Source organism: Rhipicephalus microplus, chromosome 10, assembly GCF_043290135.1.
Source record: "Rhipicephalus microplus isolate Deutch F79 chromosome 10, USDA_Rmic, whole genome shotgun sequence".
Taxonomy (NCBI): domain Eukaryota; kingdom Metazoa; phylum Arthropoda; class Arachnida; order Ixodida; family Ixodidae; genus Rhipicephalus; species Rhipicephalus microplus.
This window is the reverse complement of record NC_134709.1, coordinates 66,729,392-66,801,480: the sequence shown is the minus strand read 5'-3', so window position 1 is coordinate 66,801,480 and position 72,089 is coordinate 66,729,392. Positions and strand designations below refer to the sequence as shown.

The following is a 72,089-nucleotide window of genomic DNA, read 5'->3' as shown; positions in this document are numbered from 1 at the left end:
GTGGACCGTGTGTCGCGAGGTCATGACAGGATGGTGGGTGACAATGTTGGCGCTGGGTGCAGAGGACACTATACTACCGCCCGTCGAGATTAGAGGTCCCGACAGGGCCCCATGATGGTGGTGGTGGTGGTGGTGATGGTGGTCATGCGCCAGTATCTGCGGCTGGGTGAACGTCGGTATCTGCACCAGGAATTAGTGCTGGTCTGTCTGGAACGCACCCAGTGTGGGCTGGGCCAGCATGGTCTGCGTGGGCAGCATGGCCTGCAGCTGTTGCAGCGTCAGTGGCTGTCCCGGGACTATGGCAAACGAGGGGGGTGACATCATGCGTGGCGGTGCCAGAAAAATGTTGGGCCTTGGCCCCAGGTTCTGTGGGATGACAAGCGTCGGGGTGCCAGGCGGTCCTGGATGTCCCCCATGGGGCCTGGGCCCCGTCTGAGGTCCCAGGGTCAGGCCCGTAGCATGGGGTGGCTGCAGGGCCAGCTGGACCCCATCTGTCCCAGAGAGCTCTGGGTCTGCCCCGATGCGCCTTGTATCAGAATCGGGCTGTGGCCCAGGCCCGGAATGTACTGGTTCAGCAGGAAAGTGCCCTGCGCAGGTCCAGCCGGAAACATGCCCGGCTGCGCTGCCGCGGGGTTCCCGGTGAGCAGCGGACTCCCCGTGTTGAGCCCCATCGCGGCTCCGCGCTGCGCCGTGGTCGCAGGCTGCGGCGCCAATACAGGCGTGGGCCGCGGTGTGGCCTTGTGCTGGGCCGCCCGGGGAGACTGGGACCGGGTGGTCGCCGCTGCCGAAGGCGTGGTCATGTTCGCGCTGCCGCTCGACAGCTTGGGCAGGATCTGTGGCTGTTTCGGCTGGATGACCCGGGGGGCACCAGAGGTGCGAGGACTGGGGCTGGCCGAAACCACCTGTGCGACGCCGGGTCTCGACGCAGGTGCCTGCTGCGGCGCCACGGGCAGAGGGGCGACGGTGGCAGTTGCTGTGGTGGTTGCCGGTGTCAACGCCGACGATGAGGGCAGGCTCTGGCTCCGCGCAGGCACGGCGCTGGGGCCCGTCGTAGACCACGAAACAGAGACAGGGACAGGGGCGGGGAGCGGGGACGCCGAGTGTGGTCTGCTGCTGGCCGGGTAGGTGCGAGTGGAATGTGTCGAGGCACCCGGCAGGCCATTGCTGGCACCAGTGGCAGGTGGCGGAGCGGCAGGGGGCACCGTCGAGGAGCTGACCAGCAGCTGCGGCGAGGAGGAGGCCGAGACGTCTGAGCTGGTGGTCGCGGAAACGGCGAGGGCCACGGTGTCGCGTGCCGTCGCTTTCCTCTCGGAGGGAAGGTCAGTCGCAGTGGGGAAGTCTTCTACCTCGCGGTCGTGATCAGGTGCAGGAGTGGATGTTTCTGCGACCGGATCAGGTGTAGAAGTAGTCGAAGCTGGGGTACCGAGGTAGCGGTCAATGGAGGGCTGCGGACCGGTTCGTACCTTGCTCTGCGACGCCGGGGAAACCTGCCTGGTGCGGGTAAACGGAAGCGGACGGTATGTGTTGCCGCTGCGGGCGAGCACCGCAGTGCAGAGGGCATCGTAAGGCTGCGGGCTGGTGCTTGAAGTGGCAGCGAGATGGCGCAACTCTACCGGTAGGGCGTCGAGAAGAATGGCGTGCATCAGCAGCTGGTCCGTGACGCCATTCACCGCAATAACGGCGTCGAGTTGCATAAACCATACCTTTGGGTAGGTCGATTGGAACGGCGGCACTGGCGGGCAGAGTTGCGGGAACATGGCAGCGGGCCGTTCGGCGAAGGGCGTGTTCTCCGGGTCACCAATGTAGCGGCGAGAGAAGAGGAGACGTGAGATGACGTCGAAGGCGGCCGATGGGGCCGTGCCGATCTCGCCACTTTATTGCAGGCCTGAAGAGGAGCCGCGTCGGCTACCAGCGTCCGCCACGCCAGGCGTGTCAGCTCGTTCTCATCCTCGCGCAGCTCGAGCTCGCATCAGCTGCGCGAGAGGCGCAGCGCGGTGATTGAAAAAATGATGATGCTGATCATGCACTACAGTATCCTTTGCACCAAGTTAGCCAGCAGGCCATGCGCGAGCAAGGCGAGTGGCAAACGAGCACGTGTCCTTCCAGCACATTGCATTGAGATATTTCCTTATTAATGTTATCATCGTCCCGAAACCGCAGTGTGATTAGAAAGACGCTGTAGCGGAGGGCGTCAGAAATTTCGACCACCTGGGGTTCTGTAACGTGCACCTAAGTCTACAGGCACACAGGCCTCAAACATTTTTAGGTCAGGCAAAAATGTTTGAGTGCAGGCGATAAAGTACAGGCAATAAAGTACACCAAAAAGTGCAGGCAATAAAAGTACAATAAACTTTTTCATAAGGGCGGGATTCCATCCCGCGACCTTCAGGTTAGCAGGCGAGCGGCGAAATCAATGGAGCACTGCGGCGGGGCGAGATAATTCACTTGGCGCAATACTTTAACAACCTTGCAACCGAAAGATGGCGGCCAAAGAAAGAGGAATATCATTCAGAGAATTGAGTGTCGCTCGCGTTCCATGTTTTACCGTCTGTCATGGCAAAAAGTTAGTCTATTATGTGTTCGCGTGAAACAAATAGTGCATGAAGGCAGTCCTCTTGTTCTTTTTTTTCTCATTCAATTTTATCAATCCCGTAGTGCTCCCAAAAGCTTTGTGCAACCGAAATGGTTCTGAATGGCCTCCGGGATCGGGGTAGTTGCAAGCTTCCTGAATGCCGCGAGTTTTTTCAACGCCTTTAGGCAGAGTAGCTAGTATGAGGAGGTGTTAAAGTTGAGCAGTGTTTCCCTTGCCTGCATGGAGGCGCCACCTTGCGCGATCTCTCCGTTAAGCAAAAACATAGCATGACAGTCGGAGGCGCTGTCAGCTAACATGGAGGAGACAGTTGCAGGCCACTGCGGCGGAAGCTTGTGAGCTTCTTCGGCATTCCACGTAGATTTGCGAGTACTTTGTGTTAGTGTGCGTTGAAACAAAAGGCGTCTGCGACATTAAGAAAGCTCGGGGAGCGTATTTCGGGTTGGGCTCAGCGATTTTGGATACGCAAGAAGCACGGCAAAGTTGTGACTTTTCGCGTGCCAGCATGTTGATAGATTTGCAGTTCGGAAGCTTTCCATCACCAAGGCCGATAAAGCCATAACTGTTTTTTTTCCTTTTTCGTGGCCAAAAACAAATTTATATGGAAGTATTCCTGCTCGCAGTACCACTAGTATAACGGGAATAAAGCTACACAAGAAAAGTCGGCCATCTAATAAAAACAAATATAATATCTCAAGTGTAAATGTAGTTAAGCCAAACAAGTGCTGCAAAAGCTTTTACACGCATGTATGACAAACATGAGCTGCTAAATTGCTAAATGCTTTGCAGAGCTCTTAAGGAACTGAACGATTATGCTTTGATAAGTACATTCATGTGAACGTGCTGCTTTATTTTTCGGTTTTACTTTTGTTACATTTTCGTTGAGTATATAGACTAATGCAGTGATGCTCACATTTTGTATTGTATGCACAAACAGCACAATCATACATCGCGTTCATATGAAGCATTTCAAAACAGCTACAAAGTTTGGTAACTGAAAAGGGAATATTTAAGGCCTCCTGTACCCACCAAAGTGACGATACAGCTTCACACGCAGCTAATCTAAAGCAAGCTGACACCTGTTTTCGGTACATTGCACCTACGTTTGAAGATAGTAAGCAGTTCATTGTAGCTCTGTTAAGCAGCGTGTTGCAGAAACTGACTGCGTCGAGCATGAAATAAGTTTGCAATAATTGCGACAAAATTTTTCACATGATGGAGGACTCATATCCTTTGGTGGGAATTGATTTTTTAAATCCAGGCATAAGTGAAAAGAACATACACCAGTGTACTTTATCACGACGCTTATTAAATTTGAAGCTATGAAACTAGTTGCCATCTGAATTTCTATAAAAATTTGAGAACATACTGGCTCTTTGACGGCGCGATCCCAAGTGTAATGCCAGTTCAGCATGCATTAAAAGGGAAGAAGCAAATGAACAAGGCTACTCACACTGCCAAGGTACAATTATAATACAAGACAATATCAAAGGTTATATTGTGATAAATCTAGAAAACTTTAGAAAATCATAATGTCTTGCTCATAGAAGCTTTCTTTTATACTGCGTAGTTGTCTACATAAATATTATTAGGAAGATCATTTTGCCTTCCCCAAACACGCAAACAGTGGCTCATTCGAAGTAACAGTTCATTGAGGAATGGTTGCATTATGATGGTTCAGTTATATATTGCCACGTTCCTTTTTTCAAGGCTTGTTGTGGCCTCGTTACATTACATAATTCTCAGCGCAAACCGCGCCTGCAGTCTTCTAGAAGCTTCAGGACTGTAGTAAATCATTTTGATAAGATCACGCCCACTCCGCGATCTATACAGATTATTCTGAAACGAGTTGCTGGTCACAATAATACCGAGAAATTATCTCGAGACCTGTACGGTACTTCTTTTTTGCAAATAATTGTTTGTACTTCCACCCTGTAACGGCCCACTTCTGGGCTAACAGTATAAATAAATGAAATGAAATGAAACATCACAGCTAGCGATAACGCTACAACATTCGATGGCAATTGTATAAATGCCGACGCGTTTCGCCGCTTTGCCAGTTGATCGACGGCTGACGCTCTGCACGCCTCTATCAGTGCCATTGCCTCGCCGTAATCTTACTTTCCATTTGTTGGCCACAAGTACGGCCCGAATAAACTGTTTCATCTTGAATCTGTAGTCGACTCTCTTCGGCCACGTCACGACTCCATGGCATTATATATGTCAAATATGTATGAAAAATAGCGCCAGCATTATACATAAAAGCAACAAGACCAGCACTATTCTTCCGACAGTTCAACACGCACCAAAAAGCCCGCACTATTTGACGCTTTATTTATGCCTGGCTGTCTGACTTGTTAACTGCCGAAAGGCTTGCACAAATGCCGGTAAATATTTTTGGCTTGGCATAAGTGCATTGTGAATTCATGAAGCTGTTTATCACAATATTAACGTTCTTTCAGCAGTGAAAATCTAGCAATGACCGACACGAGCGCACGAGCTTCGGCCGAGGGGTGATGTAAAGAAGCACTTATACCCCCTCTTCCCCAGGCCACACTTGCCGACCGGGTGTTGCACGAGCGCTTCCATGCATCCGCACCAACAATGCAGCAGGCATGGTTACCGCGTCGGGTAGAGTTAAGGCTGGTCCTTTCATCAAAGAAGGGGACCATTGAAAAGTATGCCAATGCGAAGACAGTGTTTCGGCAAAGACGTATTGCCCTACGCAGCCGAATCAGGCATTTCACAACACTCAAGGCGTCCATGTGTGTGTGAACTTAATGTGCGGTATTAACAGGACGGCTCAGCGTAGCGCGATGTAATTTTTAGAATACTTGTAGTGTATGGTGTGTAGACACCATGTCGTATGCTGTGTTTTGTTTAGATAAGTTCTTAGCGTGCTTTATTGCCGTGTTCAGATAAGTTCTTAGCGCTAGGATGTAAACGTTCTAATGACGTTTTTCCAGGTGGCCACGTTGGCAGACGAGCGGGCACTTATGGAGCGCATGAACCTCGCCTACGCGGACAAAATGGCCATGGCACCGGTGGCTGTATACGACATCGACCTGGATGACTTCAGCGGAAAGTGCGGTAACGGGATGTCTCCCCTAATACGAGCCATTGCCACAGGTCCCGGTTGACTCATTCGGTGACGACGATCGTCGTGCGGACATTAGTCCGCTGGGATGTGTCCTCGCACGACTGGCCCACGGCCCTGCTCGGCAATGTACTTGCCGATCTCGGATGTTACTATGGAGAAACTAAATAGTAGTGCGGAATAAATATTACTGGTTTTCTAGGAAACTTACACGATAAAAGTTGCGCATTGAAGTCCGTTTCCTTTTCCATGTTTCACTTGATAAACGATCTTGTCAATAATAACCCACATCAATAACACACACACACACATTAAGCGAACAAGTGCTGTATATATATATATATATATATATATATATATATATATATATATATATATATATATATATATATATATATATATATAGCAATGAAAGAGATAGCGAAAATTAGAATCTAGCATAGAGAACCGCAAGCACATTAAAACTTGCAGCGCGCTGCTCACGCACAAATGACACAAAAACACTCACAGGACGAAAGCGAACGAACGTTTACAGCTATACGCTTAACGCACTGTTTTAAAAAAAACTGCACACGAAATGTAATCACAGGTACAGATATGAGCGCAAACTAACAAAGGTCCCAGTTGTTACTTCCATGTGTATGAAAAATACGCTCTTTTCAAAAACAAGGTCTGTGCAGCGAGCGAAGTGACCGAAGGCTCACGACTCTCCCCCACCGAAGGATAAGGGCGCGCACAATCGTCTACCCTCCGCCCCCTCCGCGGGGCAATGTGCGCGTGAGTGATAAACTATATATAACTATATATATATATATATAACCGTTGGAAATAAAAGTAAGACAACCGCTAAGTTGTGTCTCATCTCTTTTCCAAGCACATTTTACCCATTAAACAAAGAAAAAAACTTCGGTATCTTGGCAGCGCACGCCAGGTGACGCAAGAAAACCTCACACGGAGTCCCGGATGACTGTTGGCGACGATGGAGGACGCTGCGTGAAGATCAATCGACTAGTATGTGTCCATGCACGACTCGCCCATGGTGTGCCACTGGTCAGCAATGTGTCCATTTGTGTGCGTGTTCGTTGTGTCACCTGTTGGGTGCTGTCATATGCCATAAATAGAGAGAAAGCAATGCACCAAAAAAGTTGCAAAAAATCTGGAAAAAAAAACGCTTGCTCGAAAGGCGCGGCACAGTCACAGTGAAAGCTAGAAGAGTGGCCTTTCAGAGACTTTTCTAAACCCTTATTGGGTGGCTGATGCAAGCACACTTGCTTAATACCCACTACAGCGTCAATAATGAAAACTTTTGTGCAGTAGGATGGCATTCCCTATGCTATTTTTCGTCATTCTTCCGAGAAGCGCGGTATTCGCTACACACTTGCAAAGAATTTTTTGCTATTTGTTTATGCAGTGGTTGATGACAATGAGGAATAATGCCCGAAGTGGTTATGTGCCATAGTAAATGGGTGAACAAGAACCGGCTTTTGTAAGGGGTTGGAGCATTGGACGACCCACTCATTACGCTATTCGCATTCAGCGACGACTAGTTCTTTCGCAGTTTTAAAACGCTTTATAAGTATAGTATTAACGCGATTCCTTCCCCGACCTGACGCCTGCCTAAGGCTAGTTTGATAAGTCCCAGGCACCGGCACAGCTCAGTGGTAGAATACAGGGCTGGCACCCAGCGTAGCCGGGTTAGAGCCTCAATGTGTCAATTATTTCTTCTAAATTTGTGTGATGGGGTTATGGGCACCGCCGGCGGCAACTACAGAGCTCCGCGTGACTCGAGTTTTGATCTCATAACAGCTTAATTTCACTGTAAAAAGTCAGTTTCGCCACAAATGCGAAGAAGCAATGAAGAAGATAGCGACAAGTTGGAATGTAGCATTGAAAACGGCAAGTAGATCAAAACGCGCAGCTTCCTGCCCACGCACAAATGACGCACGAAAACAACACCCACAGGACGAAAGCAAACTAACGTTTACAGCTAGGCGCTTAACGAACTGATTAAACAAAAGCGACGCACGAAATGCAATCACGAGTACATATATGAGTGCAAACTAACAAGTGTCCCAGTTGTTACTTCGACGTGTATGAAAAACACGCTCTTTTCAAAAACAAGGCCTGTGCAGCGAGCGAAGTGACCGAAGGCTCACGACTCTCCCCCACCGAAGGATAAGCACGCGCACAATCGTCTACACTCCACCCCCTCTGCGGGGCAAAGTGCGCGTGGGTGATATTTATATGATAGAAATGTTAAGAAAGTAATGTAGACGAAAACATAACTTGCCGCTGGTCGGGACAGAGTCTGCAACCTTCGATTTTCGATGCTGTGCCAGTTGAGCTGTCGTGGCGGTCATCCCCTCAGTCCACTTCTTCGGATACGTAGGTACAGTCTAGTGCATAATATTAGAGACAACGGGCGCGCGTGCCGAGGCGCGTCGCTGCGCATTCTGACGGCTGCACGGCTCTGTCCGGGAGCGCGTACACTCTAAGCCAAAACGGAGCAACAGGGGTATAGGGGTTGCTCCTTTCAGGGAGCAATTGCATTGCCACTCCCATTACTCTCCTAAAAGGAGTAACTGCAGAGGGAGGAACCGTTGCTCTCCTTTCAGTTCCTCCTTCGGGGGATGAACAGTTACTCCCTCCAGTTCCTCCCTGCAGACCAACAGTTACTCCTACCAGTTACTCCCTGCCGACCAACCATTACTCCCACCAGTTGCTCTTCTAAGAGCAACAGTCACTCTTTACCGTTCCTTTCACGTGTTCGCAGTTACTCTCTGAAAACCAACTGCACATGCTTCCAGTTACTCCTTGGGGAAATGAGTATTTATCTAGAGTATGCTTGTCATACGCTTAACACATGGCGAGAGCTCCTTGGAAGAGCACTGCTTGGGTGCTTCTAACACAAAAAGTGGACAATATTGAAAGGAAAATAAATGCTTTATTGTTCTTTTTATGAGGCGACGTGTGACCACACGTAAAAGTAGACTTCGCCACACCACAGCCAGCACTAAACAAACACCATAATACATCAAAGGTTTTCTGCGTCATCCGTGGAAAAACAATCTTGAATTTCTAGCATAGGGCAGTCTGTGTCATCATTGGTGAGAGAAGGGCAACTTCTCCAATTCTGAAGAACTCAAGTTTCGCAGCTGGTGTTTCCATCAGGCTAGCGCAGCAGAACGTCACCACAGGCATATGTGAAGCATCTCATTGCTGCAAGAAGAAAAATAGAAGTGTGAGGTTAAACATGCCAGAATCAATTCATAACAATGAGTCACACACACTGCAGCAGCGCTTACATTCAAGGATGTCTACTGCAAAACGAAATGTGAAAAAAAGGGAGGTTCGGCCAAACGTTACTTGGCAAGCCATATAAATGCTGATGTGGTAGACGCTCTTCACATGATGTCTCAGACAGCAATATTCTGGAAGAAAATGTGCAGCACCTCAACAAGGCATATTTGTAGCAGTTGAAGATACCCTTAGGTTCAGTTAACTTGTTTCCTATACACAGCTGAGTGACATTTCTATGAGCCCATTCACCAATGGGCATTCTAAATGAGGTCATGTGTGTGGCAAATAACACGTACTGTCCGCTCATGTTAAAATACTTATTTAGCTCGTACACATAGTTGCTCTCGATTCTACTGTTCTATCATACGCTGCTGCGTCTTGAATTGTGGAATACCTGTAGGCACAAGCCAAGCATGCAAAGCCTGCTTGAAAGCAACCATTTGCAGAGGCTACATGATAATCTTCAGTATATTTCTTTGTACCTGACGCAAACGGCTGGACAAAACTATAGACAAATAAATGTAGACCGTGCTAAACTAGGGTGCATTTGTTCACTCGGTTGACGAGTCACAGCCACGAGATATGTAAACGAAGCAATATATCTTAAGGCATGCACAGATATTCGGATTCTTTGTTTGACAGTGTCACAGATAGCTTGCCAATACATATATATTTGAGAGCAACAAGATGTGAAGCTTTTATTAGCTCAACGTCTTGTTGGTTCACAGCCAAACAGGTTACTGCTTGTTAGACAAATTGGAATAAGCACACCATGGTTTCCAAAAAAAAAAGCATTATTAGAAGTTAGCTCCCGGTGTGAATGTCTGCCTATTTATTTTGTACTGCCTTCTACATGTGCCACAAAGACATTTGTTGAGGATGTGCTACCAGTCAAGCCAAGATGGCATACTTGGTCAAGGTGATGAAAATACAAACATTAGAAACACTGCCACCTCTAGTGAGAGCATAACACTTCAGTATCTTGTACTAGCAAAGAGGTGCACAAGAAAGTTAAGCCCACTCTTGCGGAACTTTGAACGCGAATATTTCAGAGTGGGGGAGGCCAACATGCTGTGGCACTTTTAAACCCACGAAACATCTGCAGAAAACAGGGTAAAGGCAAGTCAAGAAACGCTGTTATGAAGGCCTGCGCATGGACAGCTTTGTGAATCTAGGCCCAAGTGTTATGCTTTGTGCAAGCCAAAATTCATGTAAATAGGGAAAGCATACTTTTAGGAGTACCAGCGTAAACAAATCTTGGCAGTTGGCTTTTTAGTACAAACAGCAATCCCTGCAATGAAAACATAAACATTTTATCTTAACGGTAACAGTGTGAGCACACACACGGGCCAGTGGAGCCATGTCGAATTGTCAGTGCCAGTGTAACCATGTGGCATAATGAACTATTCTCTGGCCAACACATGCACAGTTTGCCCCTAAAAAGCGATGCTTTCATATACGTAGTACAAAAAGTCTGCACTTACCAAAATTCACTTGCTTTCTGTACTTTAGCATTGTTGGGAGCATCTTTATCTGCAGTATAACCAAATTTGTGTCATATCCCTGAAAAAAAAGTAAAAGACATGCATCAAATATTGTTTCATTTTGTAGCAGTGAAGTCAGGTTAAGAACAGCCAAGTGGGAATCAGCCTAATTATGTGCATGCGGCAAATCCCAAACGACGTTATTGAGGTTGTCGAAATTTTCGTCGATTGGTATTAACGTCGATATGTGACTTCAACGGCATGCCAAGTTTTCACAGCGCATAAAGATTTCATGATGCAGAATAATGACAGCGCTAACGAGGACATACAGCATTTATGATTGTCTTTTACAATATTCAGTTTTGCTAAGGTTTTGCATCACTAAAGAAATCTGAAAGATTTGGGTCATTCCTCCTCCAATTGTTCTGTCAATATGTAAACTGCTCGCTTGATGGTGCGCTTATAAAATAGTACGTTCAGCGCAGAGGTGAAGCAAGTGACGCAGTGATGAGGGCAGATTTTTTTTTTAGGCGTGCGGGGAGGGGGGGGGGGGGGTCCGCTTATCTGAATAGGCCGGGCAAGCGAATATGGTCGTCAATTTGGGCTCCCTACGCCCGGCCTAAAAAATTCTGTGCGCAACCGCCTGGCTATGCCAGTGAAGTGATGCGACAATGATTTGTTCACTTACTGATTTACATACACTTTACATCTCTAAAAAATGCGGCCCAAGGCCCCAACACTCAGCCGTTAACATTACATAAAGCCAATGGTAGAAAAGTGCCAGTATGAATGCAGCTACAACCCCGCCCCAATGTTTTTTCAAGCGAGGTAGTGTTGCGGAAATGAACTTTTAACTGCAAAAGTACACTGGCACTGCAGTGGTGACAGGGGAAGCAAGAGGGTATGCAGGCGGTAATAGAGGTAATTTAGTCCGATACGGCTAGCAATGGATACGGTGAATAAGAGCAAATCATTTCTCTTTCAATAGCGCAACCACTCAACAATGTATTGTAAGAGCATTAAATGTTGCTGGAAATGCCACTCACCTACACGCTGATGCATGCACAGTCCTTTGTCCGACGAGCGAACAGGCTTGCAGATAGCTGAAGACGTGTTTACGATGTGTTTGTTCCACCCAGCAGCAAAATCCACAACTACTTCGCGCTCCATAAAGATAAATATACACTAACCTTCATCACGATTAAGTAGAAACGCAAATCTGCGACACACACACACGATCAAAACATAGCTCACAAGCCCGCACGTCCATGTGGTCGCCAACCACAGACCATATGAAAATGAGTAAGTAGTGCGAACGCGAACCTAGTTGCGCCGAAAAAAAAAAACGTCGAGCAGTGGCAGCACAGGCGTCAGCGCAATAATTTCAGTGTGTTCTCCTAATACAATTATAAAAAAAACTGAGGTACACTAAATCTCATAAATAAATATAAAAAGTTGAGTGTAATTTTTATTTAGTGCTAGTCAACATAAACACTGAATAAAAATTACTTTGTAACTTACATCGTTTGCTACACTAGCGCCACAATTGTCGTGCGGGCGCAGATGGCGCAGATTTGTCATTCTGCCCTCAAAGTACACGGTGAAGCGTGCTACTAAGTGTATGGCTGATGAGAAGCGCGTCTGGGTCCGCTTTTTTTTTTCTTCTCCGATATATCTGGGCGCGGCGCGGGGGGGGGGGGGGGGGGGCTCCTTTTGCACGTGTTTCGGTGCTTGATCGACTTTGACGCCCTTACTTCGCGGACGAACGGCGTGTCTAGGCTTTTTTTATCGTTGTTTTGCACGTGTTTCGGCGTTCGGTCCGCTTTGACGTGCCTCCATCCTGCTGCTGCGTGTGTTAGGTATTTGCCGTACTGTATTCTCAGGCCTTCTGTGTTCAGCCAGCGCTGCTATCTTATTATCTACGGATGCTAAAATAAATCACTGTTTTGGTTTGGTGAAGTTTGGCACACAGAACAAACAATAATCTGGCCCATGAATATCAATGTGGGCGGCATGCATATTTTTGTGCGGTGTCCTGCCGGGGAGTAACCATTGCGTGACGAGAGCATTTACAGCGGTTCCTCCTTCCGTTGCTCCCTTACAAACTTAAGATGAATACAGTTGCTCCCCCATTCTCGAACAAGTCGGCCATCTTGTTCTGCTTGGTCTTTTCGGAGAGTAACAGTCGGTCTGAAGGAGTAAAAACAGCCGTTGCTCCCATTTTGGCCATTTTTGGCTTAGAGTGTACTGCGCACGCTCGTCCCATATCACCCGGCAGCCTGCCCTTTCGCTCGTTTCAATGGCGTGCATCTCGAAACTATGCGGACGGAGCAAGGTGTCACTTCTGTAGTCACTCTGAAGACAATGAAAAAAAGCAGAGCGCTAATGTGACGACAGCACATCATTTGCGGGTTTCGGCGTGCTGCACATAGTGCCCGTTACTCCTAGGCGATCCGCGGCGTGATCAGATTTTGAATGTCCAGTTAGGCAATCAATAAGCTCAGCCAGCAGTGTTGCCTTTTGAGCTCTCATTCGCCGAACTAACGCACGTAGTAATACTCGGTCCCAATATCATGTGTCTATGAACATGCATGAAGCCACCAAACGTCCAACAGCTGCAGAAAAGAGCCCAGAAAGAAAGGTGAAAACAAACTCGGTTTATTAAGGATAAATCCTTTATTAAGGCCACTGCGGTGGTGCAGTGGTTTCGATACTCGGCTGTTGACCCGAAAGACGCATCTTCAAGTCTAGTCGCACATGCCGTATTTCGATAGAGGAGAGATACTTGAAACTAGTATACTGAGTGGACGTTAAAGAACCCCCAATGAGCAAACATTCCCAAAACGTTACTTTCGTGAAGCTCTATGTCATATCTATATATAAAATTCATTTCTTTCTCTATATCGTGGTTCTGTCAAGTCGAGAGCCTGCAGTTATTATTGGTAGGAGTTGAGCCTCGACCCAAAAGTTTCCATGATTCGAATTTCAAATATTCATGTGTCGTCTTCTACTACTCGACCCATAAACCCCGATTGAAGTCAACCCATTAATTGGATACATAATAGTAGATTAAGACAATTAAGCGTAAATAATGCGGATTGAGACGTGCAAGAGATGTCATAGGCTTTCACTTTCGAGTCTTTTCATATTTGAGGGTATCTGGGAATGTTTTTTTCCGGAAACCAGAGAAAATCACGAAGGCTGAAAGGGGCGGCACCGCTTTCAGTATTTCAATAGAACTCTACCCATGACATATGCACGGAACATTCTCGAACGTGAAGTAGTCGGGAATTGAGACTGCCTCCATTAACATCCGTGACTCGAGCATCAGCGTGTATTCTGGTCACGTTGTTTTGTAAAATACTGCAGTGAATTACAGGCGAGCACATTTCAGCTCGAAGTGCTCAAATGTTGGAGGCCCCACAAGGAAACAAAAGTTAATTCCTTAAGCTATTCGACCAAATACCTCGCACGGCGGCACACCGCTCCTTTTGTACACATTACTCACTGCGTAGAAATGCGATTCTTTATTATAACTCTCTCAGAAAAATTGGGCACTCCGAAGCTTCACGCGTGCTTGCGACGCAGGCGCAGTACCATTTTGTCATTTTTGTCAATTCTTCGCCTTGTTTCGTGGTCTTTCGGGCTTGGTGACGATAAGAATTTATCTCGTACAGAAAATGTTGAATGACAGCACATCGCGGCACAGCCCAGCTATTAGACAGCTATTGGACAGTGCCATTCTTGAAAGAGTATAAGATCGGAGGTTTCAAGGCCCCCACATTCGTCTTCAGAAATGTCGCCACGAGTACCAGCTGATTAAAAAAGACGCATCGTTGAGTTAAGCATCCAAGGCTTTTCTCAACGGGTCATCTGCCGGCTCCTTCAAAGGTCAAGAAATGCGGTGAGCCGTGCCATCCAAGCGTACCGACAAACAGGGGGGATCAGTGACAGAGACTGTGCTGGAAGGTCAAGATGCGCAGAAGACGAAGTGGACAGGGTAATTATCGCCGCCGTAGTAGCTGACCCCCATATAAAAGAGAAAGACATAAAAGATGCATTGCATCTCAACGCGTCCGTCTGGACTATCAGTAGGAGGTTGGCAGAAACAGGGCTTGCCAACTGCGTCGCGGCCCAGAAGCCCCACATCACGGACAGGCAAAGATCCATGCGACTACAGTTTGCGCGTTCTGTGGAGACATGGGGATCAGAAGAGTGGGGAGACGTCGTGTTCAGCGATGAATCAACGTTTTCAAGTCGCTGGGATCAGGAACGGCGAGTATGGTGTCCAATAAACTCGAGGTAACATTTGCGATTTGCTTCTACCTCAATGTCATCCTTGTAATATTTACCATTGAATTTGTAGAAAGAGTAGTGCGCAGAGTAAACAACCGCAGCTGGTAAAAATTAATGGCAGCTCACCCACTACAGTGCGCCTTATTTACGTTGTGGTTAAGGCAAGGAAAACCCAGCACTTTATTGTCTTCGAACTTGCTGTAGAACGTTGCTTAGCTTTGATTCTCTTTAAGCTGTAATACTTCTTATTTTGAGCAGCTCACCAAACTTAAGCACCTTAGCCAATGTTTGTATATTGTACCTATTACCTTACAAAAATACAGTTGAGTTTGCGAGGCCTTCTGGAACGCACTGAGGGTGCCTTACCAACATGTCGAATGTTTCGCACCATATTGGCGATCTCGCATATATAAATTTCAATATATGGATCGTCAAGTAAGACGAAATTGTTCGGGGATAAGGTGACTATATGTGCCATTGTCGTTCTTGCAAATCGGTGTAACCACTCCAGCATTTCCTTCCTCTCCAGGTATTCACCACAATACATACAGTCGGTATTTGCCAGTGGCCGATGCTCTGTGGGTGTCTGGGCCACCATGACCAGGGAAGGACTTCGACCTCTGGTTCTTATCGATGGGAACTTTTCAGCCTCCACGTACTCTCTTATAATAGAGAGCGAATTGCTTCCTTATGTCTTGAATGGGACGTTCAAGGATGGTTGTTTCGTGTACCAGCATGACAGGAGCCTGATTCACACTGCTCGCCGTGTGAAATCTATGCTTGAGGGCCTTGCTGTTCACACATTGGAATGGCCACCTGTAGGAGCGGACCTGAACCCTATTGAAAATGTCTGGGGTCACGTGAAATGCCGACTTGCGGCGCGGAATCTCGGAAGTTCAACGAAGGAGACGCTATTCGCGGTCTTACAGGAGGAGTGGGAAGCACTTCGTTCACGCCCCGATATCGTGGCCGCGCTTTTCAATTCGATGCCATCTCTTGTGGCGCAAGTGATTGCCGCCGATGGGTGTTTGATTAAATACTGAAAGTAGTGATCTTTCCTGAATAGCAGTTATAGCTATTGTTTTCATTTTTTTCTGGCTTGTAAACAGTTTATTTATCGCGTTTTCTGGCTATTCATTCTGGACGCGCCATATTCAGTGGTTTACTGCATACCACTGCACGCGCGATATTCACACCAAGAAATGGAGCTGCCATAACGTCTCCGAGACAGAGCACAAAATTCATCACTGCGCGATGAGCATATCACGCAACTCCGTCTAAGAAAAGCTGAGAAACTGCATGTTTTCCGCGCTGAATCAAGGAAGAAAGCGTATTGCATGGGGCGCTCGAGCCATGCTATTACATTAGAGGCATTTTCGCCGCTGTATTATCGCGCGGTAGTACCGGTGCTTGCACAGCGACTGCAGAAGTGACACCTTGCGCCGTCCGCATCGTTTCGAGATGCGCGCCGTTGAAACGAGCGAAAGGGCAGGCTGCCGGCTGATATGGGACGAGCGTGCGCAGTATGCGCTCCCGGACAGAGCCGTGCAGCCGCCAGAAGGCGCAGCGACGCGCCTCGGCACGCGCCCATTGTCTCTAATATTATGCACTAGACTGCACGTTGAGACGTTGGTCAGGGCTGATCGCTGATTAACGTCTTGCTAGTGTCACGTACCATGTGACTCGGAGTCAAGTGCTACGTCACCTTACAACGCATGCCCAGAAGATATACCGAGCACACGCTCGCAAAGGTGCATCGTCCATGTGCAAGTTGGCTCGTTTTGCCGTTCGTTAGTCACACACGCCGGGACCAGCCACATTGCCGTCTTCACCTACTCAGTATACATACGTGAAATTTCGGAGCCTTGCTGCAAGGCCCAAACGGCTCCTGGAACGCTTCGGAAACAGATATCTTGGAACACAGCAACGGTAAGCGATGCCTTCGGCAATACTTTCGGCTGCCTTTGTGGTCCTTTGGACCGTTCGGTGAATGAATCGTGTAGTGGGCGTAAGCTTACCAGGATCAGTGACATCCAGAAATAAATGTTTCCTCTCGGCTAAAGAGAAAGATTTTTGTCAGACTTCAAATGAGCCGACAAGTTCAGGTTGTGTTCATACTTGACTAGATGCGGCCACTCAGTCTCTTCAGACTCCGTTTTTTCTCTATATTTTTTATTCCAAAAGAGTGCAGCGACTGACACTACGACAATATTAGACGTAGTCATACCTCATCGTACAGTACGGTCCGCTGTTAGAGGGAACACGCAAGTGCGTGGCCGACGGTCTGCTGAGCACTGACTGCCGACGACTTTTTGAAATACGGCGCAGGTGCATTGGTTTATCAAGGTGGTGGATGCGACGCGTCGTCTGCTACTTTTTTGTGCATGAACACTGCGTGCGCTAGCGAGCCATAACCCTGAGCGCTTTTCCTTTTCGCACTGTATATCGTCTGATACTAACTCGGCCTTCCGCTGACTTAATTTCATGGTAGCGAATGCGAGCTTAGAATGTTCGCTACATCAGACTTCAGTGGTCTTTTTCTGTAGTCGGAAACGGCTAGTTGCAGCAGGCAGTACGTGAAAAATATGACGGACTGGACGGTGAGAGCTTGGGAAAAAGTGCCACAATAAATACAACCATACTTTTTTCGGGCTCGCTGGCAGACCGACGAGCAGCAGGCAAAGTGCATGCTAGATAAATTGCGCCGCAAAAATAAGAAGGCGCTTTTCAACGCTTTCATGCACCTTAGCGGAGAAGTGGCAGCAGATGAGACTGCGCCAAGGAGGATTTGACTGGGCGCACGCCGCCATTACAGTTCCATGCGCATGCATGCGCCGCATTTACAAATCTCGCCGCTAGTTGGCGCGGCGTCGCCCGTCGGCCACGGGCTTGCTCGTTCTATCTAACAGTGGTCCGTACTGTACGTCCTTGTGCTGCACATAAACCGTGAACGGTAGATTGAATCTAATACGAGGCAGCTACTGCAAACAACCCAAGCTTAGACAGTCGCATGCACGCTCGCCTGCTCTATAGACAAGTATGAGCAGTCTCGGCTTGTTTTTTACGGTCACGATGGGTAACCATGTTCATGCCCGTAGCCGTATTCGTATATTCCGGGCGTCGGCCGGGCACGCTGTGGTTTTCGCCTCTATGGCAGTTCATTGCACAGTCACGCCACCGTGAGCTCAACCTTCAGTCTAAGCCCTTGCTCCATGGGCAGTCCACAAGTGCTTCGCTTTTGCAGATCTCGCAAGCATTCGGCAGTTCCGCTCCTTAAGACCTTACGCGAGAATCGTTTAAGAAGTATGGGAGGGTAAGATGGCTTGAAAAATATGACGCGCTGGTCAAGGCATGAATAATGTCACAATCCCGCCGCGTACGTCGTCAAACACTTCCCGCCAGACAGTGCCACATACCCACGGGCGGGTATGTGCGTATGTGTCACAGCTGATTGACACTTTAGTATCTACCCAGGAACGACAAGAAAACATATGGGCAATTTTAACGCGTGAGCGTTAAGAAATACCCGACATCGGTAGCGTCGACCCAAAGAAGGCGTAAAGTGCAGGGTTCCAGCTCGAATCCAACCAAACATTTCTGCGTGGCAATGAACCATTCTACCACCGAGCTACGCCAGGTCTCGGAACTACTTTTCAAATAGGCGCTAATCTTCGTGGAACGTCAATAGTGATTGCCGTGCTGCCTGCCCACTTTTATAAACAATACATATTTACTCCTTTGATATAGCCGTCACGCCAGGTTAACGTGAACTGAGATTAGGTGCCATGCACCAAAATTTATGTAGCAGTTTTCAGCACTAGGATCTTCGCGAGTATCAGAGCTTCATATCAGGTTCTGGTGTTGGTAATACGCATGTTCCAGTTGGCATCGTTGCGCAAGTGAGAAGCGCTGGTTACATCGACATTCGCAACTTTTCAACATATGTCTGTTCGTGCAACATTTGTACGTGTATTTAGCGTCATTTCATGATGCCCCGCCACGGTGGTCTAGTGGCTAAGGTACTCGGCTGCTGACCCGCAGGTCGCGGGTTCGAACCACGGCTGCGGCGGCTGCATTTCCGATGGAGGCGGAAATGTTGTAGGCCCGTGTGCTCAGATTTGGGTGCACGTTAAAGAACCCCAGGTGGTCGAAATTTCCGGAGCCAACCACTACGGCGTCTCTCATAATCATATGGTGGTTTTGGGACGTTAAACCCCACATACCAATCATATCAATCAAACCGTCATTTCATGACGTGTCGCATTTCATGACGTGTGGTTACATGGTCACCATTTCTCCGCATGCTTCGCGTAACGTGGACTCCCAGATACGTGGGATCTGCCTTTTTTTTTTCACAGCTCTGTAGCAGTTGTGATACGAGTTTGGACGTCTGTACATTGCTGGACGCCGGACAAGGCTAGCTCCTCAAGAGCTTCGCCGCTAAAACGCGAGTTCAAGCATTTGCTCGATGAAATAATGTGCAATATTCAGATTTGTGACTTTGGCATGAACATATGCTACAGTGTATGATCTAATACGCTTGGTTGCCGGTTACTTGGGCACCACGTGCTCGTCAGGTGTGCAGTTCTTGCAACGAATTACTGTTTTCTTTTATCTGCTGAGTGCATTGAGGGCACTTTATCGGTCAATCGACCTATTCAATGATGACGTGTACTCCATGTGATTCAGCGATACAAGTAATTCCACTTCAAGGACCGTTGATAGGCAAGTAAATTTTCAGTATTGCGGCTTGCTCGATGAATCGGTTGATGCTTTTCGAAAGATAAATTTACGAAATTTGCACGACCAGGATGAAGTGCCAAACAAGACAAGAATTGTCTTCCCACTCTGTTCATTTTATTAGAGTAAAAGTTCGATCACCCGGTATTAAGTGGCTCGCCAGAAAAGAAGAGCGAACACGTAAGCCTCGTGCCATCCCACGTCACATAGTTTGGCCCAGTTTTAGTTTTTTTTCTTCTCTTGTCGCTTTTAAAAATTAGGTTCAGATCACACCGGTTAATAATATTCTTGCGCCGTGTTTGAGAGTGGGCGCTTGTTCTCCGTGATCCTATAGGTTTGTGTACGACGCGCATACTTCATCAAGAACGTCAAACAACAATAGCTCTGGCTACATTCTTAATCGAGGCAAAATCTGGTCATGTCTGCAGATGGAGCTATCGTGTGGCATGCTTCTCCCATTCCTTTTCGGCTTTGGAGCTGCGACCGCTTGCCTGCTTTTCGCAATGGCCTACCAGATTTACTGCTGCATCAGCAGAGCCGGTGGTGTGACTGTAAGCTGTGCTTTTTTCAACTTAATTTCATTTATTTATTCATCTATTTATTTGGATTATTTAGACATACACTTTGCGAGTTGAAAGGATTTGAGAGGTTAACTCTAGCAGGTACGTACGAATGGACGTCTTATCCGAGCCGTTCATTCATCCGTACATATTACCCCGAGCAAGAGAAAATCGTGAAAATTGCAAAAGTGATAGTACCTAATAATAAGATTGCGGAACTAGTTCAAAAATAGAAACCCTGTCACCTACTGGCTTCATAGAATATGTGAAACTTGGTCTCAAAACTTGCCCAATCAAACATATTGAGAAATGCAACAGCAATAACTGATAACGCCAACGACCAAAATAGCTGTATAAATATTCAGTCCGTAGACAAACATGAAAGTTTTAGATAATCCAGATTGCAGATAATGCTGTGTTATAAGTAGAATATTCAAAGTGAAACCTCTCCCACATATTATTTTTTGTTGTGGTTCGCATAGTGCCGAAGTTCTGAAACCCGGCTCTCTGCGATGTCTTTAATGGTGTAGTATATGTGTGGTTTTTCCTATAGCAACCCTCAGATTCTTCACGTTCTAAAAGAAGTTAATCACCGCTAATGATGGCAGGGAGGTGACTTTGTAAAATGAGAAAAACACATTTCAGTTGAGCAAGCTCTATGGAAGCATTTTGAACAGAATACTATGTTAAGGTTTATCCTTGGTCAGGGCAAAAATAATTATCTTTCTTTCTGTAAGTTTCGGGGGGGGGGAATACAATACTTCGACAATTTTCATACCTAGTATTTATGAAGGCGCTACCATAAAGGGATATAAGCATGTGCCTCGAAGTTTCTGCTTTACCTATTAATTTATTGAAAGAGATTGAGGGGAGGCATAGCATCGAAGCATTGTAATCCAACAAACCAGTCTTCGGGCGAAAGACAAGTCTCACGTTCAGTGACCGTGTCTTCCCGGAAAAGTGAAACGTGTCTTCTCAGAAGAACTTATTATATAGTGGTATCTTAAAGCTTGTACAATGCCTATTCGAGTCTGCCAGCTATAGCACCGAGTGGCGTGCATGTACTCACATTGACGCGTAGTGGCCCATTTCCACAGCGACGACTGACGCCACCTATAGCTCGAACAGGGTTAACTGATTCCTTCACTTTTCGCATTCAACTAAGTCATTTCAATATTGAAAAAGCCCCGACTCTGGTATGATTCAAGCCGGAGGACTGCCCGCTTGGTTAGGTCAGCGTAAATGCATTTAGAACTGTGATTGCCAATCTGTCTTAATTTGTAGCATTAGCATCTTTGTGGAGCATGTCTGAAGAGTGGTTGCACGATTTCGTACTTGACCTCACCCCCACCAGCAATCAACGCCGGCTAAGTTCACCTCGCCAACACAGGGGGCTCTATCTGTCGACCTTGACAGTGTATACGTTTCCAGGGGACAAGAAGTTATGCTCAGGTGAGGATGGCCAGCTTTCATCTAATATTTTCGCGTAACTTTGTGAGTTATTCACGCAAAGTTGCTCCGCACCATATACAAATGGACAAGGTAAAACAGAAACAAAAATGCACTACTGAAGCCCCTTAAAGGGCTGTCCACGCGTTACCTGCACAGCCGCCATGCATATGCCGGGACATCTGCCGCATCCAAGCGGAGGGGAATCGGCGACGCTCTTTCACCCTCCGCTTGGGGCGACAGGTGTCTCGACACGTGCGTCACGGCTATGCGGGTAGCGCATGGGCGGAGCCTAACGGCTTTGGACGACCCCAGCTCGTCCTTGCCTAAATGCGTCCAATTAGATTTAGACAAGTATGGCTCGTTGACGAGAGAAATTATCTCTCATGAGTGTTTTGAATTAGACTTGCTCTTTTTTTTCTTTTAAAGTTATTTCGTGTATCGCTTCAAATATGACGGCACTTGCTTGGGGGTTGCTTTTAACTATCACCGCATTTTTACGTGACTTGTGTTTGGAAAATGGCATCCGGTCACGACGACGTGCGCGTTGGCCTTCGTCGTCGCATATGCGAAGTCTTTCGTCATTGCACAGCTTTCTGCATAATCGGAACTAAGTGCGATAAGCTAGCATTGACTCGGAGACCGTGTTTGCAATGGCGGCTGAATTCGTTAATGATTAACGTCAGCACAGACACGCACAATCTTGGTGGTACTTGCATTTTCGCACTCCAACTCAAGCCCGTGCCTCACAGCGACAACCCAACGACTTATTGATGAACAGCGAATCATCGACCCCTCTGCCTCACTTGCACAAGCATGACTTCTTCTTTCAAACGCTTGTCTAAATGTCAAACTTTTGGCCTAGAAAACACATTATTTGTCACCTGCTTCATATAACATCAATTACATTGATCTCGAGAAACTCCGAGCAATTCGTCGTCGTGCAGAATGACGTTTAGACGCACGAGGTCACTTGATGATCTGAGAGCGGCCAGACGCACACAAAATAAAATACAGCGTCACATGGACAAGTTGGCCAAGCAACGATGGGTACCTTTTTGCGAGTCTTTGGATCCCAGAAAGCCTCTGTCACTAATCTGGAGAACTGTCCGGGGTCTTCGTACAACCATTACTCAGCGCTACTTATTAAAATCTCTGGCACTTCACTTACGCTGCGAAGAGATTTATGTCGCAGATTCCTTCTGTCGAAGGATTGCCTGCGGCTCAAATTCAACTGGGACGAAGACGCCCGACTTTTCTATATTCTCACGTGATCCCCGAATGGAGATTTCGTTTTCAATGGACGAACTAAAGGCTGTGCTTGCTTTGTGTTGACGTTCTTCTGCGCCAGGACCTGACGGCATCACTTACCGCGCTCTGTGTCACCTAGGAGATCAAGCTCGGCAGGCACTCTTGCAGCTGTACAACGACTCCTGGCAAACTGGCATGGTTCCACAGGAATGGAAGTCAAGTCGCCTGATTCCACTTCTCAAAGCCAGCAAGTCACCCTTGGACATTTCCTCTTACCGCCCGATTGCCCTCGCGAGCTGTGTGGGAAAAGTTATGGAAAGAATGATTTTGACGCGTCTGGAATGGTACTTAGAATTCTACGAAATATATCTAGATGTCATGTCCGGGTTCAGACGAGGCCGCTCGTCAATTGACAATGTAGTTGACTTGGTGACATATGTAGAACACCAGAAGGCCTGCAAGCGGTTATCTGCTGCTCTATTTTTTGACGTTAAAGGGGCCTACGACAATGTCACCCACGAAGCCATTCTCAGCGCACTAGAAGGAGCGGGACTCGGTGGCAGGATATATACGTGGGTTCAGAGCTACCTACAGAATAGATCATTTCACGTGCAGACAGAGAATGGCCCGACACCGGAGTATTACTGCAGCCGAGGAGTCCCGCAAGGCGGAGTGCTAAGCCCGACACTGTTCAACCAAACACTCATTGAACTAATTGGCAAGCAACCAAGCAGTGTACGACTTTCCATTTATGCTGATGACATCTGTGTGTACACATCACGTGTGACTCGACTTCAACTTCGCGCTCGACTTCCGAAGGCAGCATCAGTGACATCGTACCACTTACGCAAACAAGGGCTTGAAATCGCAAGTGAGAAATGTGCAGTCGTGGCCTTCACCAGAAAACCAATGTCCGCTTACGGCATATCAATTAACGGGCAGTTGGTGTCATGCAGCCGGAGTCACAGGTTCTTGGGAGTCGTAATCGACCGAAACCTGTCTTGGACACCCCACGTAAACTACGTGAAAAAGCGGCTGACTTCCATTTGTCACTTATTCAGGTTTCTTGTTGGGAAAAGTTGGGGAATGTCTGTCGAGTCTATGTTACAGCTGTACAAGGTATTATTTCCTGGATTCCTGCGGTATAGCCTACCTGTTATATCTAACACAGGCAAAACGAACCTGCGAACAATCCAAAATATTCAAGCCCAAGCGCTTCGGATATGCCTTGGTTTACCCCGCTGCGCATCGACAGCTGAAACAATTGCCATTGCACAGGACTACTCGATCATGACGCACATCATAATTGAAACGATGCGTACGTACCTCAGGCAACATGCTAGGAATCCTTCCCACCACTTGGCAACCCTCGCTACTGAGAGGCCCCGCGCGAAATTTAGTGCAATTGTCTGCGCTCATCGTGTGTCGTTTACGTCAGGTTTTACGCCTGCTGAGAGACTGGTGTATCCTCCGTGGTGCCTGACACTTCCACAAGTACGTGTTTCAATTCCAGGAATACAGAAAAAATCAAATTTGCATTCATCAGCCCTAAAACAATTGAGCTTCAGCCATCTGCACGAAATTTACAACCACGTGCACATATACACCGATGGTTCAACCACAGCGTCTGGTTCTGGTGGTGCGGTGGTGATTCCAGCTGGAGGAATCACTCTGTGAATCAAACTTTCACATGCCACTACGTCCACAGCGGCAGAACTTGCGGCTTTGCGTGGCGCCATAGAGTACATCAAATCCCAAAGACCTAGTAAATGGGCTGTGTTTTCCGACTCAAAACCAGCCCTACAGAGCATGCAGTCAGTCCTTCGACGAGGTTGCCATGAACAATTAACTTACGAAGTTGTCAAGCTCGTTCACCACGTCACAGAAACAGGCCACGAGGTCAAGTTTCAGTGGCTTCCTGGCCATTGTGGGATCAGTGGCAATGATTCCGCAGACAACGCGGCTCGTACATCGCACCAAGAACACACCCTTCCGATTCCTTTGTCAAGGACTGACGCTGCAAATCAACTTCATCCCCTGGCACGTAGTCTGAGTCTGCAGGAGTGGAACACCCCAAGCATAAGACATACGAGACTATACTAAATAAACCCTCGACTGGAACTTCGACCTCCATCCGGACTTCGTCGACATGAAGCTTCACTTTTTTGCCACCTATGTTTGGGGGTTGCCTTCACAAAAGCATATAGAACCCTCATCGGATTGACCGACAATGCGAAATGCGACGTCTGCTGCACCAAAGAAGACATCGACCATCTGATATGTCATTGCCCTCGATTTTCCTCACAAAGACAGAAGCTTTCGGACGCATTGGGACAATTGGACGATCGGCCACTCTCTGTGCAGATGCTACTGGAACACCGTCATCGCCTTTCGTCGGCTCAAAAAGCAGTCAAAGCTGTCTTGTGCTTTTTGAGGACTACAGGCCTATGTGACCACCTTTAACTTTTGTGTAGTGCCACCGCTGCATGCGCGCCAGCCGATTGACTGACAATCCTCCTTTTTTTCTCTCTCTCTCTTTCTCTTTCCTCTCTCTCTCTCATATTTATGTCCCCTTCCTATTCCCCCAGCGTAGGGTAGCAAACCGGACATGTGCCTGGTTAACCTCCCTGCCTTCCCTCTTGTTGTTTACCCCCCCCCCCCCCGCCGTACACGAGATCAGCCTTTTTTTTGCTAGATGCATTCATTTGAGAGTGACCGACAAAAGAGCCAAGGAAAGCATATCGAACATTAATTGTAGTTTTTAATTGCTGTATACTTATATGACAAATGAAAAAGCAAGGAGAAAACGTGGCTGATCCCTCTTTCTTAAAATCGGTATGCGAAAGTGAAACGTGTCTTTGCAGAGGTAGTTGAGCGTTTATTGTGCATTGCTTTGCCACAAGGGCGAAGACATGAATGCTACAGCAACAAATTTCATATTCACTCGAAGAACGGCAAGCAACTCGAAACCTGCGGCACGCACCTCGGGCAGAAAGAACACACAAAATGAGCACACATAGGACGTGTGCGGATTAACAACTGTCGCAGCTCAACACTCAAAGTGCACTGTTAAATAAAACATAAATAGGGACGCAAGAAACGAACACAGAAGTATATACACAAGACGAGCGCGAACAACTGTCACAATTCTTACTACTTCGAGTGCGAGCAGCGTATTTCTTCCGCAAACGCGGCCGCGGCAGCAAGAGAAGTGACTTTCGTGATTTCCCAAATCATAAGTTTGATTAGCGTGCGTGCGACAGAGACCATGCCACGTAGATGCCCCGCACTCATGTAAATGCAAAAAGAGACGACTTTTAGAGCACGCCCAACAGCCCAACGCGTGCCCGTCGTGTCATATCGCTACTGATGACGAAAACGCGATGAAGTTTTGGAGCTCCGAGGACCACAGAAAGCATATGGTGTATATAAATGGCTTGCTGTTAGCAATTTTCATAACGCACGCTTCATTACCTAGTGGTTAGTGCCACGCGCTGCTTAGCTAAAGGTCGCTGTTTCGACACCTCGAGACAAAATTTTATCGTTTTTCTCTCGGCAATCTGTTCAAATGTTTTACGACGTCATATCCGTGGCGGTAATACGTCAGCAGACCCATGGTGGACCCTGGCATAAAACAGTTTCGTGCTAAAAAGGCGTAGTTTCACCACAAAGACAAAGCAATGAATTTGATAGCTACGAATTCAAATATCATGCAAAGAACAGCAACCGAACCTAAACGCGGAGAATACTGCTGAAAACGAGAGAACGCACAGGATGAACACGAGTTAACAATGTTCCCAGCTCAACACTCAACGCGCTGCTCAAACTCAAAGGACGCACGAAACGTGTACGCACAGCTATACATACACCGGATGAGCGTGAACTGACTTGCCACAGTTGTTACTTCAGTGCGTTTGAAAAGCGTGCTGTTTTAGCAGACTGAGAAACTGCAGCGAGTGAAGTGACTTTCGTGCATCCTGTAACTACACTGCAATCATTTCGGTGAACGCCAAAGACATACAATTCTCTATTACCGCGCGGACGGGGTACCATGCACCGTAAGACAATTGTAAAATTTGAACGTTGTACAATTAATACACAACATACACAGAGCAACACACAAGTATAGTAAACTGACTCCGACATGCAAGTAAAGAAAAAAAATTTAGGACAGTCCTTAAGCCTGGACATCTTTTTACACGAACGTGTAGAGCGCCGAAGCAACTTGCGCTCCGAAGTTCTCCCTTGCGGAAAAGCAAGTTTTGTTTGCGTAGATCAGCTCACCGGCTCGCTTACGCTCTGCTCAGGGACAGCTGAGAGTGCAGAGAAATAACGGACGTTTAGCTGCTTTAGATCGGGAGGCACCCACCAGTAAGCTAAATAGGTGACCCAAAACATGTTTGATTCAGCTTGTACTTATTGCACAGGTCTAAACTGTGGATGAATTGTGAAACTATGTGTAAATGTGAAATAAAATCTGTATATATCCAAAATGTAATGAAATTTTCTTTTAAAGTTTTGTCTCTGTAAACCATGTACCTCTTGAAAACCAAGCTCGACTGTACAGGTGCTATGGGAGCGACTGTAGTGGCAAGGAGAGCTGCCTGTGGACCCTGGGGCTGTGTGAAACGCAACATCTCGAGTGTGTGCAGGGCGACATCTCGCTCATCAAGGAGTAAGTAATGGTTCTCAGGAAGCAAGTCCAGGAGCTAGTCATCTCGCAGAAAGGCAAGTGGTGTTTCTTTTCCTTTGTGTCACGTGGACTCGTAAAAGTATTTCTATAGATGCCATGTCATATCAGTCCTTTTGGAACACGTTGTAGTCCTTCGTTACCAACGGAAAATGATCTCTGGCGGAGCATTCTAGCCTTCTACGTGAACGGGGGGCCGTTAGTTACTTTTCAAGGTTCATTGTCTCTCTCTCTCTATCTCTCTGTGTTACAAAGGCATGATCCTTCATCATCGTCAGACACAGCATAAAAGAATTGCACTCGTACATAACTTGCAAGTATGTAGCGGGTATGACGCTTCACCGAAGAATGACGAATATACATGTCCCAGACCCGGAGTATAATGACAGGACTGCGGACTCCGCCGCCACTAAACGCGTTGCGCGTGACAAACTGTGCAATGCGGAATCGGGCGTTTTAGCTCATTCCTTTGCTCTCTCTTCGCTCTTTTCCACACTTTCGCGCATGTTTTTTCCTTACTTTGACTGGATGGATGGATGGATGGATATGGCTGTACCCTTTAGATCGGGCGGTGGCTAGCGCCACCAAGCCGTAATACTTAATGAACCAAAAACTAGAGTTTTTTCTTTTAATAAGTGAGGTTGAGGATTCATACTTTGCAGTGAAGCGTTTATTTTCACTCGTGCCTTGACTTTAGCCACCAATCATATAACCCCCTTCTAGTTAATTCTACCCGCTTAATCTATTTTGCCCTCCCTGTCCCTAAACCCAACTGCTTTGAAAAACTCTGCGCCATCATCCTGAACAATAGGGCGAAGCCCTTTACAGAACATTATCAAGTGTTCGGCAGTTTCTTCTTCCTCTCCACACGCACTGCATACCGTGTCTACCCCTTCGTATTTGGCCCGATATGTCTTCGTTCGCAATACTCCCGTCCTGGCCTCAAAAAGTAGAGAACTACCCCGAGTATTATCATAGATCCTTTCCTTGGCAATTTCCTGCTTAAAAATTCGATAGAACTCTAGTGCGGACTCCTTAATCATGCCAATTCTCCACATATCGGTATCAGCTTCCTTCACCTTCTTCTTAACCAATAATTATTTTTGGTTTGGCCCCCTGCTGTTTTTTAAGTATTTACCAGTCAATTTTCTGGTTCGCTTCCTCCATTTTGTATCGACATTCTTCATGCACAAGTAGCTGAATATCTTCCTAGCCCAACGCTCCTCCCCCATTTCTCTCAATCGCTTCTCAAATTTTATCTTGCTGCTAGCTTCCCTGCCCTTAAATGATGTCAATCCCATATCACCTTGTACTCCCTGATTCTCGTCTCATTTCTTAGGGAATTTAGATGGTTCCAAAATTTCGCAGCTGCCTTTCTATCTTTCGTATGTACTTCTGCCAGCCACTGAGCTCCCTTTCTTCTGATCTTTTCATTGATCAGAAGGGATGCATCCCTTCTACAGCCTAGAAAGGTTTCCAATTTTCTTTCAACTTCATCTGTCGGTTCACCCCGCTGCTTAGCATGTCTGTGATCCCTAGAAGCTTCGTGACGTTTTGCTATGGCTCTCTTAACTTCCCCATCCCACCAACGTTTGGGTTAGTGTCTTCTTTCGGGGTGACTTGTCACGCGTCTTAGCAAGCTCTAGCTCAAACAGTCTAATTAGATTCGTCTATGTCCACACTGTTTTATTATCCTCCATGATTTCTTTCTCAATTTGTTTAGTGGCTATTTCTTTTTGCCTTTCTGGATAAAAATTTTCCTCTATTTACTCATCTTGTCTCCTTCCCACTTTCACTGCTCTTCCAAAACTTAGCTTGATACGTTTGTGATCACAACCCAGACTTCTGGAGCCACCTTCATCTATGTGCATTCCCCTGAGCTTATCATACATCCTATGTGGCATCAGTGCGTAATCTATCGTCGACTGCAGCCTTCCTACCTCCCTTGTTATTTGCCCTTCACACTTCTCGGTACTGTTGCAAATGATAAAATCAAGCCTTTCACACATATCCATGATCATTTTGCCTGTCGGGTCGGTGTACCCATCTATATCTTCTATGTGCCCATTCATATCTCCTAGTATAATTATCTCGCACTCTCCTCCTAACTCCCGAATGTCATTTGATATACACTCTACCATTGTCTGGTTTTCCTCTCTGGCCTTTGCTCCCATCCACAAGTACACGAAACCAAGGAGTGTCATTTGCCCTGCCACTTTCCCTTTCAGCCATAAATGTTCCTTGCGCTCCTGCTTGACCCTTTGCCAGTCTGTACTTTTATGAATGAATGCCCCAATACCACCCCCCTTTCTGCTGCATTCTGTTCTATTACAATATTCCCACGCGTAGTCTGAATTGTTAGGAGGTTGTTCTATGTCCCTGAGATGTGTTTCTACAAAACCGTATACCATAGGCCTCTCCTCTCTTCACCGTTCTTCTATCTCTTCCCACTTTAGCCTGTTCCTACCACCCTGCATATTAATATACCTTATGTCTGAATTGGCTCGGCGCTCGTGGCTACGTCTATTTCTGCCCCGGACTCTACCTATCTTAGATACTGGCGCCACTTTGGAATCGCATCTGTTCATACCACCTGTCAAAGAGTCTCCCTGGTTGTTTTCCTCGTTACTAGCTATTCTGCACCCCGAAGTGCCCCCTTGCCTCCCAAAAAAGCTACTGCGCGTCCTACAAGTCGCCCACCCACCTCATGACCTAGCTGCCAATCGAAGTGAATTCTGTCTCGTTGAAAACCACCCATCCAGGCACGTCTCTGTTTATTTCCAACACCTCAAAGCCTTTCTCTCGACTCATCCGCCATATCTCTTGCTTTGCGTTGACAACCGCTCTTTGCAGGTTGCTATCACGCACTGGTACCACCGGTATCGTGCATATCACTACCTGTACCTGAGGAGAAGTGGCGCGCATGTCATCGACGCCTTTCGCCAGTGTGGTTGCTGGTCCTGCTGTATCTTCATTTAAGACATCGTTTAAACCACCTGAAATTATCACGAGGTTTCGTCTATCAGCTGTAGTTTTGAGTTTTGCGCTCGCTTGCCTCATGACTGCTTCCAGCTTGCGTCCTGGGAATGCCCCTACTGCAACCCTCTTGTCCCCTCCCAGCCCCACCACTACTTCGCTGAAACGGGGCTTTGCGACAATTGAACCGGCTGAACCTGTTTTTTTCCAAACTTGCTTTCTCTTTCTTCTCCGCCCTTCTGGTTGCCGGTTCCCTACTGTTCTCTCCGTAGGCCGCTCCTCTGTTCACCTTGGCTAGTGCTTCCTCGGCGGACTTCAGCCTTTCTCGCATTGCCCTCGTTTTCGCTTGCTCTGTCGCCAACGCAGTCTCGAGCTCGGCGATTCTCATTAGCAGTTCACTCTGGGCAACCATCATTTTCTCCATTTTTTCTTCGACCTCACTTTGCCTGCACTTCGCGTCAGCCTCTTCTCCATCCGCTTCTACACTTGGGCCCACTTTCAAACCCACTCCACATCCTGAACACTTTACCGCCTTTTTAACCTTGTCTTTCTGACACCAATTGTCCCTATACTCGATAATTACTAAATTCAAGCCCTGCCCAACGAAAAAAAAGAAAGTCTAAGCTATACTACAAAAATTTGCGTGTTCAATGTACGCGCACTTCCCCCACGGGGTAGCAAAAGAAAAAACAACAACAAAAAATTCAAACACACACACACGCACTAACTGATAAATACTTGGTGGCTGGCCCCCGAAAAAGCCGTACCATAAAGTAAGTGCTACGAAGATTTCAACTGCTGCCTTATAATTATAAAGACAAGCTCTCAAAAAACACGTCCATCCACCGTGACAGTCCGAACCGAACTAGTCTCACAACTACTAGTCTCACAACTAGTGTCACAACTAGTCTCACAGCACTGCTCACTACGCCTAGCGCCATCTGTCAAGGGGCATGAAAGCCGCTCACAACCAGCTCCCATGAGCGCACGCTATTAATGTAGGAGGCTGGCGGCAGCAGCGATGGTGAGCGTTGAACATGCAACATGTTATAAAATGGACTGGCAAGCAGACAGTAGAATGCACGACTGCACGCTGTTGCTAAGGCAACGACAGAGAGACCTCCCACCCATGGCTGTGCCTTCCTTCAGTCATAGCGCAATCCGATAAACACGGTGTGAAGCAAGATACTGTCCCTTACAGACGAGCAGAGTCGGCGCACCTGTCTGATCTTACTACAGCGAATCTAATAGCGTTCAAGGCGATTGACATTGCAACTTGGTGCGAGATCTTCCACATGCTGTTTTAGTTTTGTGTATTCTTTAATATAGGGCGCATTTTCGAATGGCAAGAGTACTGCATCGGGCACTGTGGAGTATGTAGCGCCTGATGCGCTCCAACTTACCCGTACGTGATTTGGGCGTGTTTGCGAATAGGTAATTTGCGTGATTGGGTAATAGGCGCGATGGTATGACATGTTAAACTTTATTCAGATCCTGAAGGTCAATGCTTAGGTTGATGAAGGTGGCTCCTAAGTGGGGACAGTAAGGTGTAATTTTTTTTCTGAAAAAGTTTCCTTTAAACTTCATCTATCATGTCAACCGTCACTGCTTTAATTACGTTGCAGAAGCCGAAGTGCACCGGAGCCGCTCATTAGCGTCTGTTGCGAGCGAAGCTGATCTGCCTCCTCCACCGCCATCCCCATCGTCTCCAAACGTCTTTGCGACCGGCCATATAGTTATGCGCAAGGTATGTGCGCTGTGTCTCATGTGTTGTGCATGCTATCATTTTAAGTCATGCACTAAATACAAGGGCCTTGTGTACCAACTTGCCCGTTGCAATGTTCATGCCCCTCAACTAGTCGAAGCCGCAATGTACCGATAAGGGTAATGGCAGGGAACGGTCGATCAATGCATCCGACTTAAGCGCCATTTCGGTGGTGCCATAAATCTTTTCATTCCATGACACATCACCATTATACAAAGCGATGGTGAGGTGACAGCCGGCCATTAACGTCCCACTGTGATTTATCGCCGACAACCTTATCGGTCATCTGCAGATATCCGTTTGGCTGTTCGTGTGGCTCAAACTGTGGATTGACGGATTGAGCAGCCATGCAGCCGTTCACAACTTCGCCACCGCAGCGTGCGAAACCGCTTAAAAGTGCGAGTCTCTTTTTAAAAAGGCCGGAGAGAGGGAGAGAGAGAAAGAGAGAGAGAAAGAGAGAGAGAGAAACGTAAACCTTCATTGAAAACGAAAAGAGAGAGTTTGGAGACCAAAGCATGACCTTGCTACAGGTATAGTTCACTGGCGTTTCGCGGCGCGGTCACCGAAAAACGTCCATGTATTGACAGGAAGCGCATAATGCTTGCTTTATAAAGCAACGACCCAAGCACGCTAGGCCTCGTCGGGCAGTACGGGCAGAGCGTCACAGTCACATCGAGCGCGAGACCCATCATGGTGGTCTAGCGCCTGATGCACTCGGATGCTGACCCGCAGGCCGCGGGTTTAAATCCCGGCGGCGGGAGCCGCATTTTCAATAAAGGTGAAAATGCTTGAGGCCCGTGTGCTTAGATTTATAGTGCAGGTTAAAGAACTAACCCCAGGAGGTCGTAATTGCTGAACCCCCTCACTACGGCGTCTCTGATAAGCATAGGGTTGTTTTGGGACGTTAAGCCCCAAATGTTATTACGTAGAGTGCACGCTGGTAGCAAAATTACTGATTTAACCACGATGAACGAACAGGTTGCTCGACGCACCCGTGCAAGGTCCAGAGAGAAGCAGGCGCGAAGAACGCACAAATGCACGCATGCAGCTAACGGCCCGACACCAACGCTTATTGAGCAAAGCAGGCGACATGCTGCACGCAACTAGCCAGACATGATCGCCACCTCGTGACCATACCGCGCTTCAGTGGAAGCGTCACTTTTATCTAGAGCCGGTTTAATGAGCTCATGAGCACCCGTTGAACGTCACTTCACGACGCGAGGAGGCTTAACTTGTCACTGGAGTGATTGTTCGCACTCTCAAATAGAAATTGTCATCCGATCCACGAAGTGCATGCTGATGCGCTTCGTGCGACTGCAAATTGGTGATGTCTGTAATGCGTTACTTTAAAACGTCTGTGTCTACATCTGTTTCACTTTTTGCATTTGATTTTTGTGCCCCTCATTCAAAATAAGAATAAAATTTGTATCATTAGTTCAGTTCACCTGAGCAAATGTATGGGAGGAGGGATGATAATCAGGCATAGATAATCCGCCTTTAGTCCCTTCAATCTAGGCCCTCTTTGTATTTGCCTGAATAAAAAGTGAATGAATGAATGAAGTAGCGAAGCTAGGTCCTAAAGTCCACAATGGCAACGTTGAATTCACCGACTAGTATAAAGTATGCCCGAGCGGGATGCATGCGCGGATGCATGGACAGACGTAGTATGGTCTATTTTTAAAACCATCGGCGCACTGTGAACGCTCAATTCGTGGTAAAGGTTACGTTTGTTTCGGTCCGATGAGAACGTACATGACAACGGCGACAACGGACATCGTGCTGAGGAGTTTAGCTCCTAAATTGCGCACAAAACCTAGTAAATAAGTGCCTATGTCTTAGGGCGAGCCCGTATACAAGCAACTACTGCTATAACGACCGCTTTTCAAGGTGCTTTTAAGTTGTTTATAAAGGGATTCGACAATGTTTTCAATTTTCAGCAATGCCTCAGGGACCCAGCGAGAGCGGAGGCAGAGAAATGCCACGAGGCGATGTTCGCAAACGTCCTGAAGGGCCTCGGCACGGTAAAACTAAACAAGGTCGAAAAGTGAGAACCAATCCTATCCTTCTGACAGCGTTCTCTTTCTGTTTGTGTGTGTGTGTGTGGGTGTGTGTAGATGCATGGGCGTGCGTTTGGGTGCTTGCGTGTGCGAGTGCCTAAAAAATGTGTGAGTGCCGGTGCGACTAACCAGGTGAGCTCAACTCTTCAACTTCAGAATGCCGAAATCCCAATTTCCTAAAATTAATTAGGACTCTGAAGCTGCGATCGCTCAGCGGCCTTGGGAATGATGGGTAGTACACCACTTCGCCTAGTCTTTGTGCTCGCGGATTTCGAACGAACTTGTAACATTGCGTATTGTTGTGTTTAGGTTTTGTTTTAATTAAAACAGTGGACCACTGTCCACTTCGTGGCCCGATTTAACTTGGTGAGCCTGAAAGGGTAAGATGGCAAAGTGCAACTGTTGAACATTCGCGTATTTCTGTTTCGTGGCAGAGCAACTCTATGCCACGCGAAGCCAAGCGGACTTGAACGTACGAAGATTAGACAGTCGTATACTACGCATCATTCTCGTGCTCACTGAAGCGCAGTGCGTTGTAGCTCTCACGAAAACTGTTTGGCCGTTTTCGATGCATTTCGCAGGTCCGCAAGTGGTACCCCTTTGCGCAAGAGTCGGGAATCGGACTTGTCCACCACTGTCACGGAACCGGCTGGAACGCTTGCTGAGGTGCTCAAGAAGCGCTTTGTGTTCATTCACCCTACAGACAGCTCGGACGACTCGGCCACAGAGTCATGGAGTCCCTCCACGCCTCAAGTACGAGTTAAGCGCAGGGCTGGAGTGGGAACGATTTCCGCCACTCTTAGTTATTGAACTGAGCGAATCTGTCATAGTGTCCAGTATACCGCATGTTTAAATAGCGCACTCTCTTACGGAGCTAAGAAAGACGCAACACTCGCCTCACTTTCTACACTAAATTTATTTCAGAAAACATGCTTTATATATGTGCATCCCCCCTCACAGCTACACAGAAATTAAGTCAGTAAAAACTTATCGGATATCAAATTTCGCACACTTAACGATGAAAAAAAAAATTGTGGCGCTTAACCGATCAAAACGGGGCATGTGCCGCGTATACACTTCAAACAACGTAAACCTAAACAGATGACATTTCAGGGTAAGTGGAAGACGTTTGCGTGGAACTTTTACGCGCTAAAAATGGAAGTCGGCAACAAGAACCAGCGTAACAAAAGCTATACTACACACTTCAATTGAAGCCGTTCCCGGAAGATAGCTTCAGAATGAGCTAATGAAACTGATGATGGACTAACTCCACAGTCTTTTTTTTTCTGTTAATGTTATATGATTCAACTATTTCTTTGGTTAGTTCGTTTCCGTGATGAAAAAACACTGTGGTGGCATTGAATAGTGGCAAGCGGCCGCACTGACAACAGCGTCACTGTGCGAATAACCATTTGTTTCAAAAGATATCTTATGTTTCGGCAGCCTGGTGTTCATAAATCAACCAGTGTGGTCACTGTATGATTTCCCACATTCTAGAGGTAAACATTATACAATGAATAATTTGCATGTAACAATTTTTTATTGTTTTTGATTGCATTTGTTCAGAGACAGAGACATCGAATGCCAACGGATGTGAAGCTCTTAAGATGGTTGTGACATTGAGTCGCCAACTTTCAAAATGGTGTATGACGGCGCCTTAGGTAGTGGAGCAGTGTGCTGCAGTAGACACACAGCCGATTTTCCAAACAGGTGGATGCCTGTGCCACTTCATTGCGCATTTATTTCTGCCCAGCCAACATATCCATATAGGCGGAGTGCACAGATAAGTTGTTATAGATGTCAATATCATAGGTCGGCAAAAATCGTATATCTCACGGGGCTCGCTCAAAAGAAATATTTTGCTGTGAGGACTCACTAAAACTCCCAGAAAATTTTCTCATTCGAACTCACTCCCTTACCAAACAGTTTTTTTTTCAACTGGACTTCACCAGCATATTTATTACACACCCGCATTTAATCACTCTCGGCTTCATCTGAGTATGAGTGAGTCGACTAACGAATCCATTGGCGTAAAATTCACTTCTTCGATTATGGTGTGAATGTTCTTTGACGCCAGCATCTCGAACATTGGTGCTCTACGAAACGCCTTTCGATTTTGTACCTTCAAACACGTGTTATCGGCGGTTGCAATTCAATAAAGACATCTTACAGTGAAAGCCGTCACGAGATCACAACAAAGGTCACGTTTCTCCGTCACCACGGTATTCCGTAACCACTATCGCGCCAAATTAAAAAATACGTAAATAAAGATACCAAAGACACAATGCAATTCGAACCTGCCCCCCCCCCCCCCCTGCGTGCTAGCGCAGTATTCCAGTAGACATGATAGTTATAGCGCGAGAACAGAACGATGACAAAGAGACAAGGACTCTTTGTCGTCGTTCTGTTCTCGCGCTATAACAATCGTCATGTCATACCAACTAGCCCAAACTGCCACACATCAACCAGAGAGCCATGCCGGCTCTTGAAACTTTGTTGCAAACTGGCCTTAGGAAGGTTTGATAACGGGGAAAAAGTACGTTACCTTTAGTAATAAAGCTTCTTCGAACCGCAAAGTAACAACCAGTCATTACACATGGAGAATCGCGTAACAAGTGGGCCACAGAATACCCCAACCCATTACAAAAGCTTCATGCACAATTTTTCACCGCTGCCAGCTACAGCATAAAAAAAATGCACAAAATTCTTGTGAGTGTGTAGCGGTATACCACATTTATTCGAAGAATGATGGATGGCATAGTGAATGCCCCCCCCCTCCCTTCAATACAAAAATTATGATTATTAATGGCGTAGTGAGTACCCTCCAAGTGTGCTTGTAGCAGTTACCCAAATGGTTTTTAAGGAAGGTTCTGAAAGGCGATTCTTCCAGCTTTCGATGCGACTATGCTGTGCGTTCTACGCAGGCCTGGTGTATTTACCAAATACTTCCCATAAGAGTGTTCGCGAGAGGGAGGCTGTGACACCCCTTCCCTAAGAGCAGGTGAACGCCTGCATCACTCCGTTGCGTTTCTGAGATGTCTATGCATATCAACATGGACAAATAACATAGGTACGTCGTCAGCGATGTTAGTGGTACTACTAACGCCCGACACTTTACAACATAGTCTGCGAATACACCACAGTATGTTCAGTGTAAGGAACGAGGTAGGTAGTAAAGTGTCCTTAGCAAGTGTCGGTTTACATCTGTAAAATATATGCGTACAGCTGGGGTATCTTGGTGGGATGAACTACTGCCGAAGGTAGCCTTAGAGTTGGGTTCTCATCATGGTGGCTCCTATAGCTATATGCAAATTTCGTTGTCTGCGGCATTTACTCCTGAGAGACAGATGTAAACAAGCATTCACCAATGGACACGTAGCGCAGACGGACCTCATGAGCCAGACTGCGAGTGAGCCCACCTTATTCCTTCCGTTAGAGGTGACTGGTTGCCGGGGATTTTCCGGACCTCTTAACTTGCCTAAGGCTTGGGGGTGGTGGTGGTGGTGAAAACATTTAATAACCATTAAATGGTTACAGAGAGGTGATTGGGTTGGGGCCTTATTGGCCTCCTACCCTCACAGCACTAGGTGGAACCCCTATTCCGGGGCTCCAATGGCAAGCAACGCCGCCCGCGCACGTTGAACCAGAGCCTCTTGGGCCTTCAGGTCTTGACAGCCGAGCAGGGCCGCCTCCCAGTCCTCTCTCGTGGGATTGGGGTTGGGGGGGATAGATGGATTAGACTGGCACGCCCAGACGATGTGAAAGGTGTCAGCCACCTCACCACAGAACTGGCACGTGCCATCAAAGGATGAATTGAAATGTTTTAGCACCGCCGGGCACAGTACAGTATTGGTAAACAGTTTTAAAAGGAGGCGCTCGTCAGCGCGATGCAGTCCCTTACAAGGGTCTGAATAGCGCCGGTGCTCCTCCTTGTAGTAATTGGTAATATCTTTGAATGAAAGGGCCGAATTGTCTGATTGCGAGTAGGCTTCCAAAGACAGGGAGATAGCCCGGGAAGAGAGTGCGCGGGCGGCCTGATCGGCCTGTTCGTTACCCCTGAGTCCTTGGTGACCGGGTGCCCAAACCAGATTTCGCGGAGTTGGATTAACGTATCGGCAGCTAGGTTCCAGTATGCGCTGAGCAAGCGGTGAAGCCCACCCTAGCTGATAGTTCCGACAGGCCCCTCGTGAGTCGGTGATGATATGTTTAGAAGAGGGATAGGTGAGAGCCAGAGCGATGGCAACCTCCTCCGCGTGTGTTGCGCTGTAGGCTTTGAAAGTGAGCCCGTTTACGGTGTTTGCGTTGTGTATGACTGCGGCAGTATACAACCCCCCATGGTGCGGGCCGGCAACGTCCACGTAGCACACGTGTTCCTCTTGACCAAAGTGTCGCTGCAACGCTTCCGCGCGCGCCTGGCGGCGACCACTGTGGTTTTCTTTGGACATGTTGCGGGGAAGGGGTCGGACCCGGAGGGCGCGTCTCCAAGGTTCTGGCGCTCTCACCCTTTCCTCAATATAGTAATCGTGTTTGATGTGTATTCGGTCCAAGAGGCGGCGACCGGAATGGGTCTGTGCAAGGCGCGTGTATTGGTTAACGAGGTGGGCTTCTCGAAGTTCCCGGTAGGTATTCACCACGCCTAGGGCCAGAAGTCTCTGGTTGGACGTGGTGATAGGGAGGTCGAGAGCCCGCTTGATAACTTTACGGTGGATGACCTCGAGTTGATCATCCTCGTGTTTGCGTAGGTGCAAGTAGGGAGTCGAGTAGAGTATTCTACTCGTTACGAAAGCATGGGCAAGCCGCATTGCATCCCTGCTTCGTAATCCGCCCCGCTTGTTGGAGACCCGGCGGACCATACGGCCCACCTGGTCTCCCACCGTGCGAAGTTTGGCTATTGTGGTGTCGGCCTTGCGTTGGTGGTGTATGAAGAGGCCAAGGACGCGGATCTCCTTGGCCTCACGGATCGGTCCCGAGGGAAGACTGATATGGAGCTCAGTTGTGTCCTGAGGGGAGGGACGTACGTGCACAAATTCTGACTTAGCCGGGGCACACTGGAGTCCGCAGTAGGTTGCGTAGTCGTCGACTACAGTCGCTGCTGCTTGCAGGCATGACTCCATGTGACCCAGGTTACCTTGCGTGGCCCAGATCGTGATATCATCCGCGTAAAGAGCGTGATGTATCCCTGGTAAAGAAGCCAATTTGGGGGGAAGATGAAGCATGGCTATATTAAATTAAGGCTTGGAAGCATACCTTGAAAGCATATCAATAAATCAATTAAAGAACTTTTTATCCGTTAGCAATAAACATATATGTGGATATGCAGAAGGTCTCGTAGTATTGCCGGAAGAGGTATACCTTGTGTGGGGGATACCAGTGTACAATTCCGACCATTTAACGGCTGGTTATATTTTGCTAAGTACAATGTTTCGGCACGTCATGGATTTCTCTGAATAGAATTGGTGGGCTTTTGCTATTAAATGACCATCTAAAAAGCTACGTACATGCGGATAGGATTATTGACAAGGAAACTGTTTGAATCTATCACACAACTAATTTAATCCAATGCATTCAGCAAATATGTTCAGCAAATACTCAGCCTCTTAGTACGGTGTGTAACTTGTGTTCTTATTTTCTGAGTTTTGCTATGTTATGCTACGTATCATGAACGGGTCAGTGTACAGTAGTTTCTTTTGGGTCTGCTTAAAGGCCGTGATGCCCACTCGTGCCCATCGAGGTGGGGACGGCATCTTGACCCGGAGTGCGCTTTTCACATCTTCGCAGGCAAATGAAAAGACGTTGCTCTCCACTCTCAAGGAGATGTCCAGTGACGTGACCAAGCTCTCGCCAAAGCAAGAAGGCGTGTGAAACCAAGAGCTTTCAGGTTGCTAGTTGACAGATTCAGCTGCATCCTTGGCTATTGTTTCTATTTAAAATTTTAATACTTTACATCTTCCATTTTATACTTTATATGTTAAATGTACATGGTGCCTCAGCTATTTCTAGCCAGAGAAAAAAAAATATGCTGATGCACGCAATTACAACGCGACCACATGCATGTTGTGGACCGTTGTCTGAAGTTAGCCACACTATTTTTGTGTTCTAAAATATTGTTTAATTACATCTAAATAATTACCCACTTTTGAAGGACCGAAGATGGATAAAGTTCAATAAGAAGGTTGTAGATTGGTTTGCGAAACGTCCGATTAGATAGTTCTGACCTTTATATCTGTTAATTATTAGCGGTTTACTGCTAACTACAAATACCCGCGTAATTCAAAAAATACCACGTGACAAACCCACTGGCGTGCCTACGTGCGCCGTGATTCTGGTGCTCTCTAACGTTCCACGTGCGAACGACATGCTTCCCTCGTACCAGTTCGAAACAGCCATAACCAGTCGCAGCAGATATCGCTTTTGTGGCCCATAGCAAAACGGGTCATCGCAAAACCACCACCATCATTGCGGCCCTGTCAAGATAGCACAATGGGGCAAATGCTATGGTCGTTCGTTCGCTGAAAATTAGGGAGCACTATACAATCATCTTTCGCACTGGCGCGAGAGGGGGTTCGTCACGTGGTATTTTTTTTGTATTTCGCGGGCATTAGCAGTTAGCATAAAAACACTAATAATTAACAGATATAAAGTTCAGAACTGTCTAATCAAACGTTTTGCAAACCGATCTACTACGTTTTCATTGAAATTTTTTATCCATCTTTGTTTCTTAAAAAGTTAGTCAATATACATGTATAATTAAACAATATTTTAGAACACGAAAAAGAGTCTAACTTAAAGCAGCGGTTAGCAACATGCCTTTGGTCGCGCCGGAATTGAGTGTGTCGGCATATTTTTAAACTCTGGCTAAAGATAGCTGGGCCACCCTGTATACTTAGATTTAGGCGCACGTTAAAGAACTCGAGAAGGTCAGAATTTCCTGAGCCTCCACTACGCAGTCTCGTAATATTATGAGGGTTTTGAGATATTAAACGTCTGATAATGTTGCACCTGGCTTTTTTTTTATATTGTAGACCACATATTTCTGTACGCGACTTTCTTCTCAGCGCAGTCTCAACGGTTCAATCTTCCGTACACATGGTCTTTTTAACTGTTTCCACACATGCATATATCAATTCATATCAATAAAATTTTGTGCAAGTCTGCGTTTGTCAGCTTTTCATCCCCATATTTTGTTTTTGCGATGTTTATGATCGCACACCTGCATTCATCTACAGTGGAGATTAGATATTCGACTAATTTTCTGTTGTTTCTCAGTATTTGATATGGCTGCCACTCGGAAATATTAACTGCTCAGACTTTGCCATCAGGGAGGAAATCATTGTGAAAATCACTGCAATTTGACTGCGCGCCAGCTACTGTACAGTGAGCGCTCTTGGTGGCTATAATATACTGCAAAACGTCTGAAGAGTCATTTTTGCAAGCGCGAAAAAAAATTGTCATCGTACCCCAAGTTATCTCGAAAATATGAAATTCGTGTTTGAATTTCAGTAACTTCAATCTCGATGTATTCAAACGGTACTTATTGACGTTTTTGACGAGATTTCTGCTTTTCCTCATTTAAGTATGCTGCAGGTAAACAGGAGCAAGCGTGTTCTGTGGGTTTCAATTGCTCACTTGATTTTTGTCGTCACGCCCACGGTTGCTTGTAATTTTTTCTTGTGCGAACGGGAGTTGTCATAAAAAAATGTTCCTCTCAATTTTTTTCATTCACTTATGTATTTATTTATTTATTTTCATACATCGCTCAAGACTCAAGCACTGCACAATAGGTCTGCAGAAAGAAACCTCTGTATGGGTCTGCAGAAGACCTACAGTATTGTTAAATAAATAAATAAATAATCCGTCCCAAGCTTCAGTCTTTTCCCCTCAGAAAACTCCGAGATCCGCGAGCTCACTGCTGAGCAGTGCCACTTCATACGTTTGTCATGCTAGTGGCAGTTTATCCATCCTAACGCGTCACACGTCGTCACTGAATGAGTCAGCCAGGACTCCGTCAGTGACGCCACTGAAGAAGTCAACTGGAGCCTGTGGCGATGGCTCTTATGAACGGGGACTGTCCGTTCCCGCATGATCCGGTGAAGTTGTCGATGTCGTGTACAGCCACCGGTGCCATGGCCATCTGGAGGAAGTACGTCAGGTTGATGCGCGAACCTTATACTTTGCAGAAGGCATCAATGCATACACTAGCTGTTGTAGATACCGATACTTCCGTTTGTGTTTTAGACGCCAAACTTTGATGTGTGGGGTTTACCTACATAAAACCACCGCAAGAATATGAGAGACGCCATATTGGAGGACTCCGGTAATTTTGATCACGCGGAGTTTTTGAGCGTGCACCCAAATCTGAGCTCGAAAGCCTAGAGCATTTCCGCCTCCGTCTAAAATACAGCGACCACCGCCAGGATTTGACCCCGCGACCTAGACGCTAAACTTTGTCACGAGCTTTGAAAAGTGACCATGCGTTTTGGTGTGATGTCCCTTCATATAGCGAAAGGAGAACCTTTTCGGTCTGTAGCCACCTGCGCTGCCCGACTGATCATCGCGAAGGACCACTACATGGTTGAGTTCAACGTCCTATCATCTCGCTCGCCCGACATAACGACGTTCTATTCGGCTGTATAGGATTTCTTTAAATCTTGTAATCATGCCGTTAGTGATTGTGCTAGGTCTGACCTTGAACTCTTCTTTTTGTACGACTAATCATAGAGCGCTACTCAGCAAGCCGCACACAAACTGGGGTGGTTTCAATACTCACCATAGACGGCTAAGTGGACGGCAGCCATATTACGTCCGATTCCAATTCTCACGCAGCCGGCAAATAGACCGCTTCGAGAAGGCCGCATCGTAGAAAAATTCGATGCAGGCTACTTTGCTGTCCAAACAAGATTGTGGCTCAGCAATTTGCTCAGATAGCTCAGATTTCACCGGAATAGTCATCTGCACACAAGCGCCAATTAAGACACTCAATGTGAGAAAAGTTAAATTTTTCTGGAATTTTAACTCAAAATAAGCTAAAAAAATCAACAGTTACGTTTGTTTATTTTGGCTTTCTCTTCTCGACGTGAGGTGGAACCTCGTCACGTAGAAACCGTCCAGACGTGTTCCATTTCTCGGAGAACATGGGCTCGGCGCTGCCTTGTAAGCTGTCTGCGTAGACAGTCTACGATGCTGTCTTAGAATCGGAACACAGCCACGGTCGTCAAAAAAGATACTCTAATTCCCCTCACTGCAGCTGTTTTGCTCCCCATGCCCTGCGCCACCATTTGTGATGAGGCTGCGTTCTTTGAACCATAAAGTCTCTTCCTAAGCCGCGAACAACTCATGCCCTATTGGACCCTCGCCTTTACTACTGGAAGCACTGCAGCGCTTACTACCTCATCAACCTCCTTCCGTATCCCATCCAACTTTTGAAAGGTGAATATCTTTAATGCATGCATGCCCGTGACAGAGGACAAATTTTTACTATGCAGCAAGATTCAAGTGGCCGTGACCCCGATGCCATCTGTGCCCTTGAAATTTCTAATGTGCCACATACCGAACTATTCAACTCGTTCGTAGCAGACGGACTGTGACCGTCGCAGCGCTCCGATTCTCCCCAGCTGCTGTAGGTATTTCGCGAACCTTTTGATGTTGCACAACTTGCGATTGGCTCTACTCTTACCATTCTTCGCTGCATGGACACAGGCATCCTTGTGCGACAGCCTCCCAACATCAAGTTATTACAGAAAATAAAGTTCATGACAGGCTTAAGGTAGGTCACCACCTTCAAAAACCAATTGACTAAAAAAAGCAGTTTTTAAAGTTAATATTGTTACATTTCCTGTTCATTCTAGAATATTTAGAAGAAATAATTATTTTGATAGCTCAAGCGGTTAAAAAGTTCTGGTGGTTTTTCCAACCCCTCCTAAATGCGTCCGAAACTGGAGCTTTCTGATACTAGGGCGTCTGCTACCTCGTCATAAATGTCTCTCAGAATGCATACTATGTAATTTTAGCATAATTTAGTTTATTACTAAGCTTTCGTAAGCCTTTTCAGGTACATTTTTCTTTCAAAAGGCCTACTTGCCTTTTGAGGCAAAAATGTATATGCAAGCCTACACACTAAACAAAAATGACCTGAAATAACCCCAAAAACGGGGTAAACCATTTGTCCTCTAGCGCACTACCGTTCCTGGGTTTTTTTTTACCACCTACTACCGAGGTAAAAATTTACTCTCGTGCTAACTGGGTTTTCGAACGTAGGGAGAGTAGTAATTATTTACCCCAGTGAGGTTTTCAGCGAGTATAGAGAGAGTAAATTTTTACTGCCTAAACAAAGTTTTCCCGGCGCTTTCTAAGAGTTATTTTTAAAGCTCATTCAAAGGTTTATGGTGGCCGCCACGGTAGTATTTATTTACTGCTGTTACCGAGTTTCTGCGGCTGTCTTGGGGGTTTTTTTAAAGCCGATTTGTGGCTTTATTATGGAGTTCCTGCGAGGTTATTTTTAGGGGCAAAGCTCCTTAAGGCGTGGGCTGTGCGTCCCCTGTATGTAGCCACCTCTCGTTTAGTTCTTGCAGTGTTCACTAGATGGCGGTACCGTCCCCTGTATGTAGCCACTTCTCGTTTAGTTCTTGCAGTGCTCGCTAGATGGCGGTACTCATAGCTGATGATGACGAAGTATGCCACCAGGCGCTATGAGATGGCGGTACTCATAGCGCCTGGTGGCATACTTGTCACCACCCCGTTATAAAGGGGACGCTCATAGCATCCATCCATCCATCCATCCATCCATCGATGAAAAGGTGCAAGATGTTATAAACTAGACGGCGTTACTTGTAGGGGATGATGAAAGATGCGAGATGTTATACAATAGGAATGATGTCACATAAGGCGCGCGTCATTGGTGGAAGGCAATCGTTGGATTTAGTGTGGCGACGTATGCTAGGGGGAGCGATGTGATAAAATCGAGTGGGCAAAATGTACGGAGGATTCATGGTTTACCAGGTTTACCTCCGGAGCTTCGCCCACTCATCATCATTCACTTCGTGGATATGGCGGCACTTTTTACTACACTTACCAGTTTTTCGCGGCGATTGGCGAGAGTTATTTTTAAAGCTCATTCAAGGGTTTAAGGTGGCCGCTGAGGTAGTATTGATTTACTACTGCTATTGAGTTTCTGCGGCTGTTTTGGGGTTTTTTTTAAGCCTCTTTGTGGCTTTATTAAAGAGTTCCTACGAGGTTATTTTTTACTACACTTACCAGTTTTTTGCGGCGATTGGCGAGAGTTATTTTTAAAGCTCATTCAAGGGTTTAAGGTGGCCACTGTGGTAGTATTTACTACTGCTACCGAGTTTCTGAGGCTGTATTGAAGGTTTTTTAAGCCTGTTTGTGGCTTTATTCGAGTTATTTAGAGGTTACTTTTTACTACACTTACCAGTTTTTTGCGGCGACTGTTATTTTTAATTCTCATTTAAGGTTTTCTTGGGGCTAATGTAGAGGTATTTATTTAAACCTGTATTGTGGTTTTCGCGGTTAACTTTGCGGGTTAATAAAACGCAGATTACATGTATTATTCCAGCTGCCAGAAAAGAATTTTTTACCTCCTTTGATAGGAGGTAAATTTTTTTTTCTGGCAACTCGAATGATGCCTCTAATGCAGCAAACTTGAGCCTTTTTGGAAATTGATGTAGTGGTATTTAATTACGCCCGTATTACACTTTTCACATCCATTTTTTGCATTGTTTTAATGCCATCCAGGGCCATGAGTAACATTTTAAGGCCCCTTGAAAGCATGCCTTGCTTCAGTCTGAAAATTTATTGAGCCAAAATAAACTTCAAATGAACATGTCTCTTATAACTTCGTGGCCATTCTACAAAACAAATAAAGAATTTCAAAAGGCTTCAGGCAAAAATTCATGAAAAATCAAATAATCTTTACTGGTACACTCAAAGCAGGAGAAGAACACAGCGAATAAAGAGCTGAGCTCAATGAGCTGGCACGTGATGCCAGCTCATTGGGTAGTTTTTCGCAGTAGCCTTGCTCCTTGCAGGACTGCAAGTCAACATACAAAGCGTAATACACATTTGTTCAATGAGGACAGCAGTTGCTTGATTGCTGAAGAAATGAAAAACGATTTTGCCTGTCGTTGCACAACAGAGCTTCATTACACTTAATGTACAGAGCATTGTGACTAGGCAGTCAGTATTACAATAATATTGCACATAAATAATACACAAGTACAATGAATTATGTGACAAGCATTGGAACATTTGTATTAACAGAACTATAACATTTGTACAATTACAATAGCATTGCTACTCCTGACTAAATTTTACAAGAAAAAAGATGCACAGGTCATGCGTAACAGGAGCAAATATTTTAAACATAAGAGGGGCATCGATAGAGAATTGAACAAAATGTATACTCTTTGTACTAGCTTGAGCACCTTTTCTCGAGCACCTTTTGGACTTCCTCGTGCATTTATGCACACGGTTTCCAAGTCACCAATAGGCTTTTTTCAAGAACACTAGCACCAATGACGAGCGTGCAAGCGCTTATGAGAAAATTTTTTAGGCCAGCACTTTTCAGATCAAGTGAACTTGGCAAGGTGAGATATATTACCGCGTAATTCACTCACAAACTTCAGTGTTTAAATGCGACGGCCTGTTTCTTGGCGCCGTAACTTCAGATTGGAATAAAGCCTACAGGGCAAAAACAATTAAGTAGGACCAGGAAAAAAATATGCACACCAGAAGTGCTCACTCACAATTGAAATGTTATCACACGTGTTAAAAAACATATTGTGACGACGTGAGATTGACAGCACACAAAGCGCCTCAAACAAATACAATTTATCGATCGCAGGAAACAGACTGCAAAGACTTCTTCGTCTTTTGCCCTCAGCCAAGGACAGTCAGGCTGCTTCGTTATCCTCACCACTGGCACATACGCGCGGCATTATTCCCCCCTAAAAAAACATCGTTTGAGAAGCAAGGCGAAACCAAAACTGCACAGTTAGTCACTGAAAGTAAGGCTTCATCCGAAGCACGTGGACAACTTCTGGTGAATGTCTGCGCCGCTTTTAACACTGCACATCGTCCGGAACAACCTCGTAGTTGACGTCACTGATACGTCGCAGAACCTTGTAGGGTCCGAAGTATCTTCGCAACAGCTTTTCGGAGAGCCCACGCTGACGAATAGGTGTCCAGACCCATACTTTGTCGTCCACGTTGTATATGACGGGTCTGTGCCGGAAGTTGTAATACTTGACATCTTCGTCTTGCTGTTTGGTGATTCGCAACCTGGCAAGTTGCCTGGCTTCTTCTGCTAGCTGGGTAAACTCTTCGGCGTCCGTCTCATTGCCATCATTTTCATGAGGGAGCATAGCGTCTAACGTTGTCGTAACCTCGCGTCCGTAAAGGAGGCTAAAGGGTGTCTTCCGAGTGGTTTCCTGACGAGCCGTGTTGTACGCGAACGTGACGTAGGGCGAAATGATGTCCCAGTTCTTGTGCTCTACATTTTAGTCTCTACATCTTGCTCTACATTTTGAGCTGTACCACTTAGTCGGAAAATGGTGTCCAAAAGCTCGGCCATGAACGCAGTACCTCTGTTGGTGATGACTATTGCGGGAGCACCGTGTTTTAAGACGATGGCTTCGATGAAAAATTGCGCCGCTTCAGCTGTCGTTGCCCGTGGCAGAGCACCTGTCTCCGCGTATCGGGTCAGGTAATCCGTGGCAACGATTATCCACCTGTTTCCAGTGGCAGACTTTGGGAGGGGGCCCAGAAAATCCATGCCAATTTGAGCAAACGGTGTCGCCGGCACTCGGACAGGCTGCAGCAGGCCAGCTGGTTTGATGGATGGTGGCTTGCGGTGCTGGCAATCTAGACATGCCTGCACGTATGTTTTGACAACTTCGGCAAGTCTTGGCCAGTAATAGTTCTGCCTTATCCTCGCCAATGTTCTTGTGTAAACATAGTGACCAGCAGTAGGTTCGTCGTGACAGGCTTGCAGTACCTCACGGCGAAGTGAAGAAGGAACGACGAGCAAGTAGCTGCTGCCGGTGGGTGAAAATTTCCTCTTATAAAGAACGTCATTTCGCGAGCAATACGACGGCAGCCCTCTCGCAAATAACTTCGGAACGCTATTCATTCGCCCTTGTAGGTAATCAATAAGTGGTAGCAGCTCAGCATCGCCACGCTGCTGTTGAGAAAAGGCGGCAGTGTCCACAATTCCGAGAAAGGCCGTGTCGTCATTGTCGTTGTCCGGGGATGTCGTCTCAACAGGAGACCGAGAAAGAGAGACAGCATCGTTGTGTCGTTTTCCCAACTTGTAGGGAACAGTGAAGCCAAATTCTTGGAGCCGAAGACTCCATCGTGCAAGGCGGCCAGACGGATCTTTCAAGTTGACTAACCAACAGAGAGAGTGGTGATCACTGATAACGGTGAATGGGCAGCCGTACAAATAAGGACGAAACTTCAGAACTGCCCATACCATTGCAAGGCATTCTTTTTCCGTCGTAATGTAATTAGCTTCAGCTCGGGACAGCGTCCTGCTGGCGTAGGCGATCACGTTTTCGTTTTGTCCTTCGACTGTACGAGCACTGCTCCAAGACCCACATTACTAGCGTCTGTATGAAAAATTGTTGGCGCGTCTTTATCGAAGTGGGCCAGAACGGGGGTGTTTGCATGCGCTGACGAAGCTCGTGAAATACCTGCTGTTGGTCTTCGCCCCATCTGAAGGGGGTATCTTCCCGAGTAAGCTGTGTCAATGGCCATGAGATGCGTGAAAAATTAGCAATAAACCACCAGTAATAGGCACAGAGTCCTAAAAAACGTCGCACTGATTTTTTGTCTGATGGCGTCGAGAAGTTTGCCACGGCGGCAATTTTATCCGGGTCGGGTCGAATCCCTTCGCTGCTCACGACGCGACCGAGGAATTGAAGTTCGTGGAAGCCGAAGTGGCACTTTTCTGGTTTTAGAGTAAGACCGGCCAAGCGTATTGCTTCAAAAACTGCTTCGAACCTTCGTAAGTGTTCATCGAAAGTCGCCAAAAAGACAATCACGTCGTCGAGGTACACCAAGCAGGTTTGCCACTTAAGTTTCGACAGAACCGTGTCCATGAGACGCTGGAATGTTGCTGGCGCCGAACACAAACCAAAAGGAAGAACCTGAAATTCATAAAGTCCGTCGGGCGTAAAAAAGATGGTCTTCTCACGATCTCTCTCATCCACTTCAATTTGCCAGTAGCCGCTTTTTAAGTCCATAGACGAAAAGTAGCGTGCGTTTCGTAGTCTATCCAATAAATCATCAATACGCGGCAGAGGGTAGACGTCCTTCTTTGTGATCTGATTAAGCTTACAGTAGTCGACGCAGAAACGCAAGCTACCGTCCTTCTTTTTAACGAGTACTACAGGTGATGCCCAAGGACTGTTAGATGGCCGAATAACACTATCTTCTCGCATCGTTTTCACCTGTTTTTGAATTGCCTCACTCTCCTTTGGGGCGACTCAATAAGGATTTTGCCGGATGGGTCTGGCGTCTGAATCCGTGATGATGCGGTGTTTCGTCAGTGCCGTTTGACCAACTCTTGATGTGGATGAGAAGCAGCCGTGGAACTTGTTGATCAGCGTGAGAAGGCGGTCTCGCTCAATGGGAGATAACATTGGACCAATGTCGACAGGTGTCGGTGTAGTGATAGTAGACGCTGCTGCTTCCTCCACTAAATGACAATCTTCTGTTTGCGAGAGTCCGTCAAAATAGGCAATAGCCATGCCTTTAACTATGTGTCTGCGTTCTCGGCTGAAATTTGTCAATAGTAGTTCAGCGCATCCGTCAATAACAGTGATGACAGCCCTGGCAACAGAGATGCCGCTAGTGAATGCGAGCTCCTTGATGTGTTCAGCGATGCCAGTACCGTTTTGTAACTTGTCACAGTGCACGGATACGAGGGAACAGCTTCGTGGCGGCAGTATGACGTCGTCATTGGCAATACAGAAGCGAGGTGGCGGGTGTTCCTCATCGGTAGCAGTCTCCGAGCTTACAGTGAACGTTACGCTTCTGTCACGGATGTCAATCACAGCCCCGTATTCGCGCAAGAAATCCATTCCCAATATGAGCTGTTTACAGCACTCGTGAAGAATGATGAGGGTGGCGACAAAGGTGGAACCAGCGATGAAGAGTCAGGCCATGCACTTTCCAACCGTTGTCATCAACTGACCTCCTGCAGTTCTTATATTGGGTCCCTGCCATGGCACCTTGACCTTCCTTAGTCTGTCGGCTAGCTGAAGGCTTATCATAGAAAAGTAGGAGCTGGTGTCCACAAGAGCCGTCACTTGGTGGTCGTCAATGTGAACGACGAGGTCAGCGCTGATAACGTCGGTTACGTCGGCAGTTGTTCCATTCGTCGGATTAGTCGTTGCTCTCGTCGTCTTCGGCATCGGTGGCTTCGAGCTGTTATATGTCTGCAATGGGGGCTGTTTGGAAGTTCGATTAATGGCAACCCCACCCCCCGGGGTCACTGCGTCTAGTTTCCCCGTCGCGGGCTAGGGGACCTGCTCCTGGTGACATCGGCAAAACTGCGACGATTTGGTGAAGAGCCCTGCGCAGGAGATGGAGAACGTGACACGGGCCTCATTAGATTCTGTGGCGGTGTGTTCATAGGAGTGTCATTGTTTGTGCGTCGATCGTCGTACGTAGCGTAATCATGGTAGCGAGGAAATACCGAGTACTGAGCGTCGCGATAACGGCAAACTCTGTATACGTGCCTGGCTTCGCCACAATCCGGTCGACGATCATACCGGACGAGCATACCGGTCGACGATCAGCGGTACGCCCCATATAGGTTTTCCGTCGCTGGTAGGTAAATGGGGACTCCCTATTGAACCACGTTGTGGGCTTCACATTTTGGCTAAATGGCATTCGTCTTGTCGGCGAGATCGGTGTGGTTGGGAAAGTTGGCGGCGGTGGCAGCGGCTGTGTTAGCAGGGTTGGTGGTGGTCCAGTCATTGGAGTCTGTTGTGCTGAAGGCGCGACGACGGGGCGTCGGACTGCATCAGCATAAGTAAAACGTCGTCGCACACCATTATAGCCGGATGAAGAGAGAGCCTGGCGGACCTCATCCCGGACAACATCAGCGCCAAAAGACAATGCCGGCGTCGGTTCAGTTTCTGGAATTAAACCAAGCTACCGAAGCTCCTCCCTAAATATCTCCCGGATGACTTCCCGCAGAGGCCTGTTGTCGCAGAGGCTCGCCGCAGTGGTAACAGGGCTACTCGCTCGAACGTTGACCGGACTCTGCTGGCGGTACCATTGCTGTAGGGCCCGTTCAATAGCTGTGGCTTCTTTCGTGAACTCAGCAACTGTTAGCGGATTTCTCACAAGCACAGCAAACAGTTGCTCCTTCACGCCTCGCATTAGATACCGCAGCTAACTGCCTTCCGGCATCTCAGGATCCGCCCTGCCGAAAAGACGGGTCATGTCCTCGGCGAACATAGCGACGCTCTCATTTGGTTTTCGAATTCGAGCTTCCAAGAGACGTTGCGCATTCTCTTTTCTGTCAAGACTACTAAAAGTGTCGATCAGCTGGTTGCGGAAGTCGTCCCACGTAGCCATGCTTCTTTCCCTGTTGATGTACTACGTCTGGGTGTTGTCTTTCAGGTAGTACACATTCGTGAGCTTGTCTTTTGGGGTGGCCCACTGGTTGTACTTCGCACAGCGTTCGAACTGGTCCAGCCAGTCTTGTGTATCTTCATGGGTCTCACCATGAAAGCAGTCAGGAATCATGGGATTCCGAAGTGTCATGTGCGATGTAGTTGCAGTGGCCATGGTGGTTGAAGGAGGCAAGCGATTGCTGGCAGTTTCTGGAAAGGGATTCAGCTCGGGAGCTACGCCTTGCAGACGGCGGCTGGAACGGTGGACTGGTGTATCGACGGGTGGTAGTGATTCCGGGGTCGAATGTCAGGTCCGCAAAGGGGTGCCAAGCATGACGTACCCAGCGCCTCCACCAGTGTGACGACGCGAGATTGAGGAGCACACAAAGCGCCTCAAACAAATACAATTTATCGATTGCAGGAAACGGACTGCAACGACTTCTTCTTTTTTTTTTTCAACAGATACACAGTCAGATATACAGTCCGACTCACTTAGAAAGATCCCAGATATAACTACCATATATCGGTGCACTTACGATTTTCCTACACTACCCTATGAAACTGAATCTACATACACCGAATATTTTTGAAGGTCTACTTTTACAAAGAACCCTTCCAACACGATCGCGGCAAAAATATAGTACATACGAAGTGCCAAAAAAAGTTAAAACAGGCATTCTGAAACACGTGATAGGTGTGCTTGCGTGCGGACTGGTGCTGTTTAACTGCGAGATACCACACAATGCGGCGAGCACCGCAAGCAGATTTCAGACGTTGCGAGCGAGGTCGTTTACTTTCCACACATTTCTTCACAGGCAGAACTTCAGTTAGAAGGAAACGAAACGAAAAAAAAGGCAGCATGAAGAATTGTAGTCAGCTTTTGCATGGCAAACTATAGTGCATGAAGCAGTACGAAACCGCACACTTTGCTACACCTAAACGATTAGAAGCGCTACAAAATTAAAATCAAAAACACTTATTTATAACGTAAAACTGAGATACCTTAGGTCTAGGTTGTGCCTTTTTCAGAAATTTAAGCATTTCTTCTCTCGCAATTCATTATTCTAGCCTGATTATCATCTGTCCTGCCGCACAAATAGCCCCAAAGTGGTCTACCCACAATTGCAACAGACCGCTGCGCATCTATGCTCCTTTGTTTTTTGTTGTTTTGTTAACACATCAAGAGACTAAAGCTAACTACCCAGAGACGTTATGCTCCAATCCAGCCCGCAAACCTTCAAGTTGTTGAACAAGTCATTGTCACTAGACAACAGCCCATACCTGATGTAAAAGCTGGAGTATTCGAGATAATAATAAAAAAAGCTACAGGAACTAAAATTGCACTGATATCATCATCATCATCATCAGCCCGACTACGTCCACCGCAGGACACAGGCCTCTCCCATGTTCCGCCAGTTAACCCGGTCCTGTGCTTGCTGCTGCCAATTTATACCCGCAAACTTCTTAATCTCATCTGCCCACCTAACCTTCTGTCTCTCCCTAACCCGCTTCCCTTCTCTGGGAATCCAGTCAGTTACCCTTAATGACCAGCGGTTATCCTGTCTACGCGCTACATGCCCTGCCTATGTCCATTTCTTCTTAATTTCAGCTATGATATCCTTAACCCTCGTTTGTTCCCTAATCCACTCTGCTCTCTTCTTGTCTCTTAAGGTTACACCTACCATTTTTCTTTCCATTGCTCGCTGCGTCGTCCTCAATTTGAGCTCAACCCTCTTTGTAAGTCTCCAGGTTTCTGCTCCGTAGCTAAGTACCGGCAAGATACAGCTGTTATATACCTTCCTCTTGAGGGATAGTGGCAATCTACCTGTCATAATTTGAGAGTGCTTGCCGAATGTGCCCCACCCCATTCTTATTATAGTTACTTCAATCTCGTGGTTCGACTCTGCGGTTATTACCTGCCCTAAGTAGACATAGTCTTTTACAACTTCAAGTGCACTATTACCTATCTCGAAGCGCTGCTCCTTGCCGAGGTTGTTGTACATTACTTTCGTTTTCTGCAGATTAATTTTAAGACTTACCTTTCTGCTCTCCTTGTCTAACTCCGTAATCATGAGTTGCAATTCGTCCCCCGAGTTACTCAGCAATGCAATGTCATCGGCGACGCGCAGGTTACTAAGGTATTCTCCATTGACTCTTATCCCTAACTGTTCCCATTATAGGCTTCTGAAAACCTCCTGCAAGCACGCGGTAAATAGCATTGGGGAAATTGTGTCCCCCTGCCTTACACCCTTCTTGATTGGTATTCTGTTGCTTTCTTTATGAAGCACTGTGGTAGCAGTTGATCCCCTGTAGATTTCTTCCAGAATATTTATATATACTTCATCTACGCCCTGATTCCGCAGTGTTTGCATGACGGCTGATATTTCAACTGAATGAAATGCCTTCTCGTAATCTATGAAGGCTAGGTATAGTGGTTGGTTATACTCTGAGCATTTCTCTATTACCAGATTGATAGTATGAATGTGGTCAATTGTTGAGTAGCCTGTTCGAAATCCTGCTTGTTCCTTTGGTTGATTGAATTCTAATGTTTTCTTTACTCTGTTAGCAATTACCTTTGTAAATAGCTTGTATACTACAGAGAGCAAGCTGATCGGCCTGTAATTCTTCAAGTCCTTGTCATCTCCTTTCTTATGTATTAAGATGATGTTAGCGTTCTTCCAAGACTCTGGTACTCTTCCCGGCAGGAGACACCTCGTAAACAGGGTGGCTAGTTTTTCTAACACAATCTGTCCTCCATCTTTCAGCAGATCTGATGTTACCTGATCCTAACCAGCAGCTTTGCCCCTTTGCATGCTCTCCAAAGCTTTTCTGACTTCTTTTATCATTACTGGTTGGGTGTAATCTGGGTTACTGCTAGTTCTTATAGTATTAAGGTCGTGGTTGTCTCGGCTACTGTACACATCTCTGTAAAACTCCTCTGCTATTTTAACTATCCTATCCATATTGGTAGTTATTTTGCCTTCTTTGTCCCTTAGTGCATACATCCGACTTTTGCCTATCCCAAGTTTCCTCTTCAATGCTTTGACACTTCCTTCGTTTTTCAGAGCGTGTTCAATTGTCTCCATGTTATACCTTCTTACATCGCATACCTTACGTCTAATAATCAACTTCGAAAGCTCTGCCAGTTCTATTTTGTCTGTTGTACTTGACACTTTCATGATTTGACGCTTCTTAATTAGGTTCTTCGTTTCCTGGGAAAGCTTGCGAGTGTCCTGTCTAACTACCCTGCCTCCAACTTCCACTGCAAACTTCGTAATGATACTCGTCAGATTATCATTCATTGTATCTACGCTAAGGTTGGTTTCCTCACTAAGAGCCGAGTACCTGTTCTGCAGCGACACTCTGAATTCCTGTACTTACCCTCTCAGTGCTAGCTGATTGATTGGCTTCTTGCCTATCAGTTTGTCGTTCCTTCTTCAAGTCTAGGCGAATTCGAGACCATACCATTCTATGGTCACTGCATCATACCTTGCCAATCACTTCCACATCCTGCACGATTTCAGGGTGTGCACTCATTATAAAGTCTATTTCGTTCTTATTTTCGCCATTAGGGCTTCTCCATGTCCACTCGCGGTTTTCTCGTTTTCGGTAGAAGGTATTTAAAATCCGTAAATTATTGCGTTCTGCGAATTCTACTAGTAGCTCTCCTCTGGCGTTTCTAGTACCGATGCCGTAATCTCCTACTGCCTCGTCTCCAGCCTGCTTCTTCCCTACCTTTGCATTAAAGTCGCCCATCACTATAGTATACTGTGTTTTTACCTTACTCATTGCCGATTCCATGTCTTCATAGAAGCTTTCAACTGAAGCGTCATCATGGCTGGATGTAGGCGCGTAAGCCTGTACTACCTTCATCTTGTATCTTATATTCAGTTTAACTACGATATTTGCCACCCTTTCATTAATGCTATAGTATTCTTCTATGTTGCCAGCTATGTTTCTGTGAATTAGGAACCCCACTCCCAGTTCTCTTCTGTCTGCCAAGCCCCTGTAGCAAAGGACGTGCCCATTCTGTAGCACCGTATAGGCCTCATCTGTCCTCCTAACCTCACTGAGCCCTATTATATCCGATTTACCACCCTCTAGCTCCTCGAATAGTACAGCTAGACTTCCCTCACTAGATAAGGTTCTAGCGTTAAACGTTGCCAAGTTCAGGTTCTAATGGCGGCCTGTCCGCCATTCAGGGTGCTAAGAATCCCTGCACTGATATGACTTGGACTAAAGACCGCAAAAGTGTGTCAATAAGTTAGCCCTAAATTGCTGCCTTTCAATCACGAGTACTGTGCAGAAACTGCCTTCACAGGCAAAACTACAAAATGTATCACAGAAGGTCACAGGCTTGGTCCCTGCTAGTGGGAAGTTGAATTTTGGTCCACTTGTCACAATTACACTACAATTACTCCTAATAATATCCCCTATACTTTCTTTGGCATTATTGTGTGCGAGTTCTCATTATAATGCGCCTAAAAAAATTGAGCCCTTAAATTTAGACATTCCTTCAAGGGGCCCTGCAACACTTTTTGAGCATGGTCAGGAAATGCTGCCGATCGGTTGTAGAGGTTCCCGACAACACACATGCCCAATTGTATAGCGCAGCACGCGACCTGGAATTCACAATAAATTATCTAAGTCAGCTAAAAATTGCTTTCCCTTCTCTCGACAAATGACGGAACACGGTCAAAAATCCCTCGTAGCAAGTCCACCTATTAGCCATTGGCTGATTTGAACATGGCTCGCTCGGTCGTTACAGAGATCGCCGCCGCAGGCTGCGATTTGTCCACACATGCGAGCGCGATTACACTGGAAAAGCTTAACATTCAAAGAAAAGGAAGTGTTCAAGGTCATTAGTGACCTTGAAAAGTGTTTCAGGGCCGCTTTAAAGGGCCACTCACCACGCCCTATACCGAATTTTAGTTAGACAATGGAAGTTGTTGGGTGTCCGATGAGGAACATTTTGCCACGAAAATTTTTCTAATCGGTTCATCACGAGCGGAGAAAACAGGTTTTTTGAAGCGGCGCGAAACGAGGATGAGAAAAGGTGAGCTCAAAACCCTTGCCGCTCCTCCGCGTAGCCATCGCAAGACATGTCTTTTCCTTAACCTCTCCAGCATCCCACCAAGAGATGATGTGCGCATCACGTGCCCAAACAAGTCCAACCCCCCGAGCACGCCAGCAGCGTTGCTTTGTTGACTAGCGTTAATTTGTGGTCTTCTGCCTGTTTCTGCGGGATGGTTTGAAAACGATGGCTTAGGCGCGGTAGAGTAGATGAGTACAATGAGTGCGCGAACGCTTAGGAGCGTTCTACAGTGGTCGTCTGCTCAATGCGCTGACCGCGGGGACACGAATGCGTGGAAAACGCTGACACATTAGCCCCGCATCTCGTAGCATTTCACGGAAAAAAATGAAAGAAAAACGCGCACAATTTTTTATTGCGTCTCATTATTTATATTAAGTTTTATTAATCTCTTAAAGCAACAAATACATGAACTACGCATGTTGTGTTAAAAAATATTTGCCATGTCACGTGGTATACTGTTGACAGCGTCAGAGCAGACTCGCCTACGTAGAGGACCAGCGTCATGGCACTGCCGTGTACGTAGGGCCATTCCTACGCCCACGTCACACCCTCATTCTCTACGCATGCATGAGCCGGCAGAGGGGAGGGGGAGCAGCTTTGATCTTGAAATTTGACCCATTTCCGCGGTGCGTAGCGTTGCGAATTTTGCCAGGCATGATCATGAACGCCTCGTCTACGTAATGCGCTTGTCAGCTCAAAATCCTCAAACCTGGTGAGTGGCCCTTTAATACATTCTTCTGTAATTTGTAATAAACTTCTACAAGAACTTTTTTAGGAAAAGTTCTTGTAGAAGTTTAGGAGCTCAAGGGCCTTTACTTTTGGCTTAGTTTGACTAAGGCCAACAAAGGCGTGCTCAATGAACGTCAGCACCCTGTCTGCCTTTTTTGTATATTTAATGTGAAATACCCAAAAAAGGGAGAACAGGGAAGCTACGGCAGAAAGTAGCGATGATGCCACGAACAAGCGTTGATTATCCGCGTGAAGCACCAGGGTGCCGTCGGTGGCTCTTTGAATGCAGGACGTCAGTGGCGTGTCTGCTTTCTGCAGAACAAAGCACAAAGCACAAATCAGTCACATAACTTGAACAAGCACTCAATGTTTTATAGTAATAAAAAAGAAACCGTCCTAGCTTTCCATTTTATATTCTAAAAGATCTTCCAGAAAAGCAAGGACATTCAAACATGGTAATAAAAGCTTGATGATGATTTCTGGGGTTTAACATCCCAAAACCACCATATGATTATGAGAGACGCTGTAGATGAGGACTCCGGAAATTTTGACCACCTGGGGTTCTTTAGCATGCACCCAAATCTGAGCACACGGGCCTACAACATTTTCGCCTCCATCGGAAATGCAGCCGCCGCAGCCGGGATTCGATCCCGCGACCTGCGGGTCAGCAGCCAAGTACCTTAGCCACTAGACCACCGCGGCGGGGCTGGTAATAAAAGCTTCCCTACTGGTACGAGCCTATTTTATAGTTGTTCTGCCAACTACACAAAAAATGTATGTCTTTGTGAACACTCAACGAGTATGAATTGTAGACTTTCTAAGTATTAGGATGACACCTAAGTATTTGGATCAGGTTTTTTTGTTAAGATGATGCTTTATTATCTTCATGCAGTGCCTGCTTATTTTTAATTTTTTTGTACTGTAAGAGTCAGAAAGCACAGCATCCCCATGACTCAGCACAAAGACTACTTAAGGCAATTTCAAGTTCACAGCTGTCAATAGCACTTAAACATTTATTCAACAAGATGCAAATGTTGATGATAACTTGTACATGCTAATTAAAATTACACTAAGCTGCTCCACACTACCAATACCAGGCATGAAAATTTTTGGAATCCTAAAATAGGATTGTTACTTTTTATAGCTTGGACTAAACAAGATCCGATCATGGAAATTTGGCTATGCATAGGGAGCAAGCTAATAAAAACATGATGACCGAAGTGCTGAAACTGGTGGGCCAATGCTCACCAGTAAATGAGTGAGCCACTGTCATCAACGCATAGTGGCAAGGACAGTCTTATGCAGGATACAATGAGAGAAAAGCATGCATGTGTTCAAGCCTGGCTATGTTGCAGCTGATCCGCTATATAGCTTTGAAGCACTCACGTCGGTCAAAAGTGTCTCCAATGAGTCATTGCAGCGGTTATGCAATGAACCTGAGAACACCTAAAATAGCATCCTCTGCAAAGAACGAAAAAAAAATTACGTCAACGTTTCCATATGCCATAATTTCTAACATTCAAACAATATGCACGCACATGAATTTAGGTGCAGTTGTGCATGTCATCAAGTTTCAAAGCAGAGGGGCATGACAAAATGGGCCCATCTGTTCAAGCGTAACTTGTAATCACCACTTTCTCCACTAAATAACGGCTGGCATGACTTGTTAGCCACCACCATGATCACCACAATGCGATGAAAGCGGCAGTGTCGACGCAGCATGTCAAAATGCGTCAATATCCATCAAAACAAAAAAAAAATGCCGCAGAATATCCGCGAAGTGAATGATGAGTGGCGCGAAGTGTCCGTCCATTTATTTGTTTGCGTGACAGACGCTTCACCCCCCTCATCATCATTCACACCGTGGATTTGCTGTGAATTTCTTAGTATAACAGCGGCATCTATCCTCTTTAATAGTCAACTATACCGAAACCACTAATGCCACCCAGTGATATTATTTCCAAGGACATATACACGCTGCTATCTAATGAGCAATTCTTAAAACCAGCTTGAAGTGGTTACTACTATAACATACTACTACTAGGAATCGACCCACACCATAGGGAGCTTCACCCATAAAACAAGCTTGCATTGCTGCGAAACAAAGTTTAGTGCTGCAGCGGGCATGCCTTCCTGGGTCCAAGCATAACCACATAATAGACAATCATTACTTCGTATTACTGTAAACAAAACGGCAGTGCCACAAAACAGGGTTGACTGATAACTACAAAATGTCAATACCTTCTTTCTTTTGAAGCAAGTTAAAAAGCTCCTGCTTAGAAGCATGGTTTGTTCTGAAGTCTCTAGATTTAACTCAACTTTTCACTGCAGGTTTGCTTCTCGTTTCATTTTCCATTTCTCTTTATTTTTACTACTAAGATTTAAAGATACATTACTGTATTAGCACTCATTTATAAAAATGGTTGATGTTACAGAGAAATAATAGTTGTCATGACAACAATGTATGTGTGTGGACTACAGGAACACATTACCAGAGGCCAAGGTCGAAAAGCCTGTCACCTCCTCTTGGTGGCCATGACTGAGGATCATGCCAAAAAGGCACTCGAATCCCTTCATGATGTCATCCAAGATGTTTTTTTAAACAGCAAGTTGAATTCCTACTGCAACTGAAAAGAAAGATCACAATATTTACCACAGATGTCACAAAAAAGGGGAGAGAGATAAGAGCATACAGAATGTTCGGTGGCCAAGAATGGATACTCCAACAGCGCCTGCTGTATAGTCATGCGCTCGAGCTGCTCATGCCTTTCTTTGACGGTGGCGAGGAGGCACGGCCGCAGCTCGTCATCACCTGCTGTGCTCGCATTTTCTGCGAGCCACTCGTGGTGCCTACGACGCCCCTCAGCGGTCTCACCGTAAACAATAAGTTCTGGGTTGCCCTGCAACATGTGAATCGAGCGGCCACTTCATTGGTGCACACCTAGCACAGTAAAAAAAAAATAAGCACCGAAAATATGTGCACCAGTGATAACATTTCACCTGCACTTTTTACAGAAAGCAAAAAACAATTGTTTCACCATGAAAAATATATCTTAAAAAAACACTTACAGACAGCCGGCACAGCTTGTTGTTAATTTCTTCTGGCCCTGGCACCCTGGGACTCTTTGGTGTGTTGATGACCCTCATGGCCTGCATTTCTTAGGGGATGTTCTGCATCTTTTTCCGGTTATTTTTAAACTTGTTTTTTAGTGCGAGTTTCCATGATTCCTACACATTGTGCAAAAACACAAGCCCGAATGAGATTATTCTCACAGCTTTTGTCATGAATTTCAATGACCTGAATAGCTTTGTTACAAAAGAAAATACTGTTATAAAACCTTTTATGTTTTCTACATGGCTTTCTGCTGCGAAATTTGTAAATGAGAATGTTTTGACAGAACTCGATCTGTCAAGCTGGCTAAAAATTAATACAAAAAAAAAGAACTGTATACCCACTTTTAGTCCAAAGTAACTAATATCTATATTGAAAACTAAAAACTCATTCGATGTTTCGGAACCAATGCAGTCCCTTCTTCAGGGGACTGCATTGGGAACTTGTCGTTGAAGCATCCCCCTTAAAGCACTGCAAGGGCCTGGACCTTGTTTAAACTTACCGGCCCGAGCCCGACTCGCTGGCTTATGTTTAATTTGCGGAAATTGTAGTGCAACTAAGAAAATTTTGTGGCTGGTCGAGCATTTTCGCACACCATGACACAGTTTCGGCACATTTCGTGGTTTTGGTGGCGCTCAATAGAAAAATTGGGAATTATATCAGGTTAGTGCGAGTAGTGCAGGTGTTGCACGCCTTAGCAAACCTGCTTTCTGCTTTTTCATATTTTAATGGCATATGGCTCCCTAACGATGTACTGGTAGAGGGCAGTCACTGGACTAAGCGAGCATATGACTGACAGGAGGTGGACGAAGAGATCTCTAGCTATCTTGAAAGTTTGTACCAGTTTTGGTAATAAAGACACGAATAAGCTTTTCGACGCTTACTCATCAGATGCATATCATTCGAGGTCAAGTTACAGCTGCCCAAATCTTTAACTATCGTACTCGAGTGGCGACATTGCTGTGCATCAGCACCACACAATAGAGCTGAGTTACAAACAAGGCGAGAGTATGTGCAATCCCAGAAAGTGCATTCAGCTGTGCTCATGGTCTCCTTGGCTGTTCCTTCTTCGGAGCATAATCCAATATCTGCACATTTAAAGGAGTATGGACACAAAAACTTTGGCCTCGCATTTTTCTGCTGCGATCTGTTGCTGTTTGCCTGTTAGTTATTACATGACATATCATTTGCTGCAGCACATGACAGATACTTTATTACATGCCTCTCATTATCCACCAGCTTCAGTTTCAGTTTGAAACAGCTTCAAAACCGGGTGCAACTATTGCCACCTAGCATGTGCATGTCAGCCCACAGAAATGTGACACACTTTCGCACGGTCCACATCAAGAATCAGTTTTGAATAGAAAACGAAACTGCAGTGTCGTCAAACAGAAAACTTTTAAAGCATGCGCCACGGCAACCAACCATCAATTAAGAAGTATAGACTGTGGGAATAAACGCAAAAAAGAAAAAATGGTGGCTATGATGTCATCATAACTTGTTTTATTGACCGCAGCGTGGTGACGGCAGGGAAGTTCGGGGTCCCCAAAAAGTTCTCCTCTAGGGTGTCAAATGGCACAATGGAGTTGAAGGCTCACCCAAACTTCAAAATTAATTTAAAAAACCTCCCGAGCTATACCTATTCAATGTTGATATTTCGCAGATGATATACGAATGTTTACGGGAATCGACCTTGTAGGCTATCTCGGCAACGAAATTTTGTGTCAATATTCCTTTAGGAGGCGCCAAGTTTTTCCATTTTAGGAATAGAAATGTGTGACCTATCGTGAAATATTTGCTCAATTTCTTACAGCCACATTCAGCATTGGAACATTATTTCTTTATTTAGAATACGCTCAGGGCCAATGGCATCACAGAAGGGGTGGGGCAAAAATACAGAAAATTGGTAGTAGTTCAGAAACAGGTCACAAGACAAAAAAAATGCAGAAATAGAACTCACTACCATTCATAACTGCATTTCAAAAGTTTACAAGTAGTTACTCTAGTTATAGCAATACAAAAATGAAAACACAATACATGATACCTTAATTATAAAGAAAAGTGGAAATTCGGTGTATCAGCAAAGAGAGGCACATGATATAAGTATAAATGGTGGTGCCTAGTTTAAAAGAAAAAGAAAACTTAGAGATATATCACGTAGAGCTTCTTTAAATTGGTTAGTATCCTTGATGGTGACAACATCTGGAGGAAGGTGATTCCACTCATCACTAGTGTGTGGCACAAATGAGTGAAAGTAAAGAAGATGCCTTACAAGATGGAATGCCAACTTTGTGTTGGTGATCAATGCGAGATGATATGTAATATGGTGCAAAATACAAGCACAATGCTGAACTGGACAGACTCACAATGATGAGCTATATACATTTCCCTCCCAGTCAGAAACGTCATGCATTCTCTTCCGCATGACCTTTCCCCATTGTATTGCGAGGACTTCCGGCAACTAACTACTCATAAACGGTGCCAGCGGGTCTTCCCTGCATTTGTACCAAAAGAGATTTGATTGACTGATATGTGGGGTTTAACATCCCAAAACCATCGTAGCGGAGGGCTCCCAAAATTTAGACCACCTAAGTTTCTTTAACGTGCACCCAAATCTGAGCACACAGGCCACAGCATTTCCGCCTCCATCGAAAATGCATCCGCGGCAGCCGGCATTCGATCCCGTGACCTGCCTGTCAGCAGCCGAGTACCTTAGCCACTAGACCACCACAGCGGGGCCCTACTAAAATGGAGCATGTAGTTGTTTGGGAAAATGGCCGCAAGGGGGGTGCGTACACCTCAGAGATGTTTTGACTGCTTTGACAGTTGACAATGACCTAGCGAGAAGGGCGGTCACCAGTGTCGAGAGTCTCGCGTAAGCAGCGAGTATGGAGTGTCTCACGCAACGTATTGAGACGGCTCTTGCCTTTGCCCTTGTGTTAATTAAATGCCTGTTTTTGTTTAATCAAATGTCCGTGTCTGCTATATGAGTATGTCAGACACAAACATCGCCACACGTGCAACCCCGCACGGTTCGACTGGCCTGCACATCGATTTGAAATGTATCCCTTGCAGGCCCTTCAGGCCTCACAGGCTGAAGTGTATAATGGAAGCCTGCGAGACTGCCGCACGCACGCCGCTGTTAGATCCGCTGGGCCTCACCCTACGAGTGTTTCACTCCTTATGGCAGAGAAGGGTAGCGAGGCGGCACTACATTTGAAGCAGGCTGAAATGGGCGTTTCGAACTTCATTATTATAGCACAAATTCGCAAAATTTTTGTGTCCGCATGTACACATAGCAAAAATGTGCATATTTCTCTCCATTATAAATTTTAGACCTTGGGGTTGTTTACTGGCCCTTTAACCTTTAACTTATGCGGCTGGAAGTAGCATGAAAATATAGCAAAGGTTCCATGCTCACCATGCCGGTCCCTTTTTTGATGTCCCGTAGGTGCGGGTACTTCTGAATAAGCTGTTCCACAGCTGTGTTCTACAGCTCCTTCGAAGGAAACCTAGGGGAGAGACATGTACTTATCTATTCATGCTAATGGTACATCATGAAAATAGAAGGAGTGAAAAAAATAACTACAGACAGAACTGAATGACAAAATTTTGATGATTTCTCTATGGTTACAAGCAATGGTAACTAGCCATTATTTCTCCAAATGAGCAAATAGCCAAACCTAAACACGAAAAAAGTTGAACAGAATATGGATGCTTAAAATAATGAAATTAGTTCGAACAGGGAGGTTCGCTGGAGGCAACCTTTCCACACATTTATGCTACCCTGATGCCACAACAAGTACACTTGGTAAAATGCTGGCTTCAAGAAATATGCAACTCACCTCATGTCCAAACTAAAAGTATGTTCACATAAACCTGAAGGTCACAGAGAAAGACCATGCAATGTACATGTATGAATGCAAGCAACTAAGTTCTGATTAGCACAGTTCAAGACATTACATTAGGCCCTAAGAAAGATGCAGGATGCAAGAGCTCCAATTTTTTATAAATTTCAGCATCTGTGTGACGATATCTAAAGACTACATAAGCACTGTTTATAAAAATATTCAGGAGGACAAGCTCGTCGTAACATGTTTATCAAAAGAAAACTTTAAAAATATTCTACAACCACTTTTAGGTAACTGCTCAGCTCACGCTTGCATCATTAAAAAGGAGTATTAGAAGTAAGGGTGCATTTATGTGCCTTGCAACAATGATTCTCGGTTGGCTCAGTCATGTTTCTTTTCATTCTCAAGACTCGGTGCTCTCTATGAGCCTATCGAAGAGCCCTAGTAACGTTGATAGCAGCCCACTGTTTACGACATGGAAGCACCCGGCATATAATGACAAAACAAGAAAGTCGCACAGAAAGTCGCAGTAATTATTCACACAAGAAACAATTCGAACCAGTGGCATGGGACTGAGAACCAACGTTACAGCCAAGCTGCAAGCCATAACTAATCTACGACGTGTGAAGTCTGAGGTGAAGTCAATGCAGCAACTCGGCTTGGCATTATGATGTTTAGAAACGATGGAAGAACCGAATTACAAAAGCCAGGGAAAATATAGGGGTTGTCAGTTGTAGTAGTTATGATGCTTGCGAAAAAAGTAAAAAGGACCAAAAGATAACTAGCCACTGGCAGGGTAACTTGCAAGTTACCTTTTCACCCTCCTTGTTTTCTTCAAATTTACATTGCTATTATTACAAATAACATCCTTTACACTTTCCTAGGCTTTTTGGTCAGTTAGTTATAATTAACGTTATGCTTAACAAAGAAAAACAAGCCTTTAAAGTTTTCCTTGATCTGCCACTACATTAAGTCAGAAGCACTACATACCATACTATTTTGAAGCAAGCTTGAAAAATTCTGTTGACGATGGCTTGCCTCACAGGTCCCTCAACTGGTTCGCCCCTCTGGAGAACTTCCTCATACGGCCCGAAAGCAGGAAGTCTAAACTCAAGATAGTCGTGCTGCTTTCTTAGTGGCACATGTATTTCCACCAACTCAGTGGTGCAGATGGAGTCAGCACTGAAACAGAATATTAGTGTCAATTTTCAAGCTCACAGAATATTAAGCAACTGTTTTTCTGGTAACAAACATGCAGGAACTTTTATATGATGACACAGTGAAAATAACTTGCTCAACAATTATTCTGTGCTGTTCTGTAATGTGCAAAAATGAGTAAAGTTCTAGGTCTTACCTCTGATTGAGATGTTCCCGTGAAGGATCATGTGCCCTGGAGCTCGGGCCGGCCTTAATGCATTCACTGCTGGTTGGCTGCACAACAAAGAAACTTTCAAGTTATAGGTCTTTAATTCATACCACCACAAAAACTGTAAATATCTGTAGAATTTTGTGAATTAGTGCTTAAAGAATCATGAAGTACAAGCACATCTCAGAAATGGCATTTAGAAAACTGGTATAAACAATCACAGCTCACTTGAATTAAAGTAGAACATTAAAACCATCAGGCAGCAAGCTGCAATGTGTGTGAAAGCCTCTGATAGCAAACAGTATTACAAGTTTTAAAGTCTATGTAAAAAAGAGAAAGAGACTATTCCTTGTATTATCATCATCAGCCTGACTAAAGTTAGAGCAACTTCAAAAATTTTTAGGCAGGTTAGGCAGGTCAAAATAAAAATAAGAAATCATATAAATTGACATTATTGGTGCAGCTGTTGCACCCCTGTGATAGCTGCCTTGATAGTGACTTTAGCATAACTGGTGCATTACGATCTTCTGTACACGGACAGAAAAGCTGTTTGTTTTGAAATCTTCCAGTTGATCTGCATAATCCAAGTGCCTCTTTGCATGCAGGACACATTCGTGTAATTAAACTCGGCCATTGTATACAGGTAAAAGGCACATTCCTGAGCTTAGCTTCTTCCATTTACCTTTTGTTCAGTAAGTGAACTGGCGAACTAAGCATCTGATAAATTATAATGACTTAGACAAAAGTCACAGCCGGATAATATGGAAAGGCCAAAGGTACTGTCCACCACAATGCATTCATTATTGGCGGTGCCGCGGCCCCGTCTGTGTATAGAGCGAATGACTGACCTTGCTCTGCACGCGACACCTTATAGACATGCAGGCATGCTCTGTACGGGTGACAACAGCGAAAGGCGTGCTTGTTTAGTCGAAGATGCGCGCTCCCTTAGGACACTTTTGTCCCATGTATTTCTTAAGATGAAGCGCATTTTGATTATCAACACACACCTGCATAAACGATGCACTCTTTGTGACAGCCTAAATTTTTTTTGTGCAGCTATTGGTCAATATTCAGCTATGCTGAATATTGACCAATATTGATATAATCGCATGCCTCAAAACAGCCATAAAGCTTGCATCATTGATGCAGGTGTGTTTTATCAATCTAAAGGGACTTCGTATTATAAAATAGATGTGACGAAAGTGTCATGAAGTAGCACGGATCTTTGGCTAAACAAGCACACCTTCCACTGTTGTCAACCGTGCAGAGCACGCGTGCATGTCTGTAAGGCAGCGCATGCTCTTGTGCACATGACGTCATAACCCGCAATGTGTCGCGCCGCAGAGCAAAGCAAGTGGCTTGCGGGCTATACATAGATGTGGCCGCGGCTGTACTACTCAGTTACACCGCACAAACTCGCTTCCATTAAGACTCATCTACATTTCCATAACATGGTACTTATGCCAGTAAATAGCTAATGCTATATGAAAGATGATTCAGCTCCAACCGGCACTATGACCTGAACAGCTGTATCTGGAGGTTACATAACTCATTTTTGAAAAAGATACTCACATCTGTAGTGGGCGGCAGCACTTTCCTCCTCACCTTGATTTTAGATTTTGGGAGGATTGTGCAATCTTTTTCTAGGTCGATGTGGAGACACAAAAGTGAATATACTTTTCCAATATTGTTCTCGGCCAGATTTTGTCCCAAGGTGCTGGAGTCTTCCCATTTCAACTGTGTTCAGTTTAGCTTGAAAATCTGTAATGAAGTCGAGCAAGTCATTGGCAATTTCATTCACAGTACACTCTGGCAATTGTCTCCCTTCTTGCCACTTTAACAGTAGAGAGGACAGATGCATGGCACATTAATCAGTAACATCACAAGTGCTCCTGTTGTGTGCTCCATCGACTTCGGTGTCGAAAACCTGGAGCTGAATGAAACATTTCATTCATAAAATTGGGTGAAACATGTTGTGGCACGGATGTTAACAGACAAGTAAACAGCGTTTTTCATAAATCGCTTTCCGTTTTTTGCTGATCTCTTATGTCACTTGTGCTAACTAAACTAATTTGCATTTCTGAGGGCGAGTATCTAAGTTTCTTCAACTTCGTTATTGGATTTTAAAAAATGCGAGCAATAGCACAGTGAATAGCATGTTATTTCACGAGCTCTTCTTGGCATCACATACACAGACATAATATGCTGTTTTCTGTGCTGTTCATCCTGTTTTGTGTTACATATTTTACTTCACTAGATATGCGCTAGTTCGGTATATTCGTACAGAGACTGTTTGGTTATGCGTAATTGGTTATTTGCGAAACCCACCATATGAATCCAGTAACATAACACTAACAGCTTACTAATCCACTAATAGAACCGATTCGGACCTTCCTAGTAGTCTTTTTGAACTTATAATTTGAACACGATCTGGTTCTATTGCCTCAAAAAGGTGCACTACGTGACACAGACGTAAGTATCAATGTGATGAAAATGGGTGAGCAGCACTTTTCTTCCATCAATGACAAGAAGTTTCGAAGTACTCAATTGGTACTCACCAAGGTTTGCTCGTCCACTGCAGTGTGTGTAGACAAAGCGTGGACTAGCTCGTCGTACGAACTTGTAGGCAGCACAACTTTCTTTTGCTCGCCTGTCTCAAAACGCACAACGCATACTACGGCCGCCATGCTTTTAAAACTTAGCACACACACAAAAACGTTGTACAAGTACAGGAGCACAAGGAAACGCCTCCGCGGAATGAGAATTTTCGCCACGAGCAGCCACGAGTGATTTGCGCGCTACTCAAAGATGTCGTCACGTCGTGACCCAGCGTTGCCACACTAGAATCATTTCACCTCTAAGCTGTAAAAAAGCACTTGCTTGAAAACAAAAACTTCACTAACTCAAAATAATATAAAAAATAATTTCTCTGACGTATATTCAGTTATTTTCAGCCATGGTACTTGAAAGTGTTGTACTGTGAACTTTGACACGAATTCATCACATCACAGCGTTTCCAACATTCACCACTGCATCCACTGCGCACGAGTGCATCATAACGCATGCATGTGATCTGCAGCACCTTCAGTGGGCGCCCTTCCAGATTACTGTTAATCTGAGCTGCTGCAACGGTAAGTTACAGCGGATATCCGCTTTCTTCATACTGTAATGGCGAAAACCAGTGGCTGCATTTCTATAAAATTACAATTAAGCAGTAGCGGTATCTTCCCGCGGAAAGCTCGTGCCCCTTAGGTGTTCCAGCGTTTCAGCTGTTGCCTCGAATTACTACTTGAGCATCTTATCAGCTCAGCTCACAAGAGGGCTACGTCGGGAGCTTATCGCTAGGCATTCGTTACAGGTATATACCAGTTATCTACCAGCTAATAGTTTTAAATTGAGAAAAAATAAACCTTCGCTTCGCCCCCCGGTTACGTCAATGTATGGGGCCGAGTTTACGCCCCCCCCCCCTTTCACGTGGCTAGTAGGGTGCCTCGCCCCCTAGTGCCGTTGTCAGATTCAATGTAAGGAGCAGAACTTGCGCCTCCCTCTTAGATGACTCTGGGGAGTGGCCGCCCCATCTGTCCCCTTCGTGCGCACACCTATGTGAGGAAGGGTTACAGAATAGGGCTCGTGCTACCCTGCTTGACCTGTGTCATGCAGTCTATTTTTGTCTATCTAGGTTTTACATTTGTGCATTAATTTGATATTTCAATTTCAGCTTCTTCATTGCAGATGGATTCTACAAAGCATATGCATGTGCCCGGTGCCACCAGAGGACCAGTGCATTGTCTGCACTTTTCCGGCACTTTTGCACTTGGCATGGCACAGAAAGTAACTGGACTTGCAATTTTGAAAACTGTGTGCGGACGTTTAGACTGTACAGTTCATTCCGGAAGCACGTGAGGAGACACCACGACCATTTGCTTCAACCACCTGCCAGTGAGACCAATGATGAGCCAGTGCCTCATAGCACTGTTGTTGGTGCAACTGATGAGCCCAGTGAACTCTGTGAACCCAGTGATGAGGAGCCCCCACAGGGATGCAGACACAACAGGAGCACTTGTGATGTTACTGATTAATGTGCCATGCATCTGTCCTCTCTACTGTTAAAGTGGCAAGAAGGGAGACAATTGCCAGAGTGTACTGTGAATGAAATTGCCAATGACTTGCTCGACTTCATTACAGATTTTCAAGCTAAACTGAACACAGTTGAAATGGGAAAACTTCAGCACCTTGGGACAAAATCTGGCCGAGAACAGTATTGGAAAAGTATATTCACTTTTGTGTCTCCACAAACTGTGCATCTTTCAAATCACCCAGATGATCAATTTGAATATGTACCTCTTCTAGAGACCATGCAAGCTATTGCTGGGGTCCGTGAGCTTTCAGGGGAATTCAAGCAGTCTGCAACCCTCTTGTATGTGACGGAGACTAATTTAAGGAGCACAACATAATTAAATATGCTGGCTCTGAGAAGTCGTTGGCCCTTCAGGTATATTTTCACGAGTTTGAAGTGTGTAACCCTCTGGGAAGCACACGTGGCAAACACAAACTTCTTGCTGGATACTTGTCATTGTTAAATCATATGCCACAGTCGCGTTCAAAGCTTGATGATAAATATCTGATTATCCTTGCAAAAAGAAGCCTTGTAACGAAACTCAGTTATCAGGAAATTCTCAAATCACTGCTGAACGACTTGCAGCAACTGGAATCTAATGGAGTTATCATAAATGGAACAGTAATGAAGGGGTCACTTTTATATGTTAGTGGCGACAACCTGTCAAGCCAACAACTTGGTGGTTTTCGAGAATGTTTTTCATCTGGCCTTATGTGCCGCTACTGCATGGCAGACAGAAATGAGATCAATGATAAATGGCATGAAGAAAAGTTTGTCTTGAGGACAAAGCAATCGCACAGTCGTCACGTTGAGCTTGTCAAGCAGGATCAAACTTTAAGTACTGCATATGGCGTTACTGGTGAGAGCTGCCTGAGCTCTCTGAGTTCGTTTGATGTCACGCAAGGCTTGCCACCAGTAATAATGCACGACCTTCACGAAGGCGTGATTCCTTTCATTGTGAAACATGTAGTTGGGGCCATTGTATCAAGCGGATTTTCGACTTTGGAGCAATTAAACGAGCGACTTGCCAAATTTTCATTTCAAGCGGGGGACAAAAAGTCTAAGTTGCCCCCTTTGTCACGTGCAGCAGTTTTTGGAAAAAACCCCATAAAAGGGTCAGCTGCTGAAAAGCTTTGTTTTTTTCGTTTCTTCTCTTTTCTTGTGGGGGACAAAGTGCCAATAGACAATCCTGCATATAAAGTATACCTTCACTGCGTCCTATCGTGGACATCATTCTTGCTCCGCAGGTGTCCAAAGGTGCTGCTGCATATCTGAAGGTGTGCATTGAGGACTTTTATGTAGCATTCAAGAAAACTTTTCCAAATGTCATAATTATACCGAAGATGCACTATATTATTCACTATCCTAGCCTTCTCCTTTCATATGGCCCTCTTAGTAGACTGTCCTGTATGTGTTCGAAGCAAAACATCAATTTTTAAGTCTCTCAGCAGGAAAATGCGAAACTTCAAAAGTATTTCTGCAAAACTAAGTCGCCGACACCAAATGCATCTTATGTATGCTTTGACACAACCTCATGAACCACTGATTGTTAAAGGCAGCAAAGCAATGTATTTAAACATGTTGCCTGACCTTTTGAAAGACAGACTGCAGGAACTCTCTTTGAATATGACAGATATGCAGTGTGTGGATTCAATTACTGTCTCTGGAAGGACACTATCTGTGGGTGCTGTTGTACCTTTGCTTGCACCTGTGATGACTGTCTGCCATAATTTGCCAAAATTACACTAATTGTTGTACATTCACTTAAAATGTTTGTATTTGCCTCCATTCTCGAAACAAAATATATTGATGAACATTTTCATGCTTTTGTTGTTGAGAGCTCAACTCACAATGTAATTATCGAAAATGCTGGTCACTGTGGAGAGTTTCATGACCTGTTGCACTTATATGAAATTGGAGGC

At 45.8% G+C, this 72,089-nt stretch overlaps 1 protein-coding gene across 2 annotated transcripts; it reads left to right on the top strand.

The window, feature by feature from the left end:
• Nucleotides 1-16,372: 16,372 nt before the first annotated feature.
• Nucleotides 16,373-41,409, top strand: LOC119181121 (uncharacterized). 2 transcript variants are annotated; one of them, XM_075875773.1, is made up of 8 exons: nt 16,373-16,696; nt 19,936-20,058; nt 21,422-21,519; nt 27,335-27,495; nt 32,059-32,180; nt 34,136-34,242; nt 34,837-35,008; nt 40,034-41,409. In XM_075875773.1, exons 4-8 carry the CDS (start codon nt 27,450-27,452, stop codon nt 40,115-40,117), a joined length of 531 nt encoding a protein of 176 aa, XP_075731888.1. In that variant the 5' UTR covers nt 16,373-16,696; nt 19,936-20,058; nt 21,422-21,519; nt 27,335-27,449; the 3' UTR covers nt 40,118-41,409. The 2 variants fall into 2 exon arrangements, with proteins under 2 accessions (XP_075731888.1, XP_075731889.1); XM_075875774.1 differs by lacking the exon at nt 19,936-20,058.
• The last annotated feature ends 30,680 nt before the right edge of the window (nt 41,410-72,089 follow it).

Bases quoted from the DNA above. Each gene is read 5' to 3' on its own strand.
- LOC119181121 (XM_075875774.1), top strand. From the start codon at position 27,450: ATGGTTCTCAGGAAGCAAGTCCAGGAGCTAGTCATCTCGCAGAAAG. The intron at 34,243-34,836 runs GTGAGAACCAAT...TGCATTTCGCAG, and splicing joins AAACTAAACAAGGTCGAAAA to GTCCGCAAGTGGTACCCCTT. The intron at 35,009-40,033 runs GTACGAGTTAAG...ACATCTTCGCAG, and splicing joins GGAGTCCCTCCACGCCTCAA to GCAAATGAAAAGACGTTGCT.